A 63,230-nucleotide genomic window follows, 5' to 3' on the forward strand; every position below is an offset into this window, starting at 1 on the left:
CTCCATAAACCATGAAGAACGGTATGTATCCTGTTGATCTGTTGGGTGTTGTATTGATGCTCCATAACACAGATGGTGATTCTTCTACCCAACAACCCGGCATTCTCTGCAAAGGAACCATGAGCCGGGGCTTGATTTCTCTCAAGATCTCTTGATTAGCTCTTTCTTCTTGACCATTGGACTGTGGATGTGCCACTGATGAAACGTCGAGCCGGATGTGTTCCCGTTCGCAGAACTCCTTCATAGCACCTTTGGACAAATTGGTACCATTATCTGTGAGAATGTTGTGCGGAAAGCCAAACCGGAAAATCACCTTTTTGTTGAACTGAACCGCCGTAGCCGCATCACACTTGCTAACAGGTTCTGCCTCCACCCACTTTGTAAACTTCTCAACCGCCACCAGGAGGTGGGTCTTCTTATCTTTGGACCTTTTGAAAGGCCCAACCATATCCAGCCCCCAAGTCGCAAACGGCCAAGTAATTGGAATCATTCTCAATTCTTGAGCCGGTACATGAGCACGTCTTGAAAACCTTTGGCAACCATCACATCGTCTGACCAGATCCTTCGCATCACCATGAGCAGTTAACCAATAGAAACCATGGCGAAACGCTTTAGCCACCAGAGACTTTGAACCGGCGTGGTGACCACAATCTCCTTCGTGGATCTCACACAAAATTTCACGGCCTTCTTCAGGAGACATGCAACATTGAAAAGCTCCTGATACACTGCAATGATGCAACTCATCGTTGATGACAGCCATGGACTTGGATCGCCGGATTATCTGTCGGGCCAGAATCTCGTCTTCTGGCAACTCGCACCGGTTCTTGTACGCCAGGTAAGGAAGCGTCCAATCCGGAATAACATGAAGAACTGCCACCAATTGAGCCTCCGGATCAGGAATAGCCAAATCCTCTTCACCAGGGATCTTCACCGATGGGTTGTGCAGCACATCCAGAAAAACATTGGGCGGGACCGGTTTGCGCTGAGAGCCCAGCCGGCTTAAAGCGTCCGCCGCTTCATTTTTCCGCCGGTCTACGTGGTCCACCTGATAGCCTTTGAAATAACCTACAACAATATCCACCTCACGACGATATGCTGCCATGAGTGGGTCCTTGGAGTCCCAAGTGCCAGACACTTGCTGAGCCACAAGGTCCGAGTCACCGAAGAACTTAACTCGACTTAGATTCATCTCTTTAGCCATCCGGAGACCATGGAGCAAGGCTTCATACTCAGCTGCATTGTTAGTGCAAGGGAACATTAAACGGAGAACATAACAAAACTTATCACCTCGTGGGGAAGTTAATACGACTCCAGCCCCCGAGCCTTCCAACTGCCTGGATCCGTCAAAATGGATGGTCCAATACGTATGATCCGGCTTCTCTTCAGGTGCTTGCATTTCCGTCCAATCATTGATGAAATCAACAAGTGCTTGAGACTTAATCATTGTTCGAGGCACATACATCAAACCGTACGGCCCCAGCTCTATAGCCCACTTTGCAATCCGGCCAGTGGCTTGCCGGTTCTGGATGATATCTCCCAAAGGAGCAGAACTGACCACCGTAATTGGGTGCCCTTGGAAGTATTGCTTAAGCTTCCGGCTTGCCATAAAAACTCCGTACACCAGCTTCTGCCAATGCGGATACCTTTGCTTGGACTCAATGAGTACCTCGCTGATATAATAGACTGGACGTTGAACCGGATGCTCCTTACCTGCCTCCTTTCGCTCCACCACAATAGCCACGCTGACCGCACGAGCATTAGCAGCAACATATAGCAGTAACGGCTCCTTGTCAATGGGAGCGGCGAGCACAGGCGGATTGGCCAATTGCTGCTTTAAGTCCTCAAATGCTTCATCAGCAGCAGAACTCCAGATAAACTGATCCGTCTTTTTCAACATCTGATACAAAGGGATTGCCCTCTCACCCAGGCGATTGATAAACCGGCTTAGCGCAGCAATCCGGCCTGCCAGGCGTTGAACATCGTTGATACACTTCGGTTTAGCCAGGGAGGTGATAGCCGTGATCTTCTCCGGATTAGCCTCAATTCCCCTGTTGGACACTAGAAAACCCAATAGCTTGCCCGCCGGTACACCAAAGACACATTTGTCCGGATTAAGCATCATCTTGTATGTTCTCAGGTTATCAAAGGTTTCTCTCAAATCATCAATCAGAGTCTCCTTCTCCCTGGATTTAACCACGATATCATCCACGTAAGCATGTACATTACGGCCAATCTGCTTGTGAAGACAATTTTGTACACACCGTTGGTAAGTTGCCTGGGCACTCTTGAGCCCAAAGGGCATAGACACATAGCAGAAGGCTCCAAAGGGAGTTATGAATGCTGTCTTCTCCTGGTCCTTAACTGCCATTTTGATCTGATGGTAGCCAGAATACGCATCCAAAAAACTTAAACGCTAACAACCCGCCGTAGCATCGATAATTTGATCAATACGGGGGAGGGCAAAAGGATCTGCTGGACAAGCCTTATTAAGATCTGTGTAATCCACACACATGCGCCAGGTGCCGTTTTTCTTAAGGACCAGCACCAGATTGGCAAGCCACTCAGGGTGGAAAACTTCAATAATAAAGCCAGCTGCTAAGAGCCTGGCTACCTCTTCTCAAATTGCCTTGCGTCTTTCTTCGTTAAACCGGTGGAGGAACTGTTTCACCGGTTTGTATATAGGATCCACATTAAGGGTGTGCTCAGCGAGTTGCCTCGGTACACCTGGCATGTCAGAGGGCTTCCATGCAAAAATGTCCCGGTTCTCACGGATGAACTCGATGAGCACGCTTTCCTATTTCGGATCCAAGTTGGCACTGATGCTGAACTGCTTGGACGAATCGCCAGGTACAAAGTCAACAAGCTTAGTTTTCGCTGCCGATTTGAACTTCAGGGCCGGATCATGCTCCGTAGTTGGCTTCTTCAATGGAGTCATGTCCGCCGGATCAACATTATCTTTATAGTACTTCAACTCCTCGGTGGCACAAACCGACTCTGCATAAGCCGCATCTCCTTCCTCGCATTCCAAAGTGATTTTGCGGCTTCCGTGAACCGTTATTGTCCCCTTGTGACCTGGCATCTTGAGCTGCAAATACACATAACAGGGCCGAGCCATAAACTTGGCGTATGCCGGTCGCCCAAACAGGGCATGATATGGACTTTGGATTTTCACCACTTCAAACGTTAATGTCTCTGATCTGGAATCATGATCATCCCCAAAGGCCACTTCCAGAGCTATCTTACCAACGGGATATGCTAATCTGCCAGGCACTACACCGTGGAATACTGTATTAGACAGTTTGAGATTCTTATCTGTTAGTCCCATACGACGGAAGATCTCATAGTACAGGATGTTAATGCTGCTCCCTCCATCCATGAGCACCTTGGTGAACTTATAACCTCCCACCTTAGGCGCCACCACAAGAGCCAACTGACTCGGATTATTGACCTGGGGTGGGTGATCCTCTCTACTCCATATGATTGGCTGTTCGGACCAACGTAGATAACGGGGTGTGGCCGGTTCAATAGAGTTGACTGCCCATCTCTGAACCTTCCGGTCTCGCTTGTCCAAGCTAGTGGTAAGGACATGGTACTGCCCACTACTCAACTGCTTTGGATTGCTCTGGTAACCTGACTGTTGCTGTTGTTGGTTGTAACCACCCTAGTTGTTCTGACTATTTTGACCATTATATCCACCCGGATTACCATTAAATCCTGAACCGGAACTTCCCCCACCGTAACCCGGCCCGAACCCTGAGCCACCGCCAGATCCGTGATCATATGGGAAATTAATATAATTCTTGAACTCCTGCATAATAAATCAATCCTTTCGAAGGTGGTTTGCTGGCTCCTCCTTCGTCCCATGTCTTGGATAGGGCTGACTTAGCAGATAGTTCAGGCGGTTTGGGTTAGGGTTGGGTGCTCCACTATGATTTTTCGGCCTACTCTTGCGCCGCTGACCATTGTCCTGTGCGTTGGTATTGGCCACAAAATCCATGTTACCATACGCTTTACACTTGCCTCCTCCGCCATTGCCTACCCAGTGATGCTGCCGACCTTTGGAGCTGTTGTTCTTCTTCCCCTTCCCTGTCTTGTCATCATCAGATTCGGGATCCTTGGTACTATCAGAATCAGCATATTTTACCAAAGCGGCCATGAGGGTCCCCATGTCGGTGCAATGACGCTTCATCCGTCCCAATTTCAACTTCAGGGGCCCAAACTGGCAGTTGCCTTCTAGGGTTAATACTGCGGTGTCCGCGTTGATGCGGTCTGAGGAGTGCAACACTTGTGAAACCCGGCGCACCCAATGAGTCGTTGATTCTCCTTCCTCCTGGACGCGTGCAGCTAAGTCCACTATCGACATAGGCTGTTTACAGGTATCCTTGAAATTGTTGACAAACCGACTCGTAATTGAGCCCATGAACTCATAGAATTAGCGGGCAAGCTTTTAAACCAAGTACGGGCCGTTCCTTCAAGCATCATGGTGAAGTATTTCGCACACACCGTGTCATCCACATCAAGCATCTCCATGGCCATCTCATAGCTCTCTACCCATGTCTCTGGTGGTTGATCCGCCGTATAATTTGGTACCTTATGTGGGCCTTTGAAATCCTTGGGCAGGCACACGTTGCGTAAAGCGGGGACGAGGCAAGGCACCCCCAAAGAACTAGAAGTAACACCAGGTTCGATCGAAATGGTTGGACGAACCGGCGTGAGCTGCCGAGCCTGATGCTGTGCGGCTAACTCGGCCTGCCTGCGCGCTCGGGCCCGGTTCACCACTTCCTGAGCGTCATCAGCACCACCCGTCGGGTTGTTACCACGGGGTGCTCCATGTCGTTCATTACTTGACACTGCTGGTTCATCCATATGTCTGCTATAGCTCCGGCTTGGACGGGGGGTCGAGTGGATCCGGTCGCGGCTGTACGAGTACGCCTCCTATTGGGCCAAAGCTGTCCTCAGAAGTTCCTTGACCCATCGCGTCTCTACTGCCTGCGGCGAGTCACCTTCAACTGGAATGGCCTCCAGTCGTGCAGCAGCGGCAACAAGATTGTCCATTGGGTTGGAGTAGTGACCCGAAGGTTTTAAAGCATCCCGAGGTATAATGGTGTTTTGACGAGGCGAGTCCATCTGACGGGGCTGAACCGGTGCACCGGTCCCAAGGGCTTCTGCCCGGTTCCCCTCCAGCGGATTACTGGCTCTTGGTCCTGGAGTGTTGAAAAGGTCTCTGGCCTCGAAAACCGAAGGTAAGCGGGACCGGTGCTTCCTCCTCATGACTTCATGCGATGCGCTCTGATCCAACATAAGCATGTAGGCCTGTGCGTCTAAAGCGGCCCGCTCTGCGGCCATCCTGGTGTCCTCAGCCGCCAGATCCGTTTCGGCCTAGGTGATTTGTTTCTTTACCTTTGCAATCTTCGTGTTGTGAGCGTCCTGATCTGGCGGATTAACTTCTGCCATAAGCACAGCTAACGCATCAAATAGTTATGATAGAACCTAAGCCGGTGGGCGCACAGGGCCTCCTGCCCCGGCAACCGTTGCCGCTGCTGAACCGGTGATCGTTGCCGCGGCTGTCGAAGAGTGAAGCGCTGCTTGTGTTCTGGTCATGAATATTCCAACCCGGTTAGGCAGATCAGAGGGGTCCGGAATACTGTCGCCATCGGAACAGCTCTCAATCCGGCCATCTTGTAGCTGATAAAGAGATTCGGTTTCTCCGGTCGAAGATTCGTCACCGGAACGAACGACAGTCGCCCCGTGAAGCTCCGATCCATCCTCATAACTCCCTCCATGGATCATTCCCACGAAGGCACGCTTCATGGCCGGTTTAACCCGGGAGGATCGCGCACGCTGAGCCGTCTCGACGAGGTCGGTGCAGATGTCCGGCTCAGGGCCCGGTTCACCGATCTTGCCAATGAAAACGTGAATGCTACCAAAGGGGACCCGGTAGCAGTACTCAATTGAGCCGGCCTCGGGGCCCCAGCCTGCGTCGTCGATGTAGAGTTTGCCGCGACGACTCTTAGTCATCCGGCCTACAGTGTAGCACTCGAGTCCTTCAAAGCGGCCCTCCAAGAACTGGAAACCATCGTGCGATAGCCCCACGGTGGGCGCCAACTGTCGTGGGTTTGTCACGGCAGATGTCCTAGAGAAAGGACTTAGTCGTGGAGCCATCGCGACGGGTTAGCTTGAAGGGGTTAAAGCAGACACAAGGACGCAAGGGAGTTTATACTAGTTCGGCCCCTTCAATGAAGGTAAAAGCCTACGTCTAGTTGTGATGTAATTGATGGGTGTTTCGATGACTAGGGAGCAAACAAGATTCTCTTATGTCTCGAGTTGTCGTCTGTCTTTGAACCGCCGCCGGGTCGTCCCCTTATATACATGGGTGACGCCCGTCGGTTTACAGAGTCCCAATACCGGCTCATAGATGCGTCCGGTTCGGTCTCCACTATTCCTAACTTATAACACAAGTGACATACCGACGCCGGTTTATAGCTATAGGCCTTAAACCGATTATGGGCCTTTAGCCCTCATCTGCCCTCATGGGCTTTTAACATACTCAACTACTGATGAAGTTAACCCGGCCTGTCCAGGCCGGTTTACGCCCAGTAGTAATATCCCCAACACTCTGCATATGGAAGATGCATGCAGCCATTTCATTAATTATTCACAAAGGCCTTACAAAGTAATACATCAGTATGGCTGAAGCCACCATCCAGGCAACACCTGTTGATACTACTATCTCTTTGGTGAAGGGTTGCCGAATATCCGAGCATAATACCAAACAGATATCGCACCAAAGCCTAACATCTAACACCGGATGCCCCAGCCTAGCCACATATCGGGAATAGTTCACACACCGGTCCGACGAACTCATAGCAGGCACCACATGCGCACCCTGCAAGGCCCGACACCACCGTCTTCCGTCGATCCATCTTCAGAGCAGAAACTGACGCATCGACCGTGTCAGGCCTCTCTGTCTTTGTTGCCACCATGAAGCCATTATTTTCCTTCAACTTCGTTCGTGATTGTGTTCGCATTTCCTTATTCAGCAAGGTGGTTATTTTCTTACTATCTTTGATTTCCTTGTATTTTCCATGAGTAGCAAACATGCATGTCTGATTCGTTAACTAATCCAAAGGGAATTTAACTAAAATACAAGCAAAATTTGTTGCCATTGCCAAATTTCAAAAGAACTGAGCTGCTCTTTTGGCCTCTCTAAGATAATCACTAACGATAACATGATCAAAATTGCAACTTAAAAAAGAGCACTCTTGGTAAATTGCCACAACCGATCCAAGGGAGTTACCTCCTTGTTGCATGATGCTACGACACTAGTAGAAAACATGGGTTTGGTCTAGGCCTGAAAAGGGCATTAATCCCGGTTCCCCTATGAAGTGAATAAGTCACGGCTCGTGAGGCCAGGGCGCCGTCCGAGCCTTGTGGGCCATTGGATGCGGTTCGCCTGACCCCATCGGTCCCGATTCTAGACACGAATCGAGACCAATGGGTCTTGCTGCTGGCCCACAACCTTTAGTTCCGGTTGGTGTCTCGAACTGGGACCAAATGTGGTCCTTTAGTCCCGGTTCTATGCACAAACCGGGACTAAAGAGTAGGCTATATATAGTGCCCGCGCGCTCAGCTCATTGCTCTATTTTTTTGTGAGAGGTGTGTTGTGCTCTAGCTCACCTCCTATGCGCATGAGGTGTTCGATGAAATGCCTGAGCCACACTTACGCATTCTCCTCCCGAAGCTTCTTATCCAAGCTCCATTTTCCTCAAGATTTGTCTAGGTTTGGTGGTCCGTCCTGTCCCTTCCCCATCCAAACCGCCGTCGATCGCCCGCGCCGATCTCATCGCTAGCACCACTTTGGTGAGCCTCTTGTTCTTATCTACTTTCTAAAAGAAAAAAGTTCTTACTTGTATGATTTGGATAGATACTTGTGTAATTTTCTTACTTTTATTATTGTTTGTTATTATATAGTGTGATGGTTTTGGTATCCGCCTCCGTCGGCCCTCGTCCTATCTATGATTCAGATGTGGTATATTATCTTTTATAACTATTTGGTTCATTTAGTGTTTATGACAATTATGCCGACCAACGTGACATAGATGTTTTTATCTAGGAGGTATGTGAACCGTAAATTCCAACCAACCCTATTGTCGAGAGGTTAAATTTAGTTGAAGAAGAAAACAATTACCTAAAGAAAAATTGAGGAGGAGAAGATGAGATTGGAGTTGCATGTTGCGGATGTCGTCGATGATCATAAGATCAAGATGGATGCAATGCGCTTCAGGATTAGAAAGATTAGAAAATATGCTATTCATACTAAGGCTTGGTATCATTATGCCATTGGATCAATTGTTACATTAGTTGCGATTATGATCGCATTTGTTGTTGCATTGAAATGTTTTACATAGTTTCAATGTATGGTTTAATTAGATGCTCTAGAGAGCTATATGTTGTTCAATGAGAACTATATATGTATGAACTTTATGTATTTATTTTTTCAGTAATAACATTTGATCACTACTGTACTTTGGTTTTAATGTGATGATGAACTTCTATTAATTTGGTCACTTCTGTATTCATGATGTTCTCTAATGGTTTTTCACACACTTAATTATATATAATGGACGCAGATGAGCCAGCAATGGATGTACGGTAACAGACGCACCTCTGAGTACATTAAGGGCATGCATTATTTTCTCGAAGTGGCTAACGCAAGCAAGTAGAATGGTTTTATATGTTGTCCATGCCCTATATGTGGGAATACGAAGTCTTACTCTGACCAAAAAATCCTTCACACCCACTTGCTTCATAAGGGTTTCATACCACACTATAACGTTTGGACCAACCAGGAGAAAGAGGGGTTGATGGAAGACAACAAACAAGAATAGGATGATGACAACTATGTGCCCCCTGAATACGGTGATGCTGCAACGGGGGAAGCTGAAGATCAAGAGGAATGAGACGATGTGCTCGATGATGATCTTCGCTGGGTCATTGTTGATGCAAAGAGACAAAAAAGGTTTGGACCCAAATTGCGAAGATGGCAACACAAAGCTTGGTACCACACTTGAATTGCTGCAGTGGAAGGCAGACAAGGGCGTATCTGACAACAGATTTGAGAAGCTACTGAAAATATTGAAGAAGCTTCCAAAGGATAACGAATTGCCCGACAGTACATACGGAGCAAAGAAGGTTGTATGCCTTCTAGGATTGGAGGTGCAGAAGATACATGCATGCCGTAATGACCGCATCCTCTACCGCGGTGCGTACGAGGATTTGAATGCATGCCCGATATGCGGTGCATTGCGGTATAAGATCAGACGAGATGACCCTGGTGATGTTCAGGGCGAGCGGCCCAGGAAGAGGGTTCCTGCCAAGGTGATGTGGTATGCTCCTATAATACCATGGTTGAAACGTCTGTTCAGAAACAAAGATAATGCCAAGTTGATGCGATGGCACAAAGAGGACCCTAAGAAAGACGGGAAGTTGAGAGCACCCGCTGACGGGTCGCAGTGGAGAAAAATCGAGAGTAAGTGAGGGGACTTTGTAGGTGATGCAAGGAACGTATGGTTTGGTTTAAGCACGGATGACATTAATATCATCCAAAGCGCCAGGGGTAGATGGATTTACATCCGGTTTTTATCGGTGTCACTGGGATCTATTAAAGCATGATATAGTTCTGGCGGTGCTAGATTTTCAAAATGGTGGCGAATTACTCGGTGGACTAAATGATACTGCCATCACTTTAATTCCTAAGGAACGTCATCCATAGAATATCTCCCAGTATTGTCCCATTGCTTTGTGCCCAGTTCTTTACAACATTGCTGTCAAAGTAATAACCAATCGATTGAGGCCATGCATGGATGAGATTATAAGTGAGGAGCAAAGTGGTTTTGTTCCAGGTCGGTTGATCATGGATAATGTCCTTATGGCATTTGAAAGTGCCCATACGATGAAGAGACGAAAGAAAGGGAAAAACTTCTTGTGTGCAATCAAATTGGACATGATGAAATCTTATGATCGAGTAGAGTGGCACTTCCTTGAAGCTATGCTACTGAGACTTGGATTTGCTGGCAATTTGGACAGACTATTAATGAAGTGTGTCACATCAGTTCACTTATCTGTTCGTGTTATTCGAGAACTATTGCCGTATTTCACTCCTTCGAGAGGCCTACGGCAGGGCTCCCCGAATCCCCATATCTTTTTATGACTTGCGCTGAGGGGCTTTTCATGCATGTTGAAGCATTATGGCAATTATATTGACCGGGGCATCCATGTAAGTTTCAGGGCCCTGATACATCTCCAACGTATCTATAATTTATGAGCAGACCTACCATGGTGTTGTTTTTTTTGTGCAGAAATAAAAGTTCTCAGAATTGGAAGAAACTTTTTGACATTTTTTTGGAACAAAACAGACCCCCGAAGCTCTGTGGGAGGGCCCGAAGAGCCACCAGGAAGGCATAACCCACCAGGGTGTGCCTGGGCCCTTGCTTATATCCCAATGGGTTGTGCTCACCTCGAGGCCCATCTTACCGTGAAACTAACACCCAAAAATCAGAAATAACCCTAGAACAGAAGTTTCGGCACCCCGCCAGAGGGGGAAATCTTCACCGGTGGCCATCTTCATCATCCTGACGACCACCACGACGAGTAAGGAGTAGTCCACCCTCGGGGATGAGGGTTTGTACCAGTAGCTATGTGTTTAATCTCTCTCTCTCTCTCTCTCTCTCTCTCGTGATCTTGAGATGTCACGATCTTGATATATCATGGGCTCTTTAACATAGATTGTAACATCCCAAATTTTCAATTTGGAATGTTATAAATAGATCATTCATGCAGATCATATTTTACTGCATTTTTGCTTTGCGATCCTCAAAATTCTAAGCAACTCAAGGACTCACGGAGAAAGTTGGGGATTTCATGTTTTCCATATTTGAATTTTATCAAATATCGAAACAAGGATCATTTTGGTTTTAATTATTTTCCTCTGTGAAAATATTTCTAATTAAAATATATGAGAGGAGATAATATAACTTCTCCAAAATAAATGAAATATCAGAGGAAAAATATTAAAATCAAATAATTAATTTTATCTGGATTTTTGTTGCTATTTTATTTGAATTAGGAAAAATATGCATTTTTCAAAATTGCATTAGAGGCCCAAATAAATGTTCACTTTGTCCGCAATATTCTTAGAGGACCTTGAAAATTTATTTCAGGATTTTTGGACTTTGTTTAGTATTTCTTTTATTTGTTTTTCCACGTCAGGATTTCTTTAAAAAAAGTCACCGACCTAACGGGCCGTGTTCGTCCAAGACACAGCGCCCGGAGGCCTTTATAAGCCGCCCGAGCCGGCCGCACCGAGGCCCAAGCCGCGCCCGCCCGTCTAACCCTAGCGTCGCCGCCGCCTCGATCCTAGAGCCATGCCGCCACCGCCGTCCGCCGCCGCCGACTCCGCCACCGAGGTAGCCGCCACCGCCGTCCAGTTTTTCTTGGGAAAAACCGCCGGTTTTTTCGGTTTTTTCGAAACCCTAGATCTCGGTTTTTTTATTTAGATCAGTTTTGTTCGGTTTTTCGTTGGTTTAGTTAAATAGCGGACGTCCGCCCGTACATTCGTTTTAACGAACGTTGTTCGTCAGTTAGCTACAGACAGCGAATGTTCGTTCGTTAGCCTATTTGTCTCGTTTTTTTCTAGGGCTTTTCCGCGATTATTTTCGATCGTGATTTCTACCCTAACCTTCGTTTTAGTTTATCTTTTCGCTCGTTTATCCAAATCAGGTGAAACAAGCGCCTAGATCTTCGTCTCGAAGCCCTCTTTCTGTTTAACCAACTTGAACAAGATTTTGGTATTGTAAAATTTGACTTTATTCCAGATCAGTAATCGGATCTTGTTGCTTTTGTAGTTTGAGTTTCGTTGCTCCGTTTGATTTGATTCTTTTTGCAAATCGGAGTTCTTCAGTTGAACTTTCTGGTTACATCTTCTTATTCAAAGTTTTCCCTTTGCATCTTTGCTTGATTGTTTATATATGCTATTGTTTGTTTGCGATAGAATTCCCAAAGTGCGAAGCGTGCTACTACGAGTCTTTAGGATTTGCAGATCGTCAGCAAGGCAAGTAACACATTGATCATACTCATTCATACCCAGTTGTATGCATTAGTTTAAGTCCTAAAACATTGCATGAGTAGCATCTCTTGACATGTGGGTTCTGGGAAGTAGATGATGAGGTAGAACCTATTGCCATGTTTATTATCAAACCCTTGGGAGTTACTTCTACGTTATGCTTATATTGCCATGCTATGCTCATGGATGTGGTTTGGGTTTGAGAGTATCCATGACAGACATGAGTTGTTAATTAATGGTTCATCTTAAGGTGGCAACTATAATACACATCTGGGTGGATTGCTTTTGGGCACCTGGGTTATACCCGTGTTGTCCTAGGAGATCCCGGGGTTATATCGTGTGATCCTCCTATGGTCCGCCACCCAGGCTCAAAGGGATCATAAGATTATTCATGCTTGAAACTTCCGTGTGCAGCCACAAGCTATTATGGGCTCTAGCATAGTTGAGTAAGTTGCGTGACCTCTTCCAGTGGTAGACTAGCAGATGTAGGGGATGTAGGTTGGTACGGTCTACCCGGGGTTAGAGTTAATGCTTCTGAAAGACTGTGTCTCGGTCATCCGTTTCTCAAACACCATGTAGTGCGAGAAATCCAACGGAGGAGAGCGAGTCTTGTTGGGAAAAGTGAGCAAACCTCTACAAAGTGTACAAACTAATCATGGTTAGCCGTGTCCCCGGGGCTGGATTAGCAGATAGGGAGTCGAGAAGATAATCATCCGGCTATTTACGAAATAAGAGGGGTCTACGTGTAAAGTATAGTTAAGTCGTTGTCTAGAACTCCCACCTTTGACCCGTTCGCTGTTGATCTAACGGCTCAGGAAGCAAGTTTCCAGATTTTCACTGAATTCCTATTTTAAGTGGATACTTCGCCCTTAAGTAATTTGATTAATTGAACTTTAATTTATCATGAACTTAGTACCTGATAGTATTTTGCATGTCTATGTTGTTGTAGATAGATGGCCCGTGTTGTCGTTCTGTTGAATTTTAGTGCGTTCCTAGATAAACCTAAGTTGAAAGATGATGGTAGCAACACCACGGACTAGGTCCGTAACTTGAGGATTATCCTCATTGATGTACAGAAGAATTACGTCCTGGAAGCACCGCTAGGTGACAAACCCGCGCAGGAGCAACGCAAGATGTTGTGAACACCTAGCAGAGCAAAGCTGATGACTACTCGATAGTTCAGTGTGCCAAGCTTTACGTCTTAAAACCGGGACTTCAACGACGTTTTGAACGTCATGGAGCATATAAGATGTTCCAGGAGTTGAAGTTAATATTTCAAGCAAATGCCCGGATTGAGAGATATGAAGTCTCCAATAAGTTCTACAGCTGCAAGATGGAGGAGAATAGATCTACAAGTGAACATATACTCAGAATATCTGGGTACCTGATACGTCTCCGTCGTGTCAACTTTTCCAAACACTTTTGCCTTGTTTTGGACTCTAACTTGTATGATTTGAATGGAACTAACCCGGACTGACGCTGTTTTCAGCAGAATTCCCATGGTGTTGTTTTATGTGCAAAAAACAAATATTCTCGGAATGACCTGAAACTCCACGGAACATCTTAGAAAAAATAATAAAAAATCCTCGCCAAAGATGAAGACCAGGGGGCCCACACCCTTCTCACGAGGGTGGGGGGCGCGCCCCCGCCTCTTGGGCTCCCTGGATGCCCTCCGACGCCAACTCCAACTCTATATATTTTCTTTCGGAGAGAAAAAAATCAGGGAGAAGAAATCATCGCGTTTTATGATACGAAGCCGCCGCCAAGCCCTAAACCTCTCGGGAGGGCTGATCTGGAGTCCGTTTGGGACTCCAGAGAGGGGAATTCATCGCCGTCGTCATCATCAACCATCCTCCATCACCAATTTCATGATGCTCACCGCTGTGCGTGAGTAATTCCATCGTAGACTTACTGGACGGTGATGGGTTGGATGAGATTTATCATGTAATCGAATTAGTTTTGTTAGGGTTTGATCCCTGGTATCCACTATGTTCTGAGATTGATCTTGCTATGACTTTGCTATGCTTAATGCTTGTCACTAGGGCCCAAGTGCCATGATTTCAGATCTGAACCTATTATGTTTTCATGCATATATGTGAGTTCTTGATCCGATCTTGCAAGTCTATAGTCACCTGCTATGTGTTATGATCCGGCAACCCCGAAGTGACAATAATCAGGACCACTCCCGGTGATGACCATAGTTTGAGGAGTTCATGTATTCACTATGTGCTAATGCTTTGTTCCGGTTCTCTATTAAAAGGAGGCCTTAATACTTAGTTTCCAATAGGACCCCGCTGCCACGGGAGGGTAGACAAAAGATGTCATGCAAGTTCTTTTCCATAAGCATGCATGACTATATACGGAATACATGCCTACATTATATTGATGAATTGGAGCTAGTTCTATGTCACCCTATGTTATGACTGTTACATGATGAACCGCATCCGGCATAATTATTCATCACTGACCCGGTGCCTACGAGTTTCCCATATACTGGTTTACGCTTATTTACTTTTCCGTTGCTACTGTTACAATCACTACAAAATACCAACAACATTACTTTTGTTGTCTTTACTTTTGTTGCCTCTACCACCACTATCATATTACTTTGCTACTAAACACTTCACTGCAGATACTAAGTTTCCAATTGACAACTCAGCTGCTAATACTTGAGAATATTCTTTGGCTCCCCTTGTGTCAAATCAATAAATTTTGGTTGAATACTCTACCCTCGAAAGCTGTTGCGATCCCCTATACTTGTGGGTTATCAAGACTAATTTCTGGCGCTGTTTCCGGGGAGCATAGCTCTATTATTTGAGTCACTTGGGATTTATATCTGCTGGACACTATGAAGAACTTGAGAGATCCAAAAACCAAGATCTATCCCTCAACTACGAGGGGAGGTAAGCAACTGCCATCTAGCTTTGCACTTGATTCACCTTCTGTTATGAGTAAGTTTGCGACACCTACACCTGCTTCTGCTATTCGTTCTAATATATCGCATGTTATTGATGATGCCACTTCTGCTATGCATGATTCTTATGATGAAACTGCTTCTATGCCTGATACTACTGTGCCCCTTGGTGAATTTCTTGATGAAAAAATTGATAGGGCTAGAGAAAAAGAAATTATTGAATTTGAATATGATGATGATAGTGATGATGAAAATATGCATGTTATTCCTGAGGGCTGTCTTTTTGATATGGAATCTTCTGCCTCTATTTTAGCTTGCAAATATAGATATGAGCTTAAGACATTATTAATTAAATTGAACAAAGAATCACTTAGAGATAAAATGAAACCCGACCCTTATTTTGCTACTTCACCTATTTGTGTTCCTGATAAGGATTATGAATTCTCTGTTGATCCTATTATAATTACTTTGGTTGAATCTGATCCGTTTTATGGCTATGAATCTGAAACTGTTGTGGCACATCTTACTAAGTTAAATGATATAGCTGCCCTGTTCACTAATGATGAGAGATCACGTTACTTTTATATACTCAAAATATTTCCGTTCTCATTAAAGGGTGATGCTAAGACATGGTTTAATTCTCTTGATCCTGGTTGTGTGCGTAGTCCCCAAGATATGATTTATTACTTCTCAGCTAAATATTTCCCTGCTCATAAGAAACAAGCTGCTTTGAGGGAAATATACAACTTCGTGCAAATTAAAGAAGAGAGTCTCCCACAAGCTTGGGGGAGGCTTCTCAAGTTACTTAATGATTTGCCTGATCATCCTCTTAAGAAACCCAAAATACTTGATATCTTTTATAATGGACTAACCGATGCTTCCAGAGATTACCTGGATAGTTGTGCTGGTTCTCTTTTCAGGGAAAGAACATCGGATGAAGCTGAAATTCTATTGAATAATATGTTGACAAATGAAAATAATTGGGCACCTACTGAGCCAGCTCCTGAGCCAGCTCCTGCTCCAATTACTGAGCCTATTCCTAAACCAACTCCGAAGAAGAGAGGTGTTCTATTTCTCAGTCCCGAAGATATGCAAGAGGCAAAGAAATCTATGAAAGAAAAAGGTATTAAAGCTGAAGATGTTAAGAATTTACCTCCTATTAAAGAAATACATGGTCTTAATATACCGCCTGTTGAAGAAACATATGCTCTCAATTCTTTATTTACTGAAGAACCTCCTAATCCCGATATCCCGACATAGGTAGTAAAGGTAAATTCTCTCTATAGATATGATAAAGCTGAAGTTCCTCCTACTAAAATTGCTAGTCAGTGATTGGACGAGTTTGATAACTTTATGTTTAAGCAAGACGACTTCAATGCTTATTTTGGTAGACAATTAAAAGAAAATGCATATATGATTAGACGCTTGGGTGATTATATGGCTAACATTAAAGGAGAACTTAAACTTGTTAGCAAACATGCTTCTATGGTTACCACTCAAGTAGAACATAAGTACTTAAGGCTCAAAAAGAAGTGCTTGATGAAATGAATAGTAAGAAAAATGATTATGTTGTTATAGTGGCTACTAGAACTGGTAGAATGACTCAGGAACCTTTGTATCCTGAAGGCCACCCTTAGAGAATCGAGCAAGATTCTCAAAGAAATAATATTGATGTTCCTAGTTCTTCTAAAAAGAAGAAGAAGAAAAATGATAGAACTGTGCAAACTTCTAGTGAACCTATTGCGTGAACCACCTAATAATCCAAATGATATCTCCATGCCTGATGCTGAAACACAATCTGGTAATGAACATGAACCTAATGAAAATATTAATAATGATGTTCATGATGATGCTCAACCTAGTAATGATAATGATGTAGAAATTGAACCTGATGTTGATCTTGATAACCCACAATCAAAGAATCAACGTTATGATAAAAGAGACTTTGTTGCTAGGAAACATGGTAAAGAAAGGGAACCTTGGGTTCAGAAACCCATGCCTTTTCCTCCGAAACCATCCAAGAAAAAGATGATGAGGATTTTGAGCGATTTGCTGAAATGATTAGGCCTATCTTTTTGCGTATGAGATTAACTGATGTGCTCAAAACAAATCCTTATGCTAAATATATGAAGGATATCATTACTAATAAAAGAAAGATACAGGAAGCTGAGATTTCCACCATGCTTTCTAATTATACTTTTAAGGGTGGAATACCGGAGAAACTTGGAGACCCCGGAGTACCTACTATACCTTGCTCCAATAAAAGAAATTATATTAAAACTGCTTTATGTGATCTTGGAGCCGGTGTTAGTGTTATGCCTCTCTCTTTATATCGTAGACTTGACTTGAATAAGTTAACACCTACTAAAATATCTTTGCAAATGGCTGATAAATCATCTGCTATAGCTGTCGGTATTTGTGAGGATGTGCCTGTTGTGGTTGCAAACATTACTATTTTAACGGACTTTGTTATACTTGATATTCCCGAGGATGATAGTATGTCTATTATTTTTGGAAGACCCTTTCTTAATACTGCAGGGGCTGTTATTGATTGCAACAAAGGCAATGTCACTTTTCATGTTAATGGTAATGAGCATACGTTACACTTTCCGAGGAAACAACCTCAAGTTCATAGTATCAACTCTATTGGAAAAATTCCATCGATTATATTTGGAGGTTTTGAATTTCCTCTACCAACTGTCAAGAAGAAATATTATATTCTTATTATTGGGGATGTGCATATCCCCATTGAGGTAACTTAGTGTTATTCGAAATTTCTCAGGTTTCATGATTATCGGAATGAGTTTGTTAACAAGACTTGATCAACCTTGTTAGTGGATTCTTTTTTATGAGCATGAGATGGATGAAACTAGAAGCACCACCTTCTGTACCTTCTCTATATTTTCTGTTAATTAGTAGAAATAAAGTAAAAATAGTATTTTTCTGTCTATTTCCTGGCTTATCCGTGCAATATAAAAATATCCCGAAAATAAAAGTCCTCAGAATGCCATGCCAATTTAATATGATTTTTTTGGGAATATTTGAGGATTTAGTGTGCAAAAATTACCGTGGGAGGAGCTGCCACCTGGCCACGAGGGTGGTGGGCACGCCCCCTGTTGGAAATATGCCCTAGAGGCAATAATAAATTAGTTATTATTATATTTCCTTGTTCATGATAATCCTTTATTATCCATGCTATAATTGTATTGATAGGAAACTCAGATACATGTGTGGATACATAGACAACACCATGTCCCTAGTAAGCCTCTAGTTGACTAGCTCGTTGATCAATAGATGGTTACGGTTTCCTGACCATGGACATTGGATGTCGTTGATAACGGGATCACATCATTAGGAGAATGATGTGATGGACAAGACCCAATCCTAAGCATAGCACAAAGATCGTGTAGTTCGTTCGCTAAAGCTTTTCTAATGTCAAGTATCATTTCCTTAGACCATGAGATTGTCCAACTCCCGGATACCGTAGGAGTGCTTTGGGTGTGCCAAACTTCACAATGTAACTGGGTGACTATAAAGGTGCACTACGGGTATCTCCAAAAGTGTCTGTTGGGTTGGCACGAATCGAGAATGGGATTTGTCACTCCGTGTGACGGAGAGGTATCTCTGGGCCCACTTGGTAGGACATCATCATAATGTGCACAATGTGATCAAGGAGTTGATCACAGGATGATGTGTTACGGAACGAGTAAAGAGACTTGCCGGTAACGAGATTGAACAAGGTATCGGGATACCGACGATCGAATCTCGGGCAAGTATCGTACCGATAGACAAAGGGAATTGTATACGGGATTAATTAAGTCCTTGACATCGTGGTTCATCTGATGAGATCATCGTGGAACATGTGGGAGCCAACATGGGTATCCAGATCCTGTTGTTGGTTATTGGCCGGAGAGTCGTCTCGGTCATGTCTGCATGTCTCCCGAACCCGTAGGGTCTACACACTTAAGGTTCGATGACGCTAGGGTTATAGAGATATTAGTATGCGGTAACCTGAAAGTTGTTCGGAGTCCCGGATGAGATCCCGGATGTCACGAGGAGTTCCGGAATGGTCCGGAAAGAATTATATATAGGAAGTGCTGTTTCGGCCATCGGGACAAGTTTCGGGGTCACCGGTATTGTACCGGGACCACCGGAAGGGTCCCGGGGGTCCACCGGGTGGGGCCACCTGCCCCGGGGGGCCACATGAGCTGTAGGGTGTGCGCCTTGGCCTATATGGGCCAAGGGCACCAGCCCCTAGAGGCCCATGCGCCAAAGGGACAAGAGGAGGGGAGAGTCCTAAAAGGGGAAGGCACCTCCGAGGTGCCTTGGGGAGGATGGAATCCTCCCCCCCTTGGCCGCACCCTTCCTTGGAGGAAGGGGCAAGGCTGCACCCTCCCCCTCTCCCTTGGCCCTATATATAGTGGGGGGAAGGGAGGGCAACCATACCTAAGGCCTGGCGCCTCCCTCTCCCTCCCGTGACACATCTCCCTCCTCCCGCAGCGCTTGGCGAAGCCCTGTTGGAATCCCGCTACTTCCACCACTCCGTCGTGCTGCTGGATCTCCATCAACCTCTCCTTCCCCCTTGCTGGATCAAGAAGGAGGAGAAGTTGCTGCTCCGTACGTGTGTTGAACACGGAGGTGCCGTCCGTTCGGCGCTAGGATCATCGGTGATTTGGATCATGACGAGTACGACTCCATCAACCCCGTTCTCTTGAACTCTTCCGCGCGCGATCTACAAGGGTATGTAGATCCACTCCTCCCTCGTTGCTAGATGACTCCATAGATAGATCTTGGTGACACGTAGGAAATTTTTTGAATTATTGCTGCGTTCCCCAACACCGCCCCTCCTAGGGTGCGCCCCCTGCCTCTTGGGCCCACGGTGGCCCTCCTCCACTTATCCCAGCACCCATCTTCTTCCTCTATCTCACACAAACCCAAAAACCCAACTCAAGCACGAGTTCCAGCGACTTTTTCTGTGATTTTCGATCTCCTTGCTCAAAGCACCTCTCGCAAAACTGCTTGGGGAGATTGTTCCTTGGTATGTGACTCCTCCATTGGTCCAATTAGTTTTTGTTCTAGTGCTTTATTCTTTGCAAATTTTTGCTGCATAGGTGACCATGTTCTTGAGCTTGCATGTCAAATTTATATGGTTCTAAGTAGTTCTAATGCTTGATATAGGCTCTAGGCACTTGTAGGAGTAGTTGCTACCAATATTATTGAGTTTGGTTTACTTTTATTTTGAAGTTACTAAAAATTTCAGAATTTTTCAGAGAAAAACAATATGCTTAGAAAGATGTTCCAAGGTGGTTCTTCTAAGAAGCAAGGACCCAGGATTGCTATGCACGATGCTGACCAGGATCCACCAAGAGACGCTCCAGTACGGCCTTGCGAATGGCCATCAGAAAACTTTATGGACCGTGCGGGAATTAAAGAAGAATTCAAAGCATATTTGCGCAATGCCGGTCTTGAGGATTTTCAGGCTAACAAATGCCCCCAGTATCATGATCTCACAAGTTCATTTGTGAGGAGGTTTGAGTATTCATCTTCGCGTAATTCTCCTTAAGTCATGTTTGAGCTCTATGACAAATCTTATACCATGGACTTAGAGGATTTCACTCTTGCATGCAAACTTCCATCATGGGGCAGTATCAGGGATCCCCCTAAATCTGAATTTAGAAACTTTCTTGCTAGTATAACTGTAGGGGAATCTAGAGATATAACGCAGGATACCTTAGGAGCATTCACTTTCCTGCTATACATTATCTTGCTCTCTTCATCGGTAGATGCATAAATGCTAAGGATGAAGCATGTCACATGTGTGTCCCTGATCTTAGCATTCTTAGGAGTGCTGTGTTAGGAGACCAATCTTATCATATGGGAGCCATTGTAGCTCGTAGGTTGTATCATAATAGACATAATGGAGATTTCTTTGGAGGAATTTATGCACCCGGCTTACCTCATTTTCTTGAAATAGACATTCGTGAGGGTGATACGGAGTTGCCTCCTGCATATTTAGATTATGAATCTATGGCTTCGCACCAGTTTGTCGAGAGGCCTGAATCACCTCTCTTATATCGTTTAATTTTTGATAAATGACGTGTTTTCCATATTATTCTCCCTGCCCCTGCCTTCTTTGATTCACAGAAAAAAAAGAAGATATGTTATTACCAGAGAGGAGGCAGAAGAGTATGAGAGGAGAGCGGAGGCAGCTCGACTCCACGCTGCAGCACAGTAGGCAATAACCGTTGCACAACAGTATGATCCAAACTATTCTTCCTCATCACAGTACGACCCCAGCTACACTTAGGGGTATCCGCCAGGTTATCCCTGACAATAAACCAACTTAGGCCAAAAGCCTAAGCTTGGGGGAGTATGTATTTCTCACCGACATTACATTTATGTTCACACACACTCATTACTAGATGTCGGTGCTCATACTTTTTCACTGTAATATCCATGCTAGTTTATGTTCTTTTTCCTGCTTTCTTCTTGTGTGTTCGCTAAACCTTAAGAAAAAAACAAAAATAAATTAGTAGTAGTTTATTTTTCTACTGTAGTAGTAATAATTAAAAAGAAAACAAAAAATATTTCCCGTTCTTTTTTTGCTTGTTGGGAGCTTTCCCGTGTAAATAGTTTTATTTATTTTCTTTTATTTGAGGGTCAGTAGGAGAAGACCATAATTAAATTGTTGAAATGGCTCTTATATGCATTATTGTTGATTGAACCCATAGCCCATATTTGAAAGTGCAACTATCCCTAGGTGGTTTTGGTAATTCATAACAACATATAGCTCATTGAGCTAATGCTATTCCAAGATGATTATTTCAGGAAAGCTCAATGATTGGCATGGCATGGATGTGAAAGTGGAACCCTCAAAATGCTAAGGACAAAGGATTGGCTCAGGCTCAAAAGCTCAAGACTCTTCATTTTATATTTTAGTGATCCAAGATCACATTGAGTCTTTAGGAAAAGCCAATACTATCAAGGAGGGATGAGGTGTTGCTTAATGAGCCTCTTGCTTCATGTGCTTAGTGATATGCTCCAAAACCCTCAACTACTTTCCCATATCCACATATGACCTAAACCCTAAGCCAAACTCGGTCCTACCGATTCTTCCTATCCGGCGCCACCGAGTTTCACTTATCATTAGCCACTGCCAAACCCTAGCAATTCGGTTCTACCGATAAGGATCTCGGTCTCACCGAGATGGGGTTGCAAACTCTCTGTTTCCCTTTCATAACTTTTCGGTCTCACCGAAAGAGCGAATCGGTCCCACCGAGATTGCAATGTAAACTCAGTGTTTCCCCTTTGTAACTTTTCGGTCTCACCGAGTTCCACTCGGTCTCACCGAAAGAGCAAATCGGTCCCATCGAGTTTGCCTGACCAACTCTCTGGTTAGCTAATTACCAAATTCGGTCTCACCGAGTTTGTGTAATCGGTCTCACCGAGATTACGTTATGCCCAAACCCTTACCATATCGGTCCTACCGAGTTGTATGTCAGTCCCACCGAAAATCTCTAATGGTCACTAGGTTTACATTTTCGGTCCGACCGAGTTTGTTGATTCGGTCCCACCGAGATTGGAAAAATGTGTAACGGTTGGATTTTGTGTGGAGGCTATATATACCCCTCCACCTCCTCTTCATTCATGGAGAGAGCCATCAGAACACATACACCATTCCAACTCATATGTTTTGAGAGAGAACCACCTACTCATGTGTTGAGACCAAGATATTCCATTCCTACCATATGAATCTTGATCTCTAGCCTTCCCAAGTTGCTTTCCACTCAAATCTTCTTTCCACCAAATCCAAATCCTATGAGAGAGAGTTGAGTGTTGGGGAGACTATCATTTGAAGCACAAGAGCAAGGAGTTCATTACCTACACACCATTTGTTACTTCTTGAAGAGTGGTGTCTCCTAGATTGGCTAGGTGTCACTTGGGAGCCTCCGACAAGATTGTGGAGTTGAACCAAGGAGTTTGTAAGGGCAAGGAGATCGCCTACTTCGTGAAGATCTACCGCTAGTGAGGCAAGTCCTGTGTGGGCGATGGCCATGGTGGGATAGACAAGGTTGCTTCTTCGTGGACCCTTTGTGGGTGGTTGCTTCTTCGTGGACCCTTCATGGGTGGAGCCCTGTGTGGACTCGCGCAACCGTTACCCTTGGGTGGAGCCCTGTGTGGACTCGCGCAACCGTTACCCTTCGTGGGTTAAAGTCTCCATCAATGTGGATGTAGGATAGCACCACCTATCCGAACCACGGGAAAAACATCTGTGTCTCCAATTGCGTTTGAATTCTCCAAACCCTTCCCTTTACATTCTTGCAAGTTGCATGCTTTACTTTCCGCTGCCTATATACTCTTTGCATGCTTGCTTGAATTATGTGATGATTGCTTGACTTGTCCTAAAATAGCTAAAATCTGCCAAGAACTAAAATTGGGAAAAGGTTAAGTTTTTATTTGGTCGAGTAGTCTAATCACCCCCCTCTAGACATACTTTCGATCCTACAAGTGGTATCAGAGCTTTGGTCTCCATTTGCTTTGATATCCATAGCTTTTGGTGGTCGTAGCCTTGGTTTCACAACCTAGGAGAGTATGGCGTCTAGCGAGGGAAATTATCACCGTAGAGGTCCTTACTTTAATGGTACTAATTTTGCTAGTTGGAAGCATAAAATGAAAATGCATATTCTTGGACATAACCCTGCCGTTTGGGCTATTGTGTGTGTTGGTTTGCAAGGTGACTTCTTTGATGGGAGAGAACCAAATCGTGAAGCTACCGCGGATGAGTTGAAGATGTTGCAATACAATGCTCAAGCTTGTGACATTCTCTTCAACGGATTGTGCCCCGAAGAATTCAACAAAATTAGCCGTCTTGAGAATGCGAAGGAAATTTGGGTCACTTTGATTGATATGCACGAAGGTACCGACTCCGTCAAGGAATCCAAGTTGGATGTGCTTCAAAGCCAACTTGACAAGTTCAAGATGAAGGATGGTGAAGGTGTCGCTGAAATGTACTCTAGGCTTGCTCTCATCACAAATGAGATTGCCGGCTTAGGAAGTGAAGAGATGACCGATAAATTCATCATCAAGAAGATTCTAAGAGCCTTGGATGGAAAATATGATACCGTGTGCACATTGATCCAAATGATGCCCAATTACAAAGATCTCAAGCCAACGGAGATGATTGGAAGAATTGTTGCTCATGAGATGTCACCTAAGGATAAAGAGGAACTTCACAACAAATCAAGTGGTGCGTATAAAGCCTCATGTGAAGCCCCTACATCATCAAGTGAGAAACAAGACTTCAATGAAGAATTGAGCTTAATGGTGAAGAACTTCAACAAGTTCTACAAGAGTAGAAGCAAAGATAGAAGCTTCAAGTCAAGGTCCTACAATGACAAAAGATCTTCTAGTCGAGAGCGAAACTGCTACAATTGTGGAAGACCCGGACACTATTCCAATGAGTGTACGTCTCCCTACAAGAGAAGAGAAGATTCCTCCAAAAAGAAGAAGCAAAGAATCACCACCAAGATAGAGAAGGAGTAGAGATGATCGTTATGAACGAAGATACTCACGGAGAAGCAAGGACTCGGAAAGGAAGGAAAAATCATCAAGGAGCTACACAAGACGAAGACATCAAGCTCATGTTGGTGAATGGGTATCCAGCTCGGACTCCGACAGCCACTCCGAGAGAAGTTATCACTCCGACTACGAAGATACTCAAGATGAAGGCGTTGCCGGTCTAGCACTTGTGTCAACCAACTCCTACGACATATTTGACTCACCAAATGAAGGAATTGGAAGATGCTTCATGGCCAAAGGTCCTAAGGCAACACACCCCAAGTATGTTGATTTCAATAGTGATGAAGATGACTTGTTAGGTGATGATTTTCTTGTTGACAACTCTAGTGATGAATACTATGATGAAAAGTCATTTTATCATGCTAATCAAGATAAAATGAATGACAATGATAAGGAGAAGATTGAGGCTCTAACTAAAGAACTAAACACTCTTAAGTTAGCTCATGAAACTATCTTCGAAGATCATCGAGAACTTTTAAGAGCTCATGAGAAACTACGCTTTGAAAAGCTCAATCTTGAGCAAGAACATGAGTTCTTAAAGGCAATCAATGATGATCTCCGCAAGAGAAGTTCTTACATTGCCAAGCGTTTACTCTTATCCACTTACATGCCTCAAGTCAAATCTAGTAACAAGAACAAGAAAGATTCTTCCTCTAGCAGTAACAATGATCATGCTAAATCCAATATTGTTGCTTCTAGTAGTTCTCTTGATTCCACTAATGATTCTCTTAGACAAGTTACACTTGAGCAAGAAAATAGCTTATTGAAGGGAATTATAGAGAACGGAGTGTACAAAAGGCTTGCCGGGAGTAAGCAATTCGAGGAAATTGTGCGCAAGCAAGGAATGCACCGGAAGAATCAAGGTGTTGGTTTTGAACGAAAGTTCAATGCCAATGGAGTTGAGTGGGAAGAAGATCAATACCCCAAGACAAAGTTTGTCCCTCAACAAGAGAAGTATGATACTTCTTTCAACGGGACACAAGCTCAAGATGATCTTCCACCACAAGACTACAAGCAAAAAGGCAAGGACAAGCTTCAAGAGGAAATTGATGCATTTGAAGAAGCTCCTAAGACCTTAGTCAAGTGGATTCCCAAGACTACTTCAAGTTCCACTTCATCAAGTACGACTACAACTCCAAGGATTCCCATCAAGATGTGGATCCAAAAGAAGAAGAACTAGAGAGTTCTTGAGGGTGACTCCGCCAACATACTTCACTCTTATCATTTTGGCAAGAACAAGTGCAATCAACTTCCACATCTTGCACTAGTTCAAGGAGTCACAAACCCTCTTGTTGGTAAGACAAGGGACAAGGTAACCTAAAAGTTTTCATGGACATCATCTTTTGTGTGCATCACTCTATGTCTATGGATATCCTTGTTTGTTCCTTGTGGGACTAACCCATGTAGGTATTGAAAGTGCAATTCACTCAAATGGATAGCTCCAAGAGATCTACATCAACATTGAGCATCCACATCTTCAATATCTACATGAAGTCATCATCGACAAAACCCAAGGTTAGTTCATCCCTCTTAGGGGGGATATCACATCTAGGGGGAGCTTTACTCTAAGACTTGAGCTAAAGCAACTCTAAAGATGTGAACAAAACAATGCTTTATGTAAAAGTGGTAACCCCACTTGAGCTTAAACGATGAGTATGACCTATGATCAAGTGTTCTCACTTGACTCCTAAGTCAATATACTCATATATAGATGACCTAGTCATCGCAAATTGCTTGATAGATGCTAGAATTGGTTGTGCATGCCTTGTCACATATTTCATTTGCCATCTTATTGTGTGAGCATGCTGGTTGCATATTTTACTCATTCGAGGACATCCACTTGTTGTTTTGATTGTTTAGCTTTATCTTCTTTTGCCAAGTGGATGGACAGATGCCTAAGAACCTCCTCTAGCTATCTATGCTTTTCTCGTCTCAAACTCTATTCATGCTGCATCACAAAATTTGATCAAGTCAGATTTGAACCACTCGGTGTGAGGAGCGCTCGGAGTCCCCGATTCGTCATAGACTTAAACTTCCAAAACCTCTTTATGATTCTCGGTCTGACCGATACCCTACTTTTGATCCTACCGAGATCATTAAGTTGATCTAGGTTTTCGATCTCGGTGCAACCGATTTGAACATTTCAGTCACACCGAGTTTCAGTAACTGCACGCAGTTATGAATCTCGGTGCCACCGAGTTGTTCCACTCGGTCACACCGACAGGGTCGGGCTATATATAGTCACGGGCAAAATTTGGAAATTTCTCCGAACCCCTTCGCCCGCGCGATAGCCTGCTCTGCCCTCGTGGTCTCCGGATCGTCTTCTCGCTGCCAGCCGCCTCCAGTCGCTGGTCTCCGTCGCCATCAACGGGAATTCTACCCGCCGTTGCCGCCGTAGCGAGTCTCCGCCGAACTAGGGTATGGACTCGATCTTTGTGCTATTCCCCAATCTGATTCCTAGCACATTGTGCTCATATTGATTCTAGCCACGTTTGATAAACTTCTATCCAGTCAATGAACTCATAGATTAGGTTCGATTCGAGAATTCTAGGTTTAGGTTTCCGCCGAAACCATCTCGGACCCACCAAGTTGAAAAACTCGGTCCCACCGATTTGGCTTATGCCATTACACAAGTGAGACTCGGTCTGACCGAGAATTACTTATCGGTGTGACCGATTTTGGAACTCTGTGAAACCCTAGCAGTCTCGGTGCCACCGAACTGTGACTCGGTCCTACCGAGTTCACTAGTTTAGGTTCCAAAACTGCTTCGGTATCACCGAGTTTGAAAATCGGTAGATCCGAGATGATTTCAGTGGGAAACTAAAACTATGTTTTTGGATCATTCTTTTGCAAAAATTCTCTGCATTTTGTGATGCTCATCCACTCTATCTCATCTATAACCTATTCACAGGGTCAGCAGTCAGAGTTTGCAGCATGTCTGATCAAAGTGATAGCCAGAACATGTCAGAGCGGCAGGTACACATGAGTGAGGGCACTAGTCCCTCTAGCTCTTCTGATGAAGGCAGCAGTTGCACCCCTAGCAACTTGCCAAAGGATGCCACGAGATAGAGGAAGAAGAGGACTTCTGATTCCGAAGATGAAGACTATATGGCAGAGGAAGAGGCCACTTCCAAGAGAGTTGAGCCAGCTCAAGGCACTAAGCCAGGCCTGAAAATCAAAAGGCCAGCAGGCAGGTAGCCAATGTCAAAGGCCAGAATGTCAACTGAGAAGCCCATAGAGCCAGTTGCAGCTGAGGGCAAGAAAAGAAAGGAAAGGGTGAAGAAGACTGTGGCTAGAGTGCTTGGCAAAGCTTCCATCATGGAAGAGGAAGAAGAAGAAGAGGTAGCTGCACCAGCACCCAAGGCACCCAAGCTAATGGGTGATGCCATAAGAGCAGGGGCTACTGCATCTAAGCCCAAAGCTGCCTCCAAGCCCAAGTCTGCACCCAAGAGGAATACAAGGAGCATTCCTGCAGCTGAGAAGAACAAGGCCCTAGTGCCTGAGACTGTTGCTGAAGAAGAGGAAGAGAATGTTCTGAGAAAGCTCAAGCCCAAGATCCCAGACCACAACGATGCTCATCCTGTGGCTGAGGACATGAAGCTCAGGAGAGATTCAGGGCTGAGGAAGTGGAGAGAAGTAGACCCATATGCTTCGAGGAGAAGGACAGCAGTTGACTACAGGTTTCACACCAAGGAGCAGCAGGATTTCTATGAGACTGTTTTGCTTGATAAGAAGCCAATTGTCTGTGACATGAGATGGGTCGACTGGACCTACATGAGGGAGAAGGAGGAACACTACCCGGGAGTATATGACAGCTTTAGTGCTTGTGGAGTTGCTGACTTTGTTGGGCAGAAGCTCACAAAGTGGAACGAGGAACTGATCATGCAATTCTACTCCACGGCACACTTTTACCCAGATGGGAGGATCACATGGATGTCTGAGGGTACAAGGTACCAATCTACAGTGGCTGAGTGGGCACAGATCATTAATGCCCCAGAGGAGCATGATGATGACTTGGACATATATGCCAAGAAGAAAATGGACCACAATTCCATGTCCAATATGTACAAGGAGATCCCAAATGAAGCACTTCATACTTTCAAGTTTGGCTCAGTGCATTATCTTCTGTCAGGTCTGCCTACGATCAATTGGATACTAAGGCACACCTTACTACCCAAGTCTGGAGATCACAAGATGATCAGAGGCCATGCTATCAACTTGCTACATGTGTTTGATGTGCCTCAGAAGTTCAAGGTGATGAGCCTCATAGTGGAAACTATCAAAAGGACTGCAGCAGATCAGAAGAGGAGTTGCAGATATGCCCCTCAGATCCAGGAGCTCATTAACTCCAAGATGGGCACGGGCATATATTTATTGGACAAGGAACACCTACCCATCCGTCCAGATTTTGAGGATAATCAGGTTGTCATGACTAAGAACGAGCCATCATCTGCCCAAGCATACGCAAAGAAGGAGAAGGCAAGAAAGGAGAAAGCTGCCAGGATGCCAACTCAAGAGGAGGCATCTGAGTACTTCTTGAAGACCAAACAAGAGGAGCTTGGTTACTTGATTGCATCCATGCTGAGGATTGAGCAAAGTCTGGCCACCCTCACTCAGAATCAGCAGAGCCTAGAGAGAATCATGGAACAGAAGTTCTATGACTTGGATGTCAAAGTAACGGAAGTTCAGTCTGCAGTGGAGCAGCTCCAAGAGGACACGCAGGAGAGGAGAGGCAGGACTACCACTCATGCCTTTGCCAGAGTGCCACGAGGCCCGAGGTCATCTGCCGTGCCAGTTGCTGACACCAGAGCCACCACTTCAGCACCAGCTACAGCCTTAGTTCCACCAGCTCCAGCATCTACTTCAGCTCCAACTCCAGCGTCTACTTCAGCATCTACCGAAGCCTTCATCCTTGGAGTGATCCGGACTCCACCACCACCAGAAGGTCAAGCCTGAGCGTCGATCTAGTGCTATGCATTTTCTAGGAACTTTTTATTAACTTGTTGCCAAAGGGGGAGAAGATGTATAGATCATAGGCTTCGAGAGAGAGAGTGTTGCTTTTCTCTCTTGCTTTATTTGGTGGTTTTTCAAACTTGTTTGCTTTTGAGTGCTTGAGATACTACATCATTATTTGTGAGACATTGATGATCATGTGTTTGATCATAAGCTACACTTAATGCTTGCTTAATGCTATTATCCTATCTATCTTGTGTGATCTTTCACTATTCTTGGTGATGAGTGCATGTATTTCATTCTTATCATTTTAAGCGCTCCACCAAGATGTATGTGACATGGAAGAGTAACCCGTGACTCTAACTCTTTGTGCATTTGCAGTCCAAAGCAAATTTTAAATATCCACAAATTTAGGGGGAGCTCTTACTTATCACATACTTCTCAAAGTGACGATATATTTCATGCTTATTATCATTTGTCAAAGCTTTGATCTATATGTTGTCATCAATTACCAAAAAGGGGGAGATTGAAAGTGCAACTATCCCTAGGTGGTTTTGGTAATTCATAACAACATATAGCTCATTGAGCTAATGCTATTCCAATGTGAAAGTGGAACCCTCAAAATGCTAAGGACAAAGGATTGGCTCAAGCTCAAAAGCTCAAGACTCTTCATTTTATATTTTAGTGATCCAAGATCACATTGAGTCTTTAGGAAAAGCCAATACTATCAAGGAGGGATGAGGTGTTGCTTAATGAGCCTCTTGCTTCATGTGCTTAGTGATATGCTCCAAAACCCTCAAATACTTTCCCATATCCACATATGACCTAAACCCTAAGCCAAACTCGGTCCTACCAATTCTTCCTATCCGGCGCCACCGAGTTTCACTTGTCATTAGCCACTGCCAAACCCTAGCAATTCGGTTCTACCGATAAGGATCTCGGTCTCACCGAGATGGGGTTGCAAACTCTCTGTTTCCCTTTCGTAACTTTTTGGTCTCACCGAAAGAGCGAATCGGTCCCACCGAGATTGCAATGTAAACTCAGTGTTTCCCCTTTGTAACTTTTCGGTCTCACCGAGTTCCACTCGGTCTCACTGAAAGAGCAAATCGGTCCCACCGAGTTTGCCTGACCAACTCTCTGGTTAGCTAATTACCAAATTCGGTCTCACCGAGTTTGTGTAATCGGTCTCACCGAGATTACGTTATGCCCAAACCCTTACCATATCGGTCCTACCGAGTTGCATGTCAGTCCCACCGAAAATCTCTAACGGTCACTAGGTTTACATTTTCGGTCCGACCGAGTTTGTTGATTCGGTCCCACCGAGATTGGAAAACTGTGTAACGGTTGGATTTTTTGTGGAGGCTATATATACCCCTCCACCTCCTCTTCATTCATGGAGAGAGCCATCAGAACACATACACCATTCCAACTCATATGTTCTGAGAGAGAACCACCTACTCATGTGTTGAGACCAAGATATTCCATTCCTACCATATGAATCTTGATCTCTAGCCTTCCCAAGTTGCTTTCCACTCAAATCTTCTTTCCACCAAATCCAAATCCTATGAGAGAGAGTTGAGTGTTGGGGAGACTATCATTTGAAGCACAAGAGCAAGGAGTTCATTACCTACAAACCATTTGTTACTTCTTGGAGAGTGGTGTCTCATAGATTGGCTAGGTGTCACTTGGGAGCCTCCGACAAGATTGTGGAGTTGAACCAAGGAGTTTGTAAGGGCAAGGAGATCGCCTACTTCGTGAAGATCTACCGCTAGTGAGGCAAGTCCTGTGTGGGCGATGGCCATGGTGGGATAGACAAGGTTCCTTCTTCGTGGACCCTTTGTGGGTGGTTGCTTCTTCGTGGACCCTTCGTGGGTGGAGCCCTGTGTGGACTCGCGCAACCGTTACCCTTGGGTGGAGCCCTGTGTGGACTCGCGCAACCGTTACCCTTCGTGGGTTGAAGTCTCCATCAACGTGGATGTAGGATAGCACCACCTATCCGAACCACGGGAAAAACATCCGTGTCTCCAATTGCGTTTGAATTCTCCAAACCCTTCCCTTTACATTCTTGCAAGTTGCATGCTTTACTTTCCGCTGTCTATATACTCTTTGCATGCTTGCTTGAATTATGTGATGATTGCTTGACTTGTCCTAAAATAGCTAAAATCTGCCAAGAACTAAAATTGGGAAAAGGTTAAGTTTTTATTTGGTCAAGTAGTCTAATCAGCCCCCTCTAGACATACTTTCGATCCTACAATATTGCCTTGACTTCTCCTGTTTATTGAATGCTCGCATATTCTAGCTTAGTCCAATGCACGTACTCTCTTATTATTATTCACACCATTCGGTCGTGCAAGTGAAAGGAAATTATGATGATATATGATGGACTGACTGAGATGAGAAAAGCTGGTATGAACTCAACCTCTTTTGTTTTTGTAAATATGATGAGTCCCTCGTTCTTGATTCAACTTATTATGAATAAACATGTTTGCAATGACAATTAGAGATCATAGTTGCTTGTGCCATGCTTGATTAGCTATGAGTTATAATGGTTTACCTTGTGTGCCAACATGCTATTGAGATGATTATGATGTGGTATGATGGGGTGGTAGCCTCCTTTGAATGATTTAAGTGACTTGACTTGGCACATGTTCACGCATCTAGTTGAAACAAAATCAACATAGCCTTCACGATATTTATGTTTATGGTGAATTATATCCTACTCATGCTTGCCTCCAATGTTTATTAATTTTAATTCATGTACATGGCTTTGTCACTCTCTAGTTGGTCGCTTCCCAGTCTTTTGCTAGCCTTCACCTGTACTAAGCGGGAATACTGCTTGTGCATCCAATCCCTTAAACCCCAAAGTTATTCCATATGAGTCCACCATACCTTCCTATATGCGGTATCTACCTGCCGTTCCAAGTAAATTTGTATGTGCCAAACTCTAAACCTTCAAATAAACATTCTATTTTGTATGCTCGAATAGCTCATGTATCAACCAAGGATGTCCTTACCTTCCGTGTTAGGCGGGTTATTCTCAAGAGGAGTGGACTCCGCTCCTCACTCACGAGAAAATGGCTGGTCACTTGGATGCCCAGTCCCATGCTTTATGCGAACTAAATCAAAATTAATTGCAAACAAAACTCCCCCTGGGACCTGATGTATGTTGGAGGCACTCGTTGTTTCGAGCAAGCCATGGATTGATGCTTGTTGGCGGAGGGGGAGTATAAACTTTACCATTCTGTTTGGGAACCGCCTATAATGTGTTTAAATGGAAGATATCGCCATCTCTTAGTTGTTACGTTGACAATGAAAGTATACCGCTCAAAATACAATTTATCTCTATTTCAAAACCGAGCTCTGGCACCTCTACAAATCCCTGCTTCCCTCTGCGAAGGGCCTATCCATTTACTTTTATGTTGAGTCATCACCCTCTTATTAAAAAGCACTAGCTGGAGAGCACATCTGTCATTTGCATTCATCACAGTTAATTTATATTGGGTATGACTATGATTGGATCTCTTTTACCATGAATTACAATGTCTAGTCAGTCCTTATCTTTAAACGTGCTCTGCATTTATGTTTTGTGGTCTCAGAAAGGGCTAGCGAGATACCATCTTCTTATATCATATTATGATTGTTTTGAGAAAGTGTTGTCAACCGAGATTTATTATTATGACTTGCTAGTTGACTATGCTATTGATATGAGTAATTATGAGACCTGAGAATTATTGCAAATGTGGTTAGTTATGATCTATGTTGAAACAACAAGAGAAAACAGAGTTTGTAAAAGTTTTTCTTTCTTTCAGTTTGTCAACTGAATTGCTTGAGGACAAGCAAGGTTTTAAGCTTGGGGGAGTTGATACGTCTCTGTCGTATCAACTTTTACAAACACTTTTGCCCTTGTTTTGGACTCTAACTTGTATGATTTGAATGGAACTAACCCGGACTGATGCTGTTTTCAGCAGAATTGCCATGGTGTTGTTTTATATGCAGAAAACAAATATTCTCGGAATGACCTGAAACTCCACGGAACATCTTAGAAAAAATAATAAAAAATCCTCGCCAAAGATGAAGACCAGGGGGCCCACACCCTTCTCATGAGGGTGGGGGCGCGCCCCCCCTAGGGCGCGCCCCCTACCTCGTGGGCCCCCTGGATGCCCTCTAACGCCAACTCCAACTCTATATATTTGCTTTCGAAGAGAAAAAAATAAGGGATAAGAAATCATCGCGTTTTACGATATGGAGCCGCTGCCAAGCCCTAAAACCTCTCAGGAGGGCTGATCTGGAGTCCGTTCGGGGCTCCGGAGAGGGGGATTCGTCGCCGTCGTCGTCATCAACCATCCCCAATAACCAATTTCATGATGCTCACCGCCGTGCGTGAGTAATTCCATCGTAGGCTTGCTGGACGGTGATGGGTTGGATGAGATTTATCATGTAATTGAATTAGTTTTGTTAGGGTTTGATCCCTAGTATCCACTATGTTCTGAGATTTATGTTGCTATGACTTTGCTATGCTTAATGCTTGTCACTAGGGCCCGAGTGCCATGATTTCAGCTCTGAACCTATTATGTTTTCATGAATATATGTGAGTTCTTGATCCGATCTTGCAAGTCTATAGTCACCTACTATGTGTTATGATCTGGCAACCCTGAAGTGACAATAATTGGGACCACTCCCGGTGATGACCATAGTTTGAGGAGTTCATGTATTCACTATGTGCTAATGCTTTGTTCCGGTTCTCTATTAAAAGGAGGCCTTAATATCCCTTAGTTTCTAATAGGACCCTGCTGCCATGAGAGGGTAGGACAAAAGATGTCATGCAAGTTCTTTTCCATAAGCACGCATGACTATATATGGAATACATGCCTACATTATATTGATGAATTGGAGCTAGTTCTATGTCACCCTATGTTATGACTGTTACATGATGAACCGCATCCGGCATAATTATTCATCACTGATCCGGTGCCTACGAGTTTCCCATATACTGGTTTATGCTTATTTATTTTCTGCTGCTACTGTTACAATCACTACAAAATACCAAAAACATTACTTTTGCTGTCTTCACTTTTGTTGCCGCTACCACCACTATCATATTACTTTGCTACTAAACACTTTGCTGCAGATACTAAGTTTCCAGGTGTGGTTGAATGGACAACTCAGCTGCTAATACTTGAGAATATTCTTTGGCTCCCCTTGTGTTGAATCAATAAATTTGGGTTGAATACTCTACCCTCGAAAGTTGTTGCGATCCCCTATACTTGTGGGTTATCAGTACCACAACCACTTGACTCAACTGGGAGTTAATCTTCCTGATGAAAGTGTCATTCACAGAGTTCTCCAATCACTGCCACCAAGCTACAAGAGCTTCGTGATGAACTATAATATGCAAGGGATGAATAAGACGATTCCTGAGCTCTTCGCAATGCTAAAGGCTGCGGAGGTAGAAATCAAAAAGGAGCATCAAGTTTTGATGGTCAACAAGACCACCAGTTTCAAGAAAAAGGGTAAAGGGAAGACGGGGAACTTCAAGAAGAACATCAAGCCAGTAGCTGCTCATGTGACAAAACCCAAGTCTGGACCTAAGCCTGAGAGTGAGTGCTTCTTTCATTTTGACACGATGGAACTTCAAGAAGAACTTCAAGAAGGCTTTTGACACGATGGTCTTGTTGACCATCAAAACTTCAAGAATACTATCCAGTCATACAATATGCCGATGATACACTAATCATTCTTCCAGCAAGTCAACAAGAGCTGCAGACAATTAAAGGCATTCTAGATTCTTATGCCCGGGCAACTGGTCTTAAAATTAATTATGCTAAGTCTCAATTAATGCCAATCAATGTAAATGCTCAAAAAACTCTGGATCTGGCAATGCTCTTGGATGTCAAGTTGGGGCGATGCCGTTCACCTACCTAGGTTTGCCTCTGGGCACAACAAGACCCACTGTTAGAGAGTTAATGCCTTTGGTCGACAGAATTGAGAGAAGGTTGACTGGAACAGCTATTTGGTTATCCTATGAGGAGAGAGTACAATTGATTAATTCCGTGCTTTTGTCGCTATTGTCCTTTGCTATGTGTGTTCTCAAACTACCACTCAAGTTGATTGAAATCTTCGACAGATCAAGGAGACACTGTCTATGGAGAAAAGAAGTGGATAGGGAGACACTGTGAAATTTTTTTGATTTTTTTTCGATTTTTATTTTTTATGAATTATTTGATGATTTAGTCTCTAATCACCTCTCTTAACTGCTCAAGTGTGGATCACTCATTCCAAATCGCCTGACTTAACGGCCGGTCACCCATCCTCTCACTCCCCCAGCGTGAGCACGCTTAACTTCGGAGTTCTATTCCCCCTACATTCCAAGTCTACACTTGTTGTTTTCCTGACAAATGTAAGTTGTCAATCCTATTAACCCTCAGCAGTTTAGCTTGAGCATTAGGTCACACGTTTCACCGTTTGAGTTTGAAACTATTATTCTAAAAAACAGTAATTATTTAGTGACACTAATATTTCTTGAATAAGTTTGACCATAGTTTGACCAGATTTGATCAAAATTTAAAAAATTGAAATAATTATTTAGTAACACTAATATTCTTGAATAATTATGTAGTAACATTAATACTTCTTGAATAAGTAGTTTGACCAGATTTAACCAATTTTTTTAAAAAAAACTGAAATTTGACCATATCTTTTTTTCGTTTGGAATTTGAGGATTCTAAAAAATTGCAAACAGGCCGTAGGCAGTCTCCATCGGATGCGGATTTTCGTGCTGAATTTTTTGATATATTATACGTTTTTTTCCGACATCGTATGCAAAAGTTATAGCCATTTTATATTTTCCCTACACTTTTTGCAAAACATGTCCAAATTTAAGTTTTTAAATTTTCCTAACTAGTAGATGTAGTAATACAACTACCTCTCGAAGGATTTTATTTTTTGAAGTTTTTATCATTTTCTTTTGATTTTTGCAGAACTGAAATGGTGACACACCGGGGGGGGGTAGAGTTTGAAAATTGCCCTATAGTGCCGGTTTGTGTCACAAACCAGTACTATAGCTCAGACCCCTTTAGTACCGGTTCGTGGCACAAACCGGTACTAAAGGTTAGCCCTTTACTACCAGTTTGTGACACGAACCGGTACTAAAGGTGATCGTGGGGCCCTGGCCTGACGCCATCCTGCCATCACCCCTTTAGTACCGGTTCGTGGCACGAACCGGTACAAAAGGTTCAACACGAACCGGCATTAATGCATAGCCGTTCGAACCGGCACTAATGGTACCATTAGTACCGGGCTAAAATCAAACCGGCACTAATGTGTCTCACATTAGGTCCCTTTTCTACTAGTGACTTTGTGTGCTACCAAACGTCACAACGTAACTGGGTGATTATAAAGATTCTCTACAGGTGTCTCCAATGGTGTTTATTGAGTTGGCATGGATCAAGATTAGGATTTGTCACTCCGATTGTCGAAGAGGTATATCTAGGCCCTCTCGGTAATGTACATCACAATAAGCCTTGCATGCAATGTAGCTAATGAGTTAGGATGTAGCATTACAGAACGAGTAAAGAGACTTGCCGGTAATGAGATTGAACTAGGTATTAAGATAGCGACAATCGAATCTCTGGCAAGTAAAGTACCGATGAAAAAGGGAACAACATATGTTGTAATGCGGTTTGACCGATAAAGATCTTCGTAGAATATGTAGGAACCAATATGAGCATCCAGGTTCCGCTATTTGTTATTGACCGGAGATGAGTCTCGGTCATGTCTACATAGTTCTCGAACCCGTAGGGTCCGCACGCTTAACGTTTGGTGACGATCGGTATTATGAGTTTATCTGTTTTGATGTACCGAATGTAGTTCGGAGTCCCGGATATGATCACGGACATGACGAGGAGTCCCGAAATGGACGAGACATAAACATCGATATATTAGACGGCTATATTCGGACACCCGAAGTGTTCCGGGTGATTTCTGAGAAAACCGGAGTGCCGAAGGGGTTACCGGAACCCCCTGGGGAATTATTGGGCCTTAGTGGGCCTTAGGGGAGAGAGAGGGTAGCAGTCCAGGAGGTGGCACCCCCCCCAAGGGGAGTATGAATAGGACTAGGGGAGGGGGCGAGGCCCCTCTTTCCCTCTCCCTCTCCCTCTCCCTCTATTTCCTTCCCCCTTCATCCTTCCTAGTAGGACTAGGAAAGGATGAATCCTACTCCTACTAGGAGGAGGATTCCTCCTCTCGTTGGGCACCACTAGGGCCGGCCGGCCTCCGCCCTTGCTCCTTTATATACAGGGGCTGGGGGGCACCCTAGAACACACAAGATGATTTTTCCAAGCCGTGTGCGGTGCCCCCCTCCACCATAATCCACCTCGGTCATATCGTAGCGGTGCTTAGGCGAAGCCCTGTTCCGGTAGCAACATCATCACCGTCATCACACCGTCGTGCTGAAGAAGCTCTTCGTCGAAGCTCTACTGGATCGTGAGTTCCCGGGACGTCACCGTGCCGAATGTATGTGTGCAGATCACGGAGGTGCGTACCTTCGGTGCTGCGATCGGTCGATCCTGAAGACGTACAACTACATCAACCGTGTTGTCATAACGCTTCCGCTTACGGTCTACGAGGGTACATAGACGATACTCTCCCCTCTCGTTGCTATGCATCACCATGATCTTGCGTGTGCGTAGGATTGTTTTTGAAATTACTGCGTTCCCCAACACTATCATCTGATCTATTTAATGGCTTGGCTGGTCATTTTTTAATCGGGGTGGTGTGTTTCTGTTGATTGATCATGATCACTGATTACTATGTCACATGTTTATAGATGTTTGATGGCCACCATGGATCTGGAGCAGACAGATACGCAAAGAACAATCTGCTGAATAATGTCCTGCATGCTACCACAGATGAGTGGCTTGCAGTGCTTCCACGTTCACTCGTTGCAGCATTTGTCAAGACATATTAGGATTTGCAAGCCGCAGGTAAATCGGTCATATCCTTGTTTACCTTGTTGACTTCAAGTTTCCAGTTCCTTAAGGAAATAGGAATACACTATAGTTTTTCATATGACTGTTTGTTAGTGCACATGTTGTTACTGTTTATTTAGGCCATCTTGTGAACTTGGAAATGTTCCTGATCCTTATGGGAATCAAACTATTCCTGTCATCCTGTGGAATTCATGTATTCCAAGCAGGTACTTAGCACTTTGTTTATTGTCAAGGACGAAGTAAAGCTGTATGAACCATTCATAGTCATTCTAGTTGGTTGATTAGATATTACACCATCAGATATGTTCTTCAGCTAATTGTAGTGCTAGGCCGCCTGGTTTAGACAATCGTGCTTTTGTTTAATTTCTCTTTCTTAACACCTCAAGTGATGCCTCTCTTTTATCTTTGGAAATAGTCTTTTTGTTGTTTCAGCTGAAAGTTTTGGCACAACTGCGACATTTGTGATAATAGACGAGTGGGTTGTAACAGTACCATCGGTTGGTGATTCGCGCTCCATACTAGAGTCAGCTGATGGTTCCCTATACCATTTGTCAGCTGATCATCGCTTTGAATCCAGCCGAGATGAGTAAGTCCTACCTTTGACGTAATTGGTTGAGAATTGTGCAGTTTATGACCTGTTCATTTTACATGGTGGAACGTGTAACTGCATGGGGAAGCAAGGTTGGACAACTGAATGTTGTTGGTGGTCCAGAGATTCGTCTCTTTTACCTTTATAATCCGTTGTGCTCTTGAGTTGGGATGTGCGTTGTGGATGCATGGTGTTACATGTTATCAATCTGATAGTTCTCATTTTCTGCAGTAATCTGCTAACCATCTGTTTCTTAATTCTCAAATATGTTTTGTCGTACGTGCACCTAACATCACTATTAAATTAAGTGCCTACCAAACAATGTCTTAGCTTATGATATGGTGGACTAAATTTCTTGTGCTGCTGGTTTTTTCAGTCATAAGGTCATTCCTATTTTTGGCTGCGCCCTGCAGATTTTGTTTAACAACTCCTGTTGTTGTTCCCTCTCTGTATTTTGCGTGGGGATTGATGAATATTGAATAATTTGATCTGCGTGTAAAACTCTACCGTGTTCGTATAACAAATTTGTTTAATTTAGAGAATGTTCATGTTACATCCATTATATCATCAATGTCTAACTCAATTCTTATATTTTTTATCTACTCTTTTATTGGATAACCTGATCACTATTTATTTTGCTTACTATAATCATTTCCGTTATTGAAATTTATCATGTACCTTTTCAGGTTGGTCCTTTAAGATGCTGGCCAGGTGGTTTGTGCCTATCTAGATCAATCGGGGATATGGATGTTGGTGAATGCATCATCCATGTTCCTCATGTGAAGCAAGTGAAGGTTTGCTCATATAAAAACCCTTCTGCACCGCATATCTCTTTTTATTTTCACAAATGTTTTTGTTTGGGTGCCTATTTATCATAGATTTCCTTTTAGATGACGTATTCTATAATATTCCACAACATCTATAGTTTATGGTGTGATTTGCTTCTACATCTCACCACTCAAGAGCATAGTTCGCTTTGACACTATTTTGATTTTCTATTGCATTTTTGTTGCAGCTATCCAATGTTGGAGGCAGAATTATCATTACAAGCGATGGTGTATGGGATGATTTGACTTTTGAAATGGCTCTTGAATGTTCTCGTGGATACCCTACTAATTTTCAATCATTTCCATTGGTTAATAGACTCAAACTTCTGGCCCCTCATTTCGTGTTATATTTTCTTATTTGAAGTAAGCAATCCTACCTCGGGGACTAAGAGATGATACTACCTGCATTGTGGTGGACATACTACCTCCAGAAACACTAGATCCTAGTCCTCCAACAAAGTGGCAGGGGAAAACCATACTCAATGATATGTTCCGTGTTGATCTGAAAAATAAAATGTTCTGCCGAAAAAATTCAGATGCATCTTTTAAACTAGATAGAGAATATGCTGAGCCGGATGTGGCGGAAGAAATATTTGAGGACAGGTCTGCCATGCTTTCAAGAAGATATATTTTTTTAACCAACATTGTACGCCTTTTTCACTTGGGGTGCTAGATAGGAGCTCGATAACAGTTCTAAGAGAGAAGGACATAAATATTCCATTGCACATCATTAGGATTGTTCATTGTGTTGCCAGACTTGTACATTAGTATATACACCAACTTTAAATTAACCGAATGCTTAGTTAAATCATATTTTAATTAGTTGTCATTTTTGTCAGGTGATTCTGACGGCCTGAGTTTTCTCGATTTGATAGCGTTAAAAGCATCAATATAGCACTGCAGATCTGTAACATACTAGATGCCACTGAAAGAAACATCCGTTCTACGTAGGCTTATTAGTCTTGGATTTGTAGCTTATCCAGTTGCCTATATCTTGTATTTGATTGTCTCATATGGGCAAGAAGTTGATATTGCTGTCTGCTGATAGTAGGAACTGAATTATTGGAAGCAGTAGATGAGTTGGTACTGCTGATTGATGGTGTCAGCCATGCAGCCCATTTATGTTCCATTGCATATTTTCGTTTTAATGCTCAATTTGTCTGTTGTTTCCTTTTCCAATCTCCACTACATTGGACCCTCTTATTTTCTCTGGTCATCTACATATTGATGTCCTCGATCAAGCCACACTGACATGGTTAATGTGTATGAGGCAATAGGATAGTATCAATCACTCGTGCTAGGTTAGCAGTGAAGCTAAAAGTGTTCAATAGATGACTAAAATTCAGAGTGCATATATTAGATGGGATGGTTACTTGTTTAGTTATGCAGCTGGCAGTTTCAGACTGACTTCAATGCAGTGCAGCTCTTCAGCTCTGAGATAAATATGAATGCACTAGCAACTACATTTGATAGTTAAATTCTTATTGGGGTTATAGAAGTTAGCATTTTCCTTGCTCTAGTTTACGAGATGATTCTAAGCATTTCACCAAACTGATAATCCATGCCCTCTTTATCATACTAACCTGTCTCACGAAGTTCCATTAAGTTTTGTCTCATTGAAGTTTTCAAGTTTCGGGTGAGATATCGATATGAGGAGAATAAGGACTGATAATAACCTAATATTGGGCATGCCCAAGGCACTCCAAGGTAATATTCAAGGAAGATCCAAGCAACTAAGCTTGGGGATGCCCCGGAAGGCATCCCCTCTTTCGTCTACAACATTATCGATAACCTCACTTGGAGCTATATTTCCATTTGTCACATGATATGAGTTTTGCTTGGAGCGTCATTTTCTCTTGTTTTGATTTGCTTGATGTTATTTAGAATAATGTTTTGCATATTTATTTTCATTAAAAATGTCAAGTGTAGCCTTTACCATGCTTATTTTGCAAGTATATGAGTTGTTGTTTAAAAAACAGAAAGTTTGTCGCTCTTGCGAAAATTCCCTAGAAACGTAATAATGTGATAAAATGCTGAAACTTTTTTCAAAATAAGCTCTGATAAATTTTCTACGGTGTGGTAAATTTTGATAATTTTTCGAGTTGAATAAGTATTGATACTCTTGCATTCTTTACAGACTGTACCGTTTTGCCAGATTGCTGTTATGTTTGCATAAGTTTGCTTGTTTAATGATTCTATTTGAGGATAGGAGTATTAAATATGCAAAGGAATTTAGTATGAAATGTTGAATGATAATTTTAGTCATTTGCTATAGTAGAGAATGATAAGGTTTTTGTATTGGTTTATACTAACTTATCTCACGAGTTCTTGTTTAGTTTTGTGTTTATGAAGTTTTTAAGATTTATGGAAACCGTGATATAAAAGGAGTTAAGGAGACACAAAAGCTCAATCTTGGGGATGACCAAGGAATCCCAAGATAATATTTCAAGAATTCTCAAGCATCTAAGCTTTGGGATGCACCGGTAGGCATCCCACGTTTCTTCATCAACAATTATCAGTTAGTATTGGTTGAACCTAAGTTTTTGCTTCTTCACATGAGTTGTGATATTCTTGGAATATTATTTTGTTTAGTTTTGCCTGATGTTTTAATAAAATACCTAGATATGAAAGTTTTTAAATAATAGAGATGTTGGGGAACGCAGTAATTTCAAAAAACTTCCTACGCACACGCAAGATCATGGTGATGCATAGCAACGAGAGGGGAGAGTATCGTGTTGGCTTTCGTAGTAATTTCAAAAAAATTCCTACGCACACGTAAGATCATGTGATGTATCACAACGAGAGGGGAGAGTGTTGTCTACGTACCCACGCAGACCGACTGCGGAAGCGCTGACACAACGTAGAGGAAGTAGTCGTACGTCTTCACGATCCAACCGATCAAGCACCGAAACTACGGCACATCCGAGTTCGAGCACAAGTTCAGCTCGATGACGATCCCCGGACTCCGATCCAGCAAAGCGTCGGGGAAGAGTTCCGTCAGCACGACGGCGTGGTGACGATCTTGATGCACTACAGCAGCAGGGCTTCATCCCTTGCATATTATAATCACCCAGTTACGTTGTGACGTTTGGTAGCACCCAAAGTGTTCCTCCGGCAAACGGGAGTTGCATAATCTCATAGTTATAGGAACATGTATAAGTCATGAAGAAAGCAATAGCAACATACTAAACGATCGGGTGCTAAGCTAATGGAATGGGTCATGTCAATCAGATCATTCAACTAATGATGTGACCTTGTTAATCAAATAACAACTCATTGTTCATGGTTAGGAAACATAACCATCTTTGATTAACGATCTAGTCAAGTCGAGGCATACTAGTGACACTTTGTTTGTCTATGTATTCACACATGTATTATGTTTCCGGTCAATACAATTCTAGCATGAATAATAAACATTTATCATGATTATAAGGAAATAAATAATAACTTTATTATTGCCTCTAGGGCATATTTCCTTCAGTCTCCCACTTGCACTAGAGTCAATAATCTAGATTACACCGTAATGATTCTAACACCCATGGAGCCTTGGTGCTGATCATGTTTTGCTCGTGGAAGAGGCTTAGTCAGTGGGTCTGCAACATTCAGATCCGTATGTATCTTGCAAATCTCTATGTCTCCCACCTGGACTAAATCCCGGATGGAATTGAAGCGTCTCTTGATGTGCTTGGTTCTCTTGTGAGATCTGGATTCCTTTGCCAAGGCAATTGCACCAGTATTGTCACAAAAGATTTTCATTGGACCCGATGCACTAGGTATGACACCTAGATCGGATATGAACTCCTTCATCCAGACTCCTTCGTTTGCTGCTTCCGAAGCAGCTATATACTCCGCTTCAGATGTAGATCCCACTACGACGCTTTGTTTAGAACTGCACCAACTGACAGCTCCACTATTTAATGTAAACACTTATCCGGTTTGCGATTTAGAATCGTCCGGATCAGTGTCAAAGCTTGCATCAATGTCACCTTTTACGACGAGCTCTTTGTCACCTCCATATACGAGAAGCATATCTTTAGTCCTTTTCAGGTATTTCAGGATGTTCTTGACCGCTGTCCAGTGATCCACTCCTGGATTACTTTGGTACCTCCCTGCTAGACTTATAGCAAGGCACACATCAGGTCTGGTACACAGCATTGCATACATGATAGATCCTTTTGCTGATGCATAGGGAACATCTTTCATATTCTCTCTATCTTCTGAAGTGGTCGGGCATTGAGTCTTACTCAATTTCACACCTTGTAACACAGGCAAGAATCCTTTCTTTGCTTGATCCATTTTGAACTTCTTCAAAATTTTGTCAAGGTATGTTGTTTGTGAAAGTCCAATTAAGCATTTTGATCTATCTCTATAGATCTTTATGCCTAATATGTAAGCAGCTTCACCGAGGTCTTTCATTAAAAACTCTTATTCAAGTATCCCTTTATGCTATCCAGAAATTCTACATCATTTCCAATCAGTAATATGTCATCCACATATAATATCGAAAATGCTACAGATCTCCGACTCACTTTCTTGTAAATACAGGCTTCACCGATAGTCTGTATAAAACCAAATGCTTTGATCACACTATCAAAGCGTTTATTCCAACTCCGAGAGGCTTGCACCAGTCCATAAATGGATCACTGGAGCTTGCACACTTTGTTAGCTCCCTTTGGATCGACAAAACCTTCTGGTTGCATCATATACAACTCTTCTTCCAGAAATCCATTCCGGAATGCAGTTTTGACATCCATCTGCCAAATTTCATAATCATAAAATGCGGCAATTGCTAACATGATTCGGACGGACTTAAGCATCGCTACGGGTGAGAAGGTTTCATCGTTGTCAATCGCTTGAACTTGCCAAAAACCTTTTGCGACAAGTCGAGCTTTGTAGACAGTAATATTACCGTCTGCGTCAGTCTTCTTCTTGAAGATCCATTTATTCTCAATTGCTTGCCGATCATTGGGCAAGTCAACCAAAGTCCATACTTTGTTCTCATACATGGATCCCATCTCAGATTTCATGGCTTCAAGCCACTTTGCGGAATCTGGGCTCACAATCGCTTCTTCATAGTTCATAGGTTCATCATGATCTAGTAGCATGACTTCCAGAACAGGATTACCGTACCACTCTGGCGCAGATCTCACTCTGGTTGACCTACGAGGTTCAGTAGTATCTTGATCTGAAGTTTCATGATCATTATCATTAGCTTCCTCACTAACTGGTGTAGGTGTCACTGAAACAGTTTTCTGTGATGTACTACTTTCCAATAAGGGAGCAGGTACAGTTACCTCGTCAAGTTCTACTTTCCTCCCACTCACTTCTTTCGAGAGAAACTCCTTCTCTAGAAAGTTTCCGAATTTAGCAACAAAAGTCTTGCCTTCGGATCTGTGATAGAAGGTGTATCCAATAGTTTCCTTTGGATATCCTATGAAGACACATTTCTCCGATTTCGGTTCGAGCTTATCAGGTTGAAGCTTTTTCACATAAGCATCGCAGCCCCAAACTTTCAGAAACGACACCTTTGGTTTCTTGCCAAACCATAGTTCATAAGGCGTCGTCTCAACGGATTTTGATGGTGCCCTATTTAACATGAATGCGGCCATCTCTAGAGCGTATCCCCAAAACGATAGCGGTAAATCAGTAAGAGACATCATAGATCGCACCATATCCAGTAAAGTACGATTACGACGTTCGGACACACCATTACGCTGAGGTGTTCCGGGTGGCGTGAGTTGCAAAACTATTCCGCATTGTTTCAAATGTACACCAAACTCGTAACTCAAATATTCTCCTCCACGATCAGATCGTAGAAACTTTATTTTCTTGTTACAGTGATTTTCAACTTCACTCTAAAATTCTTTGAACTTTTCAAATGTTTCAGACTTATGTTTCATTAAGTAGATATACCCATATCTGCTTAAATCATCTGTGAAGGTGAGAAAATAATGATATCTGCCACGAGCCTCAATATTCATCGGACCACATACATCTGTATGTATGAGTTCCAACAAATCTGCTGCTCTCTCCATAGTACCGGAGAACGGCGTTTTGGTCATCTTGCCCATGAGGCACGGTTCGCAAGTACCAAGTGATTCATAATCAAGTGGTTCCAAAAGTCCATCAGAATGGAGTTTCTTCATGCGCTTTACACCGATATGACCTAAACGGCAGTGCCACAAATAAGTTGCACTTTCATTATCAACTCTGCATCTTTTGGCTTCAACATTATGAATATGTGTGTTACTACTATCGAGATCCAACAAGAATAGACCACTCTTCAAGGGTGCATGACCATAAAAGATATTACTCATATAAATAGAACAACCATTATTCTCTGATTTAAATGAATAACCGTCTCGCATCAAACAAGATCCAAATATAATGTTCATGCTTAACGCTGGCACCAAATAACAATTATTTAGGTCTAATACTAATCCCGAAGGTAGATGTAGAGGTAACGTGCCGACTGCGATCACATCGACTTTGGAACCGTTTCCCACGCGCATCGTCGCCTCGTCCTTAACCAATCTTCGCTTGATCCGTAGTCCCTGTTTCGAGTTGCAAATATTAGCAACAGAACCAGTATCAAATACCCAGGTGCTACTGCGAGCATTAGTAAGGTACACATCAATAACATGTATATCACATATACCTTTGTTCACCTTGCCATCCTTCTTATCCGCCAAACACTTGGGGCAGTTCTGCTTCCAATAACCAGTCTGCTTGCAATAGAAGCACTCAGTTTCAGGCTTAGTTCCAGGTTTGGGTTTCTTCTCTTGAGTAGCAACTTGCTTGCCGTTCTTTTTGAAGTTCCCCTTCTTCCTTTTGCCCTTTTTCTTGAAACTAGTGGTCTTGTTGACCATCAACACTTGATGCTCCTTCTTGATTTCTACCTCCGCAGCTTTCAGCATCGCGAAGAGCTCGGGAATAGTCTTGTTCATCCTTTGCATATTATAGTTCATCACGAAGCTCTTGTAGCTTGGTGGCAGTGATTGAAGAATTCTGTCAATGACGCTATCATCTGAAAGATTAACTCCCAATTGAATCAAGTGATTATTATACCCAGACATTTTGAGTATATGCTCACTGACAGAACTGTTCTCCTCCATCTTGCAGCTATAGAACTTATTGGAGACTTCATATCTCTCAATCCGGGCATTTGCTTGAAATATTAACTTCAACTCCTGAAACATCTCATATGCTCCATGACGTTCAAAATGTCATTGAAGTCCCGATTCTAAGCTGTAAAGCATGGCACACTGAACTATCGAGTAGTCATCAGCTTTGCTCTGCCAGACGTTCATAACATCCGGCTTGCTCCTGCAGTAGGCCTGGCACCCAGCGGTGCTTCCAGGACGTAATTCTTCTGTGCAGCAATGAGGATAATCCTCAAGTTACGGACCCAGTCCGTGTAATTGTTACCATCATCTTTCAACTTTGCTTTCTCAAGGAACACATTGAAATTCAACGGAACAACAGCACGAGCCATCTATCTACAATCAAACATAAACAAGCAAGATACTAATCAGGTACTAAGTTTCATGATAAATTTAAGTTCAGTTAATCAAGTTAATTAAAGAACTCCCACTTAGATAGACATCCCTCTAATCCTCTAAGTGATTATGTGATCCAAATCAACTAAACCATAACCGATCATCACGTGAGATGGAGTAGTTTTCAATGGTGAACATCGTTATGTTGATCATATCTACTATATGATTCACGCTCGACCTTTCGGTCTCCGTGTTCCGAGGCCATATCTGTATATGCTTGGCTCATCAAGTATAACCTGGGTATTCCGCCTATGCAACTGTTTTGCACCCGTTGTATTTGAACGTAGAACCTATCACACCCGATCATCACGTGGTGTATAAGCACGACGAACTTTCGCAACGGTGCATACTCAGGGAGAACACTTCTTGATAATTTAGTGAGAGATCATCTTATAATGCTACCGTCAATCAAAGTAAGATAAGATGCATAAAAGGATAAACATCACATGCAATCAGTATAAGTGATATGATATGGCCATCATCATCTTGTGCTTGTGATCTCCATCTTCGAAGCACCATCGTGACCACCATCGTTACCAGCGTGACACCTTGATCTCCATCGTAGCATCGTTGTCGTCTCACCAAGCTTATGCTTCCACGACTATCACTACCGCTTAGTAATAAAGTAAAGCATTACATCGCGATTTCATTGCATACAATAAAACGACAACCATAATGCTCCTGCCAGTTGCCGATAACTCGGTTACAAAACATGATCATCTCATACAATAAAATTCAGCATCATGTCTTGACCATATCACATCACAACATGCCCTGCAAAAACAAGTTAGACGTCCTCTACTTTGTTGTTGCAAGTTTTACGTGGCTGCTACGGGCTTAAGTAAGAACCAATCTCACCTATGCATCAAAACCACAACGATAGTTTGTCAAATAGACTCTGTCTTAACCTTCGCAAGGACCGGGCATAGCCATACTCAGTTCAACTAAAGTTGGAGAGACATTCGCCCGCAAGCCACCTATGTGCAAAGCACGTCGGGGGAACCGGTCTCGCGTAAGCGTACGCGTAATGTTGGTCCGGGTCGTCTCGTCCAACAATGCCGCCGAACTAAAGTATGACATGCTGGTAGGCAGTATGACTTATATCGCCCACAACTCACTTGTGTTCTACTCGTGCATATAACATCAACATAAATAACCTAGGCTCGGATGCCACTGTTGGGTTTCGTAGTAATTTCAAAAAAATTCCTACGCACATGCAAGATCATGTGATGTACCACAACGAGAGGGGAGAGTGTTGTCTACGTACCCACGCAGACCGACTGCGGAAGCTCTGACACAACATAGAGGAAGTAGTCATATGTCTTCCCGATCCAACCGATCAAGCACCGAAACTACGACACCGCCGAGTTCGAGCACACGTTCAGCTCGATGACGATCCCCGGACTCCGATCCAGCAAAGCGTCAGCACGACGGCGTGGTGACGATCTTGATGCACTACAGCAGCAGGGCTTCGCCTAAACTCCGCTACAGTATTATCGAGGACTATGGTGGCAGGGGGCACCGCACACGGCTAAGGAATAGATCACGTGGATCAACTTGTGTGTTTCTGGGGTGCCTCTGTCTCAGTATATAAAGGACTATAGGGGGGAGGCTGGCCGGCCATAGGAGGCGCGCCAGGAGAGTCCTACTCCCTCTGGAAGTAGGATTCCCCCCCAATCCTAGTTGGAATAGGACTCCTTGAGGGGGGAAAGAGAGAGAGGGGGCCGGCCACCTCTCCTAGTCCTAATAGGACTAGGGGAAGGGGGAGGCGCGTGGACACCTTGGGCTGCCCCTTTCTCCTTTCCACTAAGGCCCATCAAGGCCCATATGGTTCCCGGGGGGTTCCGGTAACCTCCCGATACTCCGGTAAAATCCCGATTTCACCCGGAACACTTCCGATATCCAAACATAGGCTTCAAATATATCAATCTTTATGTCTCGACCATTTCGAGAGTCCTCGTCATGTCCGTGATCATATCTGGGACTCCGAACAACCTTCGGTACATCAAAATGCATAAACTCATAATATAACTGTCATCGTAACCTTAAGCGTGCGGACCCTACGGGTTCGAGAACAATGTAGACATGACCGAGACACGTCTTCGGTCAATAACCAATAGCGGGACCTGGATGCCCATATTGGCTCCTACATATTCTACGAAGATCTTTATCGGTCAGACCGCATAACAACATACGTTGTTCCCTTTGTCATCGGTATGTTACTTGCCCGAGATTCGATCGTCGGTATTCCAATACCTAGTTCAATCTCGTTACCGGCAATTCTCTTTACTCGTTCTGTAATACATCATCCCGCAACTAACTCATTTAGTTGCAATGCTTGCAAGGCTTAAGTGATGTGTATTACCGAGAGGGCACAGAGATACCTCTCCGACAATCGGAGTGACAAAACCTAATCTCGAAATACGCCAATCCAACATCTACCTTTGGAGACACCTGTAATGCTCCTTTATAATCACCCAGTTACGTTGTGACGTTTGGTAGCACCCAAAGTGTTCCTCCGGCAAACGGGAGTTGCATAATCTCATAGTTATAGGAACATGTATAAGTCATGAAGAAAGCAATAGCAACATACTAAACGATCGGGTGCTAAGCTAATGGAATGGGTCATGTCAATCAGATCATTCAACTAGTGATGTGACCTTGTTAATCAAATAACAACTCATTGTTCATGGTTAGGAAACATAACCATCTTTGATTAACGAGCTAGTCAAGTAGAGGCATACTAGTGACACTTTGTTTGTCTATGTATTCACACATGTATTATGTTTCCGGTCAATACGATTCTAGCATGAATAATAAACATTTATCATGATTATAAGGAAATAAATAATAACTTTATTATTGCCTCTAGGGCATATTTCCTTCATATCGTCTATGTACCCTCGTAGACCGTAAGTGGAAGCGTTATAACAATGTGGTTGGTGTAGTCGTACGTCTTCACGATCGACTGATCTAGTACGGAAGATATGACACCTTCGCGATTTGTACACGTTTGGCTCGGTGACATCCCGCGAACTCACGATCCAGTAGAGGTTCGTCAACCCGACGGTGTGATGACGGTTGAAAGCACAAGTGCTCCCTAGGTGGTTTTGATAATTGATGACAACATATCTCTTGTTGGACTAACACTTCTATCTAGCATGTTTCAGATAAGTTCAACAATGGAGTGGCATGGACTAAAGGTTGTGGAAACTCCTTCAAGATGCTAAGGACAAAGGATTGGCTAAAAGCTTCAAGCTCAAGACTCTTCACTTTTACATTTTAGTGATCCAAGATCACATTGAGTCCATAGGAAAAGCCAATACTATTAAGGAGGGATGAGGTGTTGCTTAATGAGCCTCTTGCTTCATGTGCTTAGTGATATGCTCCAAAACCCTCAACTACTTTCCCATATCCACATATGATCTAAACCCTAAGCCAAACTCGGTCCTACCGATTCTTCCTATCCGGCGCCACCGAGTTTCACTTGTCATAAGCCACTGCCAAACCCTAATCAGTTCGGTCTCACCGATGGGATCTCGGTCTCACCGAGATGGGCTTGCAAACTCTCTGTTACCCATTGCAATATTCTCGGTCCCACCGAGATATGCAATCGGTCCCACCGAGTTTGCTTGACCAAATCTCAGTTTCACTTATTACCCAAATCCGTCCCACCGAGTTTGAGTAATCGGTCAAACCTAGTTTTGGATTTACCCTAACCCTAGCACATCGGTCCCACTGAGTTGATCCAGTCGGTCCCTCCGAAATCACTAACGGTCACTAGGTTTACATTTTCGGTCCGACCGAGTTTATTGATTCGGTCCCATCGAGATTGGAAAACTGTGTAACGGTTGGATTTTGTGTGGAGGCTATATATACCCCTCCACCTCCTTCTCATTCAAGGAGAGAGCCATCAGAACGCACACACCATTCCAACTCATATGTTCTGAGAGAGAACCACCTACTCATGTGTTGAGACCAAGATATTCCATTCCTACCATATGAATCTTGATCTCTAGCCTTCCCAAGTTGCTTTCCACTCAAACCTTCTTTCCACCAAATCCAAATCCTATGAGAGAGAGTTGAGTGTTGGGGAGACTATCATTTGAAGCACAAGAGCAAGGAGTTCATTACCTACACACCATTTGTTACTTCTTGGAGAGTGGTGTCTCCTAGATTAGCTAGGTGTCACTTGGGAGCCTCCGACAAGATTGTGGAGTTGAACCAAGGAGTTTGTAAGGGCAATGAGATCGCCTACTTCGTGAAGATCTACCGCTAGTGAGGCAAGTCCTTTGTGGGCGATGGCCATGGTGGGATAGACAAGGTTGCTTCTTCGTGGACCCTTTGTGGGTGGTTGCTTCTTCGTGGACCCTTCATGGGTGGAGCCCTGTGTGGACTCGCACAACCGTTACCCTTGGGTGGAGTCCTGTGTGGACTCGCGCAACCGTTACCCTTCGTGGGTTGAAGTCTCCATCAACGTGGATGTAGGATAGCACCACCTATCCGAACCACGGGAAAAACATCCGTGTCTTCAATTGCGTTTGAATTCTCCAAACCCTTCTCTTTACATTCTTGCAAGTTGCATGCTTTACATCCCGCTGCTCATATACTCTTTGCATGCTTCCTTGATATGTATTGTGTGTGTTGAAATTGTGCCCAAACTCCACTTAAACCGAAAAAGCTTAAAAATTGCAACTTTAGCACTAAGTGTCTAATCACCCCCCTCTAGACACATCTACTTCTAGATCCTACAAGTGGTATCAGAGCTTTGGTCTCCATTGCCTTGGTTTAATCACCATTGGAGGAAAATGGATGTGTCTACACTAGGGAGTCTTAGACATAGAGTGCCTATTCTTGAGGGAGAGTATTTTCATGAGTGGAAAAATGAGATGCTTGTAATCTTCAATAAATATCATTTGAACAAGTATATTGCTAGCCCTTGTGCACCCCATATTGATCCCTTGCATCCTACCCTAGATGAAGACATTGACATGATTCGCAATCTTAGAACTATTGAGCTCATCATTAGAGGATTGCCCAAAAATTTGATTGCTAGTTTGCCTACTCACAATTGTGCCTATACCATATGGAAATTTCTTGAGGAACGATTTCCCGATTATTCCTTGAAAACTTTGGATGAAATTCTCCATAAATCTATTGCCTTGAGTAAGATGAACTCTAGTGATCCTAGTTTTGGTAAATGTCTTTTTGAACTTGCCAATCTTAAGCATGCTAAAGGAGATGTTGGAATGATTAATGATATCATATTCAAGGCTATAAGAATTCATAAAAGTAACCACTTTGATCATTTATCTAATGAATTACCCTCTCTAGGAAATGATGAGTCACAAGATCATGATGAACATGAATATTATGATGATGATGATAGTGACTTCGATCTTGATGATGCAATGAGACATTTTGGTCTTATGGCAAATCTTCGGGGATATGAATCAGGAGGAAAGGAATGGGTTCTTGATAGTGGATGTACTGATCATATGACCGGAGATGAAGAGATGTTTCGTGAGCTTGCTGAAAACAACGACCCTCGAAAATATGTCACCTTTGGTGATAATTCAAAGGGTAAAGTGGTTGGCCTTGGTAAGGTGGCCATCTCACATGGTAGTTCCATTCAAAATTCCATGCTTGTTGAATCTCTTGGCTACAACTTACTTTCAGTATCTAGACTTGCTGATTTCGGTTTGAATGTCCTATTTACTGAGGTAGATTGCCAAGTATTTCGTCGAGACAATCATAAAATGGTCTTTACGGGTATGCGTAGAGGTGATCTTTACATTGTCGATTTCTCTAAAAAGGCACAACCTAAAACTTGCTTTGTTGCTAAATCCTCAAAAGGTTGGTTGTGGCATAGACGACTAGGTCACGTTGGCATGAGAAACCTTGACAAGCTTATTAAAGGAAATCATATCCTTGGAGTCAATGATGTCATATTTGATAAGGATAGACTTTGCAGTGCTTGTCAAGCAGGTAAACAGGTTGGAGGAAGACATCCCGTGAAGAACATCATGACCACAAGGAGGCCACTCGAGCTACTTCACATGGATCTTTTTGGTCCCAATGCCTACAAGAGTCTCGGTGGAAATTCTTTTGGTCTAGTTATAGTTGATGACTTTTCAAGGTTTACGTGGGTATTCTTTCTTAATGACAAGTCGCAGGTCCAGAAAATCTTCAGAAACTTCACTAGGAAAGCCCAAAATCAGTTTGATGTGAAGATCAAGAAGGTTCGGAGTGACAATGGAACGGAGTTCAAGAACGCAAATGTGGACACCTTTCTTGACGAAGAAGGGATTTCACACGAGTTCTCGGCTACGTACACACCTCAACAAAATGGAGTTGTTGAGAGGAAGAACCGAATGCTCATCGAAATGGCAAGAACGATGCTTGATGAATACTAGACGCCAAAGCACTTTTGGGCAGAAGCGGTTGAGACAGCTTGTCACGCAACAAATCGCTTATATCTTCACAAGCTACTCGGCAAGACGGCATACGAGCTCCTCATCGGTAATAAGCCTCAAGTTGGATACTTTCGAGTATTCGGCTCAAAGTGCTACATTCTTGATAAGCATCATCTTTCAAAGTTTGCTCCTAAATCTCATGAAGGTTTTCTACTTGGTTACGGATCAAACTCTCACACTTACCGTGTCTACAACAGTTTCACCCGAAAGGTTGAAGAGACGATAGATGTGAAGTTTGATGAATCTAATAGCTCGCAAGTAGAGCAATTGCCAATTGATGTACGAGACAAAGACCCTTCAGAAGCAATTCAAGACTTGTCCATTGGCAAAATTCGTCCAACGGAGGTGAAGGAGAGTACTTCATCCGTCCAAGTGGAAGCTTCTACTTCACGACAAGGTGAACCAAGAATCGACACGGAAGCATCCACAAGTGGGACACATCAAGATGAAGAAAATGAGGAAATACGTCAAGACGAACATCAACAACCTCCTTCTCCACCACGACAAGAGAACGACGACGTCAACAATGAAGAAGGCCAAGAAGAAGAACAAGATGAAGAAGATGCTCAACAAAGACCCAAGCAAAAGCTCTCACGAGTTCGAGCAAGAATTGCCAAAGATCATCCCGTCGAGCAAATCCTCAATGATATACAAACCGGGAGAATCACTCGCTCAAAAACTCGTTTAGCTAACTTTTGTGAAAACTATTGATTCATCTCTAGCATTGAACCTATGAAGGTTGAAGAAGCATTGGAAGATCCAGATTGGATAAACGCTATGCATGAAGAGCTACATAATTTTGAGAGAAACCAAGTTTGGACATTGGTCGAGAAGCCCGACAACAACCACAACATCATTGGTACCAAATGGGTGTTTTGTAACAAGCAAGATGAAGATGGACAAGTGGTTCGCAACAAAGCACGTCTCGTCGCCCAAGGTTACACACAAGTCGAAGGTATGGACTATGGTGAGACATATGCTCCCGTTGCTAGACTTGAGTCCATTCATATCTTACTTGCCTATGCTAATCACCATAATATCACCTTGTACCAAATGGACATTAAAAGTGCTTTTCTAAATGGTGAAATAGAGGAGGAAATTTATGTCAAACAACCTCCCGGCTTTATCAATCCTAAGAAACCAAATCATGTTTACAAACTTCACAAAGCTCTTTATGGTCTTAAACAAGCTCCTAGAGCTTGGTATAAATGCTTGACCAAGTTCCTTACTACAAGTGGTTTTGAAATTGGTAAAATTGATTCTACTCTTTTTACTAAAAGGGTTAATGGAGAACTATTTGTATGCCAAATTTATGTTGATGATATCATATTTGGTTCAATTAACCCTCTCTTTAGTGAAAAGTTTGGAAAGCTAACGTCAGAGAAGTTTGAGATGTCTATGATGAGTGAACTCAAATTCTTTCTCGGGTTGCAAATCAAGCAAACTAAGGAAGGTACATTTGTCTCTCAAACAAAGTACACCAAGGACTTATTCAAGAAGTTCAATATGCAAGAATGCAAAGGTATGTCTACACCCATGCCTACTAGTGGACATAATGATTTAACCAAAGATGGTGAACCGGTTGATCAAAAGGTTTATCGCTCTATGATTGGTTCATTGTTATACCTATGTGCTTCACGTCCCGATATTATGTTAAGTGTGTGCATGTGTGCACGATATCAAGCTGCTCCTAAAGATTGTCATCTTAAGGCTGTGAAAAGGATAGTGAGATATTTAATCCATACACCAAACTTTGGCATTTGGTATCCTAAGAGGTCTTCTTTTGATCTTGTTGGCTATTCTGACTCGGATTATGCCGGAGACAAGGTTGATAGAAAGTCCACTTCGGGTACTTGTCAATTTCTTGGTAGATCTCTTGTGTCTTGGTCTTCCAAGAAACAAAACACAGTATCCTTATCCACTGCCGAAGCGGAATACATTGCCGCTGGTTCATGTTGTGCTCAATTACTTTGGATGACCCAAACTCTTAAAGATTACGGGATTTATGTGAAACATGTTCCACTGCTTTGTGGCAATGAAAGTGCTATCAAAATTGGTCATAATCCTGTACAACATTCTTGAACTAAGCATATTGAAGTTCGTCATCATTTCATTCGAGATCATGTTGCTAAGGGTGACATCAATCTTAAGCATGTTCGTAGTAATAAGCAATTAGCGGATATATTCACTAAACCACTTGATGAGAAAGCGTTTTGCAGGTTGAGAGGAGAATTGAACATCATTGATGCTTCGAACTTGGAGTAGAAACTCCACTGGATACATGCAAGACATGAGCTTATGACTAATCCATGATATATCTCTTATGATAACTATCTTATGTCTTGGATATATTTGCACCTTGCATGTTGTCTAACCCATGTAGGTGCTTGGTTGAATCTAATTCCATGAGTTTGCGACTCACTCATATCTTGAGCAATCTCTACATCACCAAGACTCTACACAATAGTGGTTGAAGACAAGGAGGCACAAAACCATTCAAACATATCCTTTGACAAATTCTATATTAAGCTTCATGATTATCATTTTTTGATACACAAGTGCTCTTCCTTGCAAGAACTAACCCATGTAGGTAGATGAACTCAAACTCCAAGTAGTGCTCCCAACTCTTGATGAGCTACATCAACCTTGAGCACCCACACAAGTTTAACTACATGAGCAAGAACCACACCACCACCCAAGGTATGTTATTCCATCTTAGAGAAGCTTTACTCCAAGACTTGAGTCAAAGCAACTCAACAAGATGTGAATACATCAAGATGCTTAAGCGAAAAATGGTAACCCCATTTTGAGCTTAAGTGATGAGTATGACCCATGATCAAGTGTTCTCACTTGACTCCAAAGTCAATATACTCTAACATAGGTGACTATGTCACCGCCCAATTCTAAGATGAAGTCCTCTTGTGTTCTTTTCTGAGTTATTGCATTTGTCCCTTGCATATTTGTTTCATTCTCTTTCAGACAAAAAAAACTTCATCTAGAAACTTTTACTTTTTTTTGATTTTTGTTCTGCATATTTCTGCATCAAATTCCTTGCAAATCTTTGTGAGATCTTACTTGTCTAGTGAGCTGAGGTGACAAGTGTTTTTCTCTGTGTAAACTCGGTTTCACCGACTTGTAATTTTCGGTCCAACCGAATCTTTCGGTACCACCGAAATATGCCACTCGGTGCCACCGACTTTGCAATCAGAAAAACAGTTTGCCACTTGTTCTACATTTCTTCTGATCCAGCTCCACTCAATGAATCTTGTCCTCTACAAGCATCACAATTTTATCCTCTGCTTTGTGCTGAATCTCAAGGACCAAACCTATTCGACAGATTCCAGGAAAAACCTTCTTGGAAATTGATGTCAAAGGGGGAGAGAGAGATCACATCAAAGCTTGTAGGAGAGAGAGATCACATCAAGGGAGAGAAACAGTCTCAAGGACCAAACCTACAAGAGAGAGAGACCTCAAGGGGGAGAGAAAGCCTCAAGGATCCCAGATGTATGTTGTTAAGGGGGAGAGAGAGATTTCCAGGGAGAGAAAATACTCAAGGATCCCAGATGCTTGATGTTCAAGAGGAGAGATGCCACACGCCTTTTTGGGGGAAAGACATGTTCATATGAACTCATCTAAGTTCTATTCAGCTCTGATTTTCTGTTTTCTATCTTCTCCCAATATCCCATGTAAGATTCAGGGGGAGCAAGACACCTAAGGGAAAGAAATCAGTCGAACTCATTGCATATCCTTATTCTTGGGGACATGTTTAATTCAATGTGGTACCTTGTACTCACTCTCTACATGTCATCCCAGTCTTGGTAGTCTTGTGGTTTCTTTTGTTTGCTCTGGCTAGTGGACGTACCTGTGTTATCTAACCTTGTTTGTGCAGGTTCATTCCATCCTAAGCCAACTCAAGACCACAAGGTAAGTATATGCATCAAAATCATGAGTATGAGGAGTTCTTGCTTATGTACATACTGTTTGCAAGAAGGACTCATGAGCATGAAGGTATTTTCCTTGATAATCTTTTGCTCTGATGCATATGGCCAAGATGCATGTAACACATTGCCTACTCTGTCATGGTTATGCTCTCACATGTCTCTATATTTCATATTTACATGAGTGCATACATGTAGGGGGAGCCTATGCTTGTTACATGTCCTTCCAAAGCTTTACTTGTTGTTCTTTATATCTTTATCTAAAGCTTTGATGTATGTTGCCATCAATTACCAAAAAGGGGGAGATTGAAAGCACAAGTGCTCCCTAGGTGGTTTTGATAATTGATGACAACATATCTCTTGTTGGACTAACACTTCTATCTAGCATGTTTCAGATAAGTTCAACAATGGAGTGGCATGGACTAAAGGTTGTGGGAACTCCTTCAAGATGCTAAGGACAAAGGATTGGCTAAAAGCTTCAAGCTCAAGACTCTTCACTTTTACATTTTAGTGATCCAAGATCACATTGAGTCCATAGGAAAAGCCAATACTATTAAGGAGGGATGAGGTGTTGCTTAATGAGCCTCTTGCTTCATGTGCTTAGTGATATGCTCCAAAACCCTCAACTACTTTCCCATATCCACATATGACCTAAACCCTAAGCCAAACTCGGTCCTACCGATTCTTCCTATCCGGCGCCACCGAGTTTCACTTGTCATAAGCCACTGCCAACCATAATCAGTTCGGTCTCACCGATGGGATCTCGGTCTCACCGAGATGGGCTTACAAACTCTCTGTTACCCATTGCAATATTCTCGGTCCCACCGAGATATGCAATCGGTCCCACCGAGTTTGCTTGACCAAATCTCAGTTTCACTTATTACCCAAATCGGTCCCACCGAGTTTGAGTAATCGGTCAAACCAAGTTTTGGATTTACCCTAACCCTAGCACATCGGTCCCACCGAGTTGATCCAGTCGGTCCGACCGAAATCACTAACGATCACTAGGTTTACATTTTCGGTCCGACCGAGTTTATTGATTCGGTCCCACCGAGATTGGAAAACTGTGTAACGGTTGGATTTTGTGTGGAGGCTATATATACCCCTCCACCTCCTTCTCATTCGAGGAGAGAGCCATCAGAACGCACACACTATTCCAACTCATATGTTCTGAGAGAGAACCACCTACTCATGTGTTGAGACCAAGATATTCCATTCCTACCATATGAATCTTGATCTCTAGCCTTCCCAAGTTGCTTTCCACTCAAACCTTCTTTCCACCAAATCCAAATCCTATGAGAGAGAGTTGAGTGTTGGGGAGACTATCATTTGAAGCACAAGAGCAAGGAGTTCATTACCTACACACCATTTGTTACTTCTTGGAGAGTGGTGTCTCCTAGATTGGCTAGGTGTCACTTGGGAGCCTCCGACAAGATTGTGGAGTTGAACCAAGGAGTTTGTAAGGGCAAGGAGATCGCCTACTTCATGAAGATCTACCGCTAGTGAGGCAAGTCCTGTGTGGGCGATGGCCATGGTGGGATAGACAAGGTTGCTTCTTCGTGGACCCTTTGTGGGTGGTTGCTTCTTCGTGGACCCTTCGTGGGTGGAGCCCTGTGTGGACTCGCGCAACCGTTACCCTTGGGTGGATCCCTGTGTGGACTCGCGCAACCGTTACCCTTCGTGGGTTGAAGTCTCCATCAACGTGGATGTAGGATAGCACCACCTATCCGTAACACGGGTAAAACATCCGTGTCTGCAATTTCATTTGAATTCTTCAAACCCTTCTCTTTACATTCTTGCAAGTTGCATGCTTTACATTACGCTGCTCATATACTCTTTGCATGCTTGCTTGATATGTATTGTGTGTGTTGAAATTGTGCCTAAACTCCACTTAAACCAAAAAAGCTTAAAAATTGCAACTTTAGCACTAAGTGTGTAATCACCCCCCTCTAGACACATCTACTTCTAGATACTACAACGGTGATGATGTTGCTACTGGAACAGGGCTTCGCCTAAGCACCGCTACGATATAACCGAGGTGCATTATGGTGGAGGGGGACTGCACACGGCTAAAGATCAATGATCAGCTTATATGTCCATGGGGTGCCCCCTCCCCCGTATATGAAGGAGCGGAGGAGGGGGAGGGGGCCAGCCTCTCTAGGCGCGCCCCAAGGGAGCCCTACTCCCACCGGGAGTAGGATTCCCCCCCTTCCCTTTGTTAACGTTGGTTCTAGGAGAGAAGGAAGGAGGAGGAAGAAGGAAGGAAAGGGGGGCCAGCCCCCCTCCCAATTCGGAATGGGATTTGGGTGGCGCGCCCCCTCCTTTGCTTCTTTTCCCTCTCTTCCACTAAGGCCCAATAAAGCCCATATACCTCCGGGGGGTTCCGGTAACCTCCCGGTGCTCCTGTAACCATTCCGATGTCCAAACATAGGCTTCCAATATATCTATCTTTACGTCTCGACAATTCTGAGACTCCTCGTCATGTCCGTGATCAAATCCGAGACTCCGAACTACCTTCGTTACATCAAAACACATAAACTCGTAATACCGATCGTCACCGAACGTTAAACGTGCGGACCCTATGGGTTCGAGAACTATGTAGACATGACCGAGACATGTGTCCGGTCGATAACCAATTGCGGAACCTGGATACTCATATTGGTTCCTACATATTCTACGAAGATCTTTATCGGTCAAACCGCATAGCGATATACGTTGTTCCCTTTGTCATCGGTATGTTACTTGTCCGACATTCGATCGTCGGTATCTCAATACCTAGTTCGATCTCGTTACCGGCAAGTCTCTCTACTCGTTCTGTAATGCTCCCGTAACTAACTCATTAGCTACATTTCTTGCAACGCTTATAGTGATGTACATTACTGAGAGGGCCTAGAGATACCTCTCCGACAATCGGAGTGACAAATCCTAATCTTGATCCATGCCAACTCAACAAACACCATCGGAGACACATGTAGAGCACCTTTATAATCACCCAATTACGTTGTGACGTTTGGTAGCACATAAAGTGTTCCTCCACTATTTGGGAGTTGCATGATCTCATAGTCATAGGAACATGTATAGTTGTGGAGAAAGCAATAGCAACAAACTAAATGATCATCGTGCTAAGCTAACGGATGGGTCAAGTCAATCACATCATTCTCGAGTGATTTGATCCCGCTTATCAAATGACAACACTTTGTCCATGGCTAGGAAACTTAACTATCTTTGATTTACGAGCTAGTCAAGTAGAGGCATACTAGTGACACTCTGTCTATTTATGTATTCACACATGTACTAAGTTTCCGGTTAATATAATTCTAGCATGAATAATAAACATTTATCATGATATAAGGAAACATAAATAACAACTTTATTATTGCCTCTAGGGCATATTTTGTTCAGTCTCCCACTTGCACTAGAGTCAATAATCTAGTTCACAAAGTCATGTGATTTAACACGAATAGTTCACATCTCTATGTGACAAACACCCAAAGGGTTTACTAGAGTCGATGATCTAGTTCACATCGCCATGTGATTAACACCCAAAGAGTGATCATGTTTTGCTTGTGAGAGAAATTTAGTCAACGGGTCTGCCACATTCAAAGCCGTATGTATTTTGCAAATTTTCTATGCCTACAATGCTTTGCACGGAGCTACTCTAGATAATTGCTCCCACTTTCAATATGTACCTAGATTGAGACATAGAGTCATCCAGATCAGTGTCAAAGCTTGCATCAACGTAACTCTTTACGACGAACTCTTTGTCACCTCCATTACCGAGAAACATTTCCTTATCCCACTAAGGATATTTTTGACCGCTGTCCAGTGATCCACTCCTGGATCACTATTGTACCATCTTTCCAAACTTATGGTGAGGTTCACAATAGGTCTGGTACACAACATAGCATATTTTATAGAACCTATGACGGAGGATAGGGAATGACTTTTCATTCTCTTTCTATTTTCTGCAGTGGTCAGGCATTGAGTCTGACTCAACTTCACACCTTGTAATACAGGCAAGAACCCTTTCTTTGCCTGATCCATTTTGAACTTCTTCAAAACTTTATCAAGGTATGTGCTTTGTGGAAGTCCAATCAAGCGTCTTGATCTATCTCTATAGATCTTGATGCCCAATATATAAGCATCTGCACCGAGGTCTTCCATTGAAAAATTCTTATTCATGTATCCTTTTATGCTATTCAGAATTTCACTATCATTTTCGATCAACAATATGTCATCTACATATAATATCAGAAATGCTACGGAGCTCCCACTCACTTTCTTGTAAATACAGGCTTCTCCAAAAGTCTGTACAAAACCATATGCTTTGATCACACTATCAAAGCATATATTCCAACTCCGAGAGGCTTGCACCAGTCCATAAATTGATCGCTGGAGCTTGCACACGTTCTTAGCACCTTTTGGATCGACAAAACCTTCTGGTTGCATCATATACAACTCTTATTTAAGGTATCCATTAAGGAATGCGGTTTTGACATCCATTTGCCAAATTTCATAATCATAAAATGCGAAAATTGCTAACATGATTCGGACGGACTTAAGCTTCGCTACGGGTGAGAAAGTCTCATCGTAGTCAACTCCTTGAACTTGTCGAAAACCTTTTGCAACAAGTCGAGCTTTGTAGAGAGTAACATTACCGTCAGCGTCAGTCTTCTTCTTGAAGACCCATTTATTCTCCATAGCCTGTCGTTCATCGGGAAAGTCAACCAAAGTCCATACTTTGTTCTCATACATGGATCCCATCTCAGATTTCATGGCCTCAAGCCATTTTGCAAAATCTGGGATCACCATCGCTTCCTCATAGTTCATAGGTTCGTCATGGTCAAGTAACATGACTTCCAGAACAGGATTACCGTACCACTCTGATGCGGATCTTACTCTGGTTGACCTGCGAGGTTCGGTAGTAACTTGATAAGAAGTTTCATGATCATCATCATTAGCTTCCTCACTTACTGGTGTAGGAATCACTGGAACTGATTTCAGTGATGAACTACATTCCAAAAAGGGAGAAAGTACAATTACCTCGTCAAGTTCTACTTTCCTCCCACTCACTTCTTTCGAGAGAAACTCCTTCTCTAGAAAGGATCCATTCTTACCAACGAATATCTTGCCTTCGGATCTGTGATAGAAGGTGTACCCAACAGTCTCCTTTGGGTATCCTATGAAGACACATTTCTTTGATTTGGGTTCGAAATTATTAGGTTGAAGCTTTTTCACATAAGCATGGCAGCCCCAAACTTTAAGAAACGACAACTTGGGTTTCTTG

General features: G+C 43.2%; 1 pseudogene; it reads left to right on the forward strand.

The window, feature by feature from the left end:
• Positions 1–11,423: 11,423 nt before the first annotated feature.
• On the forward strand, positions 11,424–40,827 carry LOC123057336 (probable protein phosphatase 2C 69; annotated as a pseudogene).
• The last annotated feature ends 22,403 nt before the right edge of the window (positions 40,828–63,230 follow it).

Source organism: Triticum aestivum, chromosome 3A (assembly GCF_018294505.1).
Source record: "Triticum aestivum cultivar Chinese Spring chromosome 3A, IWGSC CS RefSeq v2.1, whole genome shotgun sequence".
In the NCBI taxonomy this organism is placed as follows: domain Eukaryota; kingdom Viridiplantae; phylum Streptophyta; class Magnoliopsida; order Poales; family Poaceae; genus Triticum; species Triticum aestivum.